This window comes from Haemaphysalis longicornis, unplaced genomic scaffold (genome assembly GCF_048455015.1).
Source record: "Haemaphysalis longicornis isolate Haplotype H1 unplaced genomic scaffold, Haemaphysalis longicornis Haplotype H1 scaffold_20, whole genome shotgun sequence".
NCBI lineage: Eukaryota > Metazoa > Arthropoda > Arachnida > Ixodida > Ixodidae > Haemaphysalis > Haemaphysalis longicornis.
In genome coordinates, this window is record NW_027526296.1 from 7,391,611 (window position 1) to 7,463,699 (window position 72,089).

A 72,089-nucleotide genomic window follows, 5' to 3' on the forward strand; every position below is an offset into this window, starting at 1 on the left:
CAGCGTACCACCCGCAGACAAACGGTTTGACTGAACGGCTCAACAAAACAATAGCGGATATGCTGAGTATGTACACCGACGCCGAGCACAAGACCTGGGACGCCGTATTGCCATACGTGACATTCGCTTACAATACGGCTCAACAAGACACGACCAGGACGACGCCGTTCTTCCTCCTTTACGGCCGTCCCGTGACCACTATGTTGGACGCAATGCTGCCTCACGACACCAGCAACGACAACATGCAGCTAAATGAGTTTACGGAACGAGCGGAACAGGCGCGTCAACTGGCGCGCTTACGAACAAGGCAGCAACAGCGCTACGACACGCAACGTTACAACCTCCGTCACAGGACTGCCGTTTTCAAACCTGGCGAACGAGTCTGGATATGGGCTCCTGTTCGACATCGAGGATTCTCTGAAAACCTCCTAAAACGCTACTGTGGTCGTTATAGAGTTTTGCGCCAACTTAGCGACGTAACCTACGAGGTTGTGGACGACGGAATTGTTTCTCAACGCCGGCGTAACCGCCGCCCTGACGTCGTTCATGTCGTGCGTATGAAGCCCTATCTCACACGTTCAGGAACAATGCCGCAAGCGCATCCATTTCTTTTTTTCCAAGAGCTTTGCACGCATCGGGACGATGCTGTCTCGACGAGGGGGCAAATGTCACGTGGATATTTGTCAAGCTGCGTTGCCCTGCTTGCGATGTGTGCGATCGCCGTGCAAAGTTCAATCCCCAGTTAGTGCTACGTTCCGTGCTTCTTGACCAAAGGGGCTTTTGAAGACGACGACATAAATGTGTGGGTCCACCGCTCGTGGGCCAGACTGATTCAGCCATCTTCGCTGAGCCCCGCCGTGCTGCCTCTACTCTTCGGTGTAGCGCTACGCCTTATAAATAGGTACATCGCCGTCCTGCTATCTACACCTCCATCTACTAAGACGCAACAATATTATGTAAGCGCACGAAATCAATTTATACTATGGTGTATAGCTTTAGCATGACCATCGGAGGAACCGTTGCTTACGGAGACACTGTTGCTAAATGTGAGGGCAGTGGAACTGATGTCAGCTCCATGCATATGCCGGCTTCACATTGTTGGTCTGTAACACACCCCTCGTGCTCATACAGACCGACTCTACCACACTAAGGTTCCTTCAGAAACGTTTACACCCGTAAATACAATACGTTCGCGGACGGAGTGACTGCTTACATAAATGTTTATTTGCAACGCATACAAACAGAAAAATCTCAGTCTTGAACGGGCTCCAAAAACAGCGGTGTCAGCGGGGAGCTCGTCTGAGACCATAAGACCAGATTTTTGCCTAGTGGGCCAATTTGCGGCAACCGGTGCGCCATCTGGCGGGCATTTCTTGGGGACTGCGTCCGAGCACACGACGCTGCAGTCCCACGCTGTTGTTCCGTGCCGTGCGTGGATATCAGACGTCCCAGCAGCATCAAGAACCTGTAAGTGCCATTTATTCGGTGTTTCTGCCGCGTAAAGTTTAACAGTGCTTTAAGGAGAACGTTCAAAGCGAGCGAGAGCTGTCAGGTTTGCACATAAATTCCGCTCTCAACCGGCTTAGGCGGCGTGCCACCCCACGCACTTTTTGTCCTCACGGGGGTTGCTTGTGAGGCTACGTTTCGCCGCACCAGCAGGACGCCCGACTTTTTTCACCAAGTGATGTTTGCTTTCTTAAATTTGGGCAGGTTGCATTCATTGCCTTTACTTTCGATGTAAAGAATCTACTCGCCCGGGCGTCACTACGCCGTTGTTGGCTGCAACAACAGTCAGCCTAAGCGCAAAGTGCTCATACAAGAAACGTGCAAAGTGTACCACGACAAAAGAAGTGCCCGCATGTGCGGAGTCTATTCGTTGCACAAATTTCCTGCGTCCCTTGAGTGCCGCCGCGAATGAGTAGTAACGCTGAATTGGAAAGACTTTTAACCTAGCAAATTGGCGATGGCAAGTTCAGTCGTACGCTAATTTTGGAAACGCTGTTTATTCACCCTCATGCTCAATCATTATAGCATATTTCTGGGCTCTGGAGGCATTCTCTGTTCATTTTATTGATGGGAAGCCAACAAAAATCAACCCAACACATATATGCTGCAGCACGGGCACGCGAAAAGGGTAAGGCGAAAGCGAAATAGTCGCGTCGCGTTGGCGGAGCGCGCCCGGTGGTGTCGGTAATTAAATCGCTGTTGGCGGTTCCCACCCATCGCTGAAACGCGAAAGTTTTTTTCAGCAAGCAAACGGCCGTGACATCTTGGTGTAACCAATACGGTGCTCCTGTGTTATAGCAGGAAATAGTGTTATGCAGCGGCAAATAAGTCTCCAGCGAATGCCTGCTACGCACGCTCACAACTCAGTGGTTTGGTATACATTCAGCGAATACCTCTGATCGCGCGGTCATACATGTGTCGAGTTGATTTTTGTTGGCTTTTCGTCAATAAAATGAACACAGAATGCTTCCAGAGCACAGAAATGTGCGATAAGAATTGAGCATGAGGGTGAATAAACAGCGCTTTTAAAATCAGCGTACGACTGTACTTGCCCTCGCAAATTTGCTAGGTTCGAAATCTTTCCGATTCAGCGTTCCTACTCATTCGCGGCGGCACTCAAGATACGAGGAAAATTTGTGCAGCGAACAGACTCCGCACATTCAGACACTTCCTTTGTCGTGGAGCAATTCGCACGTTTCTTGCATGAGCACTTTGAGCTTGCGCTGATTGTTGTTGCAGCCAACAACGGCGTAGTGACGCCAGGGCGAGTAGATTATTTACAACGAAAGTAAAGGCAATGACGGTAACCTGCACAGAATTAAGAAAACAAACATCAATTGCTGATAAAATGTTGGGCGTCCTGCTGGTGCGCCGAAACGTAGCCTTGCAGGCAACCCCCGTTAGGACAAAGCGTGCGTTGGGTGCCACGCCGCCTTAGCGGGTTGAAAACGGAATTTATGGGAAAACCTGGCATCTCTCGGATGCTTTGAACATTCTCATTAAAGCACTGTTAAACCTTGTGCTGCTGACGTAGCAAATAAATGGCATTTACCGATTTTTGATACCGCTGGGGCGTGTGATATCCACTGACGGCACGGAACAACAGCATGTGACTGCGGCGTCGTCTGCTCCGGACGCAATCCCCAAGAAATGCCCGCCAGATGGCACACCGGTCGTTAAAAACTGGCGGCTCCCTGTGCACACTGTAAATTCTTGTCTATATACGAACAAGCTGCTAGGGGGGTATCAGTGGCGCCCGTACAGGCAGCGCTTGGGGCGTGAAAACCACGGTTGTGCGTCAGTGGTTAAGGTTTTGTTTTGCGGATTTCAGGGTCCGGGATCCATTCCGGCCGGGGCTGCCGATTTTCAAATGAAGGCGCAAAACAAACCGCCCGTGTCTGGAGATTGCTGCGCATGCTATAGCTCCAAATGGGGTCGACACTATTCCATAGCCGTTCAGTACAGCGCACCACGTAGCCGATATGTATTTTCCTACGTTGCCGAGAACCCCCTAAAGTTGAAGTTTTTATGTACTGAAAACCGAAAGCTAGCGATTTCAGTGAAATGTTATTTCAACATGTGTTTATTGGAAGTGGGGCATATTCTCCTGCGAGGCTTCTAGATGTCAAGATAACAAACACAGGTCGATAAAGTGTTGAACAGTGAATTACACAGAAGCGGCAAGGCCTGTTTAGGCTACATTTCTTTGAAGAATGCCCTCTTACTTAATCCAAAATGTTTTGCGAAATAGCCGCCGACAACTGGCACAATTTCGCTATTTGATAGAGAGAGAGAGAGAGAGAAACAACATATGTATTGCCTGCGAGAGGTTACCTACTGTCGCCGGCCTCCTGGGGGGGAGGCAGCGTGTTCGGCCGATGGCGTTCAAGGGCCGCCAGCGCAAGCTGAACGGCCTCCCGCTGTAGGTTACAGTCTGGGCTGGCAACCGCACGGGCGGGGCGTCGTGGCAGCGTGTCCGTGAGTGGGTCTGTATCTTGGCACTCCCAGAACATGTGCACCATGGTGGCTCGATCCCTGCCGCACACCGCACACACATCACTTTGGTATACCTCCGGGCATACATGCTTTGAGAGTACTGGCGTCCATATTGCGCGTGCCTGCAGCTGTCGTAGCAGTACTGCCTCCCGTCGGGTGAGATTTCGGTGTGATGACGGATAAGTCCTGTTTTCTCGATACCAGGTCAGCACGCCTATATATGTGCCAACCAGTATCATCCCGTCATTGTCGCCTTCCGTAGGTCCAGGGCTTAGGGCAGTGCCGAGGCCGGTGAGCACATGCGCTGCTCGGTCTGCTTCCTCGTTAAGGTTCGCACCCATGCTCACCGGGCGATATGCGCTAGGAACCACCTGATAGTCACTGGCAGTAGTCGTTGTGGTAGGGCCCCGCACACCCTAGACGCGCACGAGGACAGTTTGTTTGTAGCGAAGTTCATAACCGCAATACGCGAGTCGCTTAACACTGTTGTGCACTTTGGGTTAGTTAGGGCTAGTGTGGTGGCCAGCCCTTCTGCTTGGTTGGAGTCCCAAGACCGTACGCTGCCCGCCGTGTACTGCTCACTTGAGGTCGCCGCGACCACGGCCACAGCGTACGTACCCGGGCGGTCTGGGTATGCCGCCGCGTCGACATAGTATGCACCAGTGTCCGCGGCATATGTAGCGCTGAGGGCCTTTGCTCTGGCCAGGCGACGTTCTTGGTTCATCTCTGGGTCCATATGTTTGGGAGTTGGTGGAACCTGCAGAAAGCGAAGCTGCACGCGCGGCATCGGCGATCGGTCCCCGTCCCCCTGAAGCCTCATTTGAGAACCTATTCTTTGCAATATCGATCTGCCTGTCTTTGTCTGTGCTAGTCTTGTGAGTTGTGCTGTACGTCGTGCCTCTGCTATTTCGCTTAATCTGTTGTGCATTCCTAGCTCTAAGAGGCGCTCTGTATTAGTGTGTGTATAAAGGCCTAGTGCCGTCTTCTATGCTTTGCGTATCAGCGCATCAACCTTTCGGCTCTCCGCTGTTGTCCAGTCGTGGAAAGCCGCGACGTAGGCCACGTGGCTGATCGCAAACGACTGCACCAGCTTCAGGAGGTTGCCGTCCGTTATCCCTGCATGCATCGTTGCCACTTCCTTGATAAGCCTTACGGCTGTTAATATTTTCGTTTCCAGCTTTGTGATGATAAGGCCATTGTGCCCAAGCGCATCGACGTGCAGACCAAGGATACGCACCGTCTTCGTTCGCGGGATGGTCATCCCGTCGCGCGTCCGGAGGTGTATATTGGGTTGAGTCTTGTTTTCTGGGCGTTTTCATTTTGGTGGTATGATCAGGAGCTCTAACTTTTTCGGGGAACACGTGAGGCCCATGCCTCGCAGTTGGTCTTCGACGTCATTGATGGCGCGCTGCAGCGACGCCTTGATCTCGCCGTCAGTGCCGCCGGACACCCACAGCGTGATGTCGTCTGCGTAGATGGTGTGTCCGACATTTGGGATGTTCTGTTGTCGTTTGGCCACCCCGATCATCACTATTTTAAACAGTGTCGGCGAGATCACGGCGCCCTGTGGTGTACGAGTGCTCCCCAGTCTTTTTTTGGGCAGTTCAATGTCTCCGGCTACGATTGTTGCGGTGCGGTCTGTCAGGAAGTCGCGGATGTATGAGAAAGAGCGTTCTCCCATGTTGAGGCGCGAAACGTGTTGGAGGATGGCTGAGTGACGGATATTATCGAACGCGCTTTGCAGGTCCAGACCCAACACTGCTCGGTTCTCCATGAAGCTGATTGGTTGGTCCAGGACTTCGTGTTTGATGAGCAGCATGGCCTCCAGTGTGCTGAGCCTGGCCCGGAAACTCAGCATTGTGTCTGGGTAGAGGCCTTCATCTAGGTATGCTTGCCATCGGTTGAGGAGGACGTGTTCGAGAACTTTTCCTACGCAGGATGTCAAAGAGATAGGCCGTAGGTTCTCAATGCTTGATGTCTTGCCCGGTTTAGGGATGAGCACCGTCCTTGCCTCCTTCCAGCTGGTGGGGAGTTTGCCTACGCACCAGCACCTGTTGAAGTATTCTGTTAGCGTCGTTACCGCTGCGTCACTGAGGTTGCTCAGCGCCTTATTTGACAGCCCATCTGGCCCCGGTGCCGACTTGCAGTTGATGATTTAAAGGACTGGTCGGACCTCCCACTCCTCGATGTCAGCGTCGAGTCGGGCATTGGCTGCACCCGCGGAACTCGGGAGGAGGGTTGGTGGGGTGTTTGAGAGATATTTACCGTCGATCCGCCGGCGAACTTCGGCTTCGCCGAGCTCTTGCTTTTCCTTGTGTAGGGTGCGTGCTAGAATGTGATGTTGCGTCCTCTTTCTCTTGTTTTCATCCAGCAGGTGACGTAGCAGATGCCAAGTCTGGCTTTTGCGGATTTGGCCATCCGCTTCCTGACAGACCGCCTGCCATTGTTGACGGCAAAGCACCGCGCTATGTTTCTCAATTTTGTGGTTCAGCATGGCGATGCGCTTTCGAAGCTTACGGTTGTTGCGATGTCGCCTCCATCAGCTCTTTAGCGAGTTTTGTGCCTCCCAGGTGCGCCAGCCCGCTATCGATTTGTGGGGTCCCTTCTTCCGCTTCCACTTCTGTCGTGGCCGCTTGTGCCGTTGCATTGAGGGTGCGGATCTATTCGTCAATGTCGTCAATGCGCTTGGGCAGAGCATCGAGCTTCTGCCTGTACTTGGTCCAGTCTGTCATCGTTTGCTTGCGGGGAGTCGGCGCTGTGCTGCGCAGTGGCACCGTAATCTCGACGACGCAGTGGTCACTGCCAGTGTCTCGCCCGTGTTTGGCCAGCGAGCCCCGGCTGCGTTGCAGAATGCCAAATGTGGATTGGTGTCGCGTTGCGTGGATGTGCCGTGTCTTGTTTGTGTCGATGGGTCGTTCAGCAGTTGATATTCTGTGTCTGCGGCCTCTTCGTAAAGGCTGTGATCCTTGCCTGTGGATTTCGTGTATCCCCACGCCGTGTGCGGTGCGTTGAAGTCTCCGCACACGAGCGCAGTGTTGTCCTTTGCCAATTGCTTCACCTTGTGCATTAGGGTTCGCAAACGTTTCTGAAATTGTTTCGGGTTGCTATATGTGTTGACAATAAAAACGCTCTCCTTTTGCTTGCGGCCCGTGATGGCTTCGATAGCCACATGTTCGATGGCGCTGTTGTGGAGCAAGTCATGTTCGATGTATGTAAGTCCTTTCTTCACCAGAGTGCTAACCCCTGCCCTGCGCCTTTCCCAATTGTTCTTGCGCTGGGCGGGCTGACGTAGGAGCTGTACCCCGGCATGCCTAGGGGAGCCTCGCTGTGCGTTTCTTGCAGGAGAATTACGTCTGGCCGCCGGCTTGCTTGCCTGATGTACTGTTGCAACAGTGCCTTCTTTCCGAGCAGGCCATTCGCATTCCATTGCCACAAAACGAGCTCCCGCGTTAGCGTTGTGCGGACCATGAAGGGCAGCATTCACTGTGGTGATATTGGGGTCCCTCACTGGGTCGTTGCATGACGTGTTGTATCTGTGTTAATATCTGTTTTATGTTGGTCATGCGGACGGTGATGTCCGCTGTCGCCGCCTCCAGTGCTGCCAGTCTTCTATTGCTTGATTCGCGGTCCCTTTAGGCTTGTTCTTCAAATCCGTCCATGCGCTCTTCCAATTTTTGGTGGTCTTTCGATCGCACTTATTACTGTAGCTTGCCTCTTTGCCTTGGGTTCGGGTTCTTCGGCTGTGTTTGCATCCTGTGTTGCCTCCTCGGGTAGTTCTACAGCTTGTAGTCCTGTGGCCTGTGTACGTGTCGGTTCTGGTGTCTGCATTTGTTCTAGGTCTTGCTCTTGAGCTTGCGATTGTTTGTGCGCTTGCCCTCGCGCTGACAGTGGCGTCCGCGCTGGGTCCTGGTGTTTGTCAGCAAGGAGCATGTCTAGCTTTTTGCTGACCTTCTGCAGGCGCCGGTCTTGCTCAGCGAGTTGCGCTTTTAGGCGCGCGTTTTCATTGCGGAGTTGGATCATCTCTGGGGTTGGCTGCATTGGGTTGCTCTTGGGTTGGTGCGGGTTGGCTCCTCGCGTCGGATGCGATCCAGCCACGCTGGCCCACGCCGCGCCCCCTTCTGGGCCAGGTTCGTTTTGATCTCCACTGCGATGCGCCGCGCCGCTACCCGCCGAGGTGCCGCCAGCTGCCGCCCTGTTGGCGTCAGCGTTCTTGTGCCTCATCCGTTTCACGCCATTTTCGCAGGGCTGCAGCGTCGAAAGTCAGCTAGGCTCAATGGCGGCTGCTGCGCTTCCACCTGCCTGCGCTCCCACCGGCGCTGCGTGACCCCGTGCGGGATTTTGTAGCGATTTTTACATCCCGGTGCACCGGTGGAATGCGCCCCATTGCACAGCTTGCAGCGGGGTTTGCATTCTTGTTCATGTGTGGGGCTCGGGTTAGGCGCTCCACACGCAAAGCATATCTTGGTGTCTGGAGAGGGGCACACATCTGTGGGGTGACCTAACTTGCTACAGCAGTGGCAGACTTCATAATGTTGTCTATATAAGCTGCATCTCACTAACATAGCCCCATACTTCACAACGTTAGATACCTTTGTGCCCGCGAATGCTACTATTACTGTGGTGGTGTTGCCGATCCTGTGCGCTTCAAGCGCGAGTGGGTTTGCTTCATTCACTATGTTCGCTTGTAAGTCCTGCTTTGTGTCTGAAAGAGAGATACCTCGAATGACATCCTTCGTGGTGCCATCAGGCGCTGATGAGTAGGCGCTGATTTCATACTCCTTACTCTCAATTCTGAGCAGGCAGATACCTGCGTATGTTTGTGCTCTACACTCGTGCGGGGTACTTATCACAATGATGTTCTGAGCAACATTGGTGCATATAGTGTCCTCTCTGGACTCTTGTAATGTGGCTCCCGCAGCCGCGAAAATGGTGGCCATGAGTTTGGTTGCCTCGGTGTGGCCTACATTTAGCCCTCCACGGGGTCCAAGTATAACTTTGATTTCCTCTCTCGGCAGTGTATATGGCATGCGTGCTGCCCTGGTGATTCTAGATGCAACTTGCCTCGCGAAAGGCGCCTGACTTTTAGAGGCTGCAGGAGTAGCAAGGACCGACTGACCGCTAACCGCCCCGGTCGCTCGTTGTCGCAGCCGTCGCCTTGCCACCTGCCATCCCTCGGCGTCTGCCGATGTTGGGTCCATGCCGGTTACTGCCACCGCCATACGTCCGTAGTCGTGGTTCACGTGCATTGTTGGTGCTTGAGAGCTTTCTTCGGTTGATAAGGTGTTGCCCGTGTCCATTGCCGCCGTTGTCTCTTCCGGTGTGGTTGCCATGTCCATCATGGCGGCCGCCGTCGGCACGCCCGGCGCAATGTCAGGCTAGGCCTAGGCTAGGCCTAGCAAGCCGGCCGCGTTGGGAGATCTATGTTCCCCAGTAAGTCGGTGAAAAATTGATGCAGTTCACCGAGGTAGCTGTCGATCGAGTCCGTAGGTCGAGCTGCGTTGCCCTATAGCAGAATTTCGTCAATATTTCCACTGGGCTCGACACAAATAATCATAACCGGCGGAGCCGATGTGAGACACGTCTGCTCACCACGGCGATCTCAGCGCCCCAGGAAACCAAGGAAAACCTCGCTATTTGATAATAAATTTGGCTTTATTGAGCCCAATTTTTCAGCGTTCGCAAGGTTCGTTTCCACACACGCAACCGGCTTCAACCTATGCCGAAAATCAAGGGTGGGGATGAATGTGTTTTACAATAAAACATACGCTTAATCTAGGCAGACAACATCACTTTCTACTTCGCTGTGCTGACGTTCAAACAACCTGAGCAAAGCCGCATTTCACTACCGAAAAAGAGACGCGGACGAAGAAGTAAACAGGACAATCACTAGTACTTGCTTTTCGTCCGCGTCTCTTTTTTGCTAGTAAAATGCAGTCTGATAACACAATAGCACAACTTTCTGCCTTAACTGAGCAAGGCCGTTTTGATACATCACTTACCCTTCATTTACGAGGGTACACGCAGCTTTAATAAATAAATTTATCGAGGAGCTTGTGTGCAGGCTTGCGTTCAATGCGAACACATTATTGCTCATCGTCGCGGTCATCATTAAATATTTCCGTACTGCCGCAGCATGTAAGTTTCCCTCTCTTCTATTTCGATTCATGTCCTCTTGTCGTCATCGACGCCCCTTTCCCCTGGTGCGCTTTCGTCTTGACGTATTTGCGTGTTCACCCTTGCTTAGGAAGTAAAAAAACTGGCAGTACAGCCGCCTTACGAGCCCTTTCCATCACAACAAGTGGCACGAATTACTTTGAGAGGGAGTTTCGAAGTAATTTGTGCTTGCTCAGAATCAGATTTCTTCGTGGCCGGGGCACACTGGTTCTGCTCAGGCGCAGGGGTGCCCTCCTCTTACACGATATGACGTCAGGGTCGCATACACCCGTAGAACTCGTGCTTCGCTGCTCGCGACGTTCTGGTATAGACCAAAAGAAGTGCACTTTGCTTCTACTATAAAAGCCTCGATTTCAAATTATTTGAATTATTTATTAAGTTATCTACATACCATGTACAAATTGAGAATTTTTTTCTTGTTTTTGTTATAACTGAAAGCCGCGGAAGTCGTCCGTGCCGGACAACAATGTAGCTTATTTTTCCCAAATGGGGCGCGAAATTCTTCACAATACAAAAACTGCAGTGTGGTCTTCTCGGTTCGGGCATACTTACCCGCAGCAGCATGTGCACTTCTGTTCTGTCCGAAACCCAGCGCTTTCGCAACTTTCAGCTGTAGAAGCAATTTTAAGGCAGCTCTTAAGATATCTGTTGTAGATGTATCTAGGAGGATCACGGATGCTGCCATTTGTTGGCGGGAGGCAATCAAGATGTTCATGCTTGCACAAATCCCGTTCGTCACACCAACAGGCAATTGACATTGGAATGAGGCCTAATGAAGGCAAAGAAGAAAATAGAAGTATATGAGCATATCGAGTTTCTGAACACACTTTTTACGAAGAAAATAATTTTAAAACAGGGTCCTCCTCGCTAACCTCAAACGCCCAAAAACTGCCAGTACCGAAATTCAGTACGCAGGCATGCTCTCAAGTATTTTAATTGTAACCGTCCCTCGGGCGGTTATACATATTTGGTAAAACCTAAAGCGCGATTAACAAGAACGACAGAAAGACAAACACAAGCCCTCTCGTGTTTGTGTTGTGAGGGCTTGTGTTTGTCTTTTTTTGTCGTCCTTGTTAAATCGCGCTCTACGTTTCACCAAATATGCACCACCTCTGCCGGATACACGCAGTGATTTTGCTGTGATATTTTTTTGATACGTGCAACCCGTGCTTTGGTGATGCTCTCACGTCGTTTTGACTTCCGAAGAATTGTACATTAGCATCATTCTGCACCTTCGCAGTTGCTACTTCAGTCGGTTCCTATGCGATGAGGCGCTCATGTCGGCTGAAAGCGACGACGGTGACACTGTCACGGGCACATGCCAGCAGAGTGAAAGTTCCGCAAATGCGACAACGGCGGTATTACCCTCATCGTGGCTTCACAGACCAAAGAAGAGGCAGGCCACATGACTTGATGAAGTTGGAAAGCGCCAGCCTATCGCCCCGAGATGGAATATAGTCGGCGCCTGGCTGCGGACGAACGAATCCTTCCCAGTGTGAATGCCGATCTCTCGTCAGCTGCTCGTTCACGTTCGTGGAACAAATTATGCTCGCCTAGCCCAATACAAAAACTGATTCGTACGGATGCTTGTCTGTATGTGTTAACTTCTGTGAATTAACTATCGCTCTTGTTGTTTTCTTGCTTGAAGGCGCCAGGTCGAATAATAACTTCCTTACAGCTTATAGGAGAAATGAAAAACTAAAATCGTTTAATTATCATCTTGGGTTCGTACAGAAGTGATGAAGCGCCTGCGCGGCGCGGTAAGTTTCGCTCACATACGTTTTCTTACGATCCGCTAAGGTCCTAGTTATATTTCGCCTCTCCATCTTCTTGGCGAACTGATGGAGGCGAAATAGTGATGTTCTTTTGATGCGCGAGCCGAGAGGACGATCTCGACTCGCTCCGATGACCGACGACCGATGCTTGGAGCAGGTGAGGGATGAGGACTGCCTTCCTTGCTGGATATTAGGTTTATTCACACTATTTACATGACTCCAAGTATCTACAACAGGACAGAGTGACGGTTACATTGTCACTCTGCCCGCAGCAGCCTGTTCGGCCGAGATCTATACTAAACTAGATCCCCTCTCGACCGACCCCCGACAAAACCCAACACTCCGGTTTTGATAGCAAAAACCCCGCCTCCAAAAAGGGGGCGTACAAGAAAGAGAGAAAAAACCTTTCAAACAATTAATAGAAACCATTGATTGGCCACAGGAACCAGCCAATCACACACATGTCCCCACCTGCGGTCACGTGACCTAACACTCTCTCTTACACACTCATAGTGCGTTTCCTACGCACGCTGTTGCACCCGGCCAGAAAATACAGGCCATCTGCGGCCTAAAGTGAACCATCCATTACGTTCAGCGGGCGGCATCTGCACAAACAACAGCCAAGCCGAGGGCCCGGAGCGGTCCCCGCGCGGCTGACCTCCCTCCACGCGACGCCTCCCACGACGTCGGGCGTCTGCGCGCGCGGCGTGACAATGAGGGTTGCTAATTCCCTCCCAGACTAAAGGGGCGCCGCCGGCCACCTGAACAGACCACGGGGAGAGACGCTGCCAGCCGAGGCGACCATCGTCGAGGCGAACGACCCGTCGACGAAGAGCGCCCGCCGCCGGAGTCGAAGATTTTCCAAACTTACACCGCGCGCGCTTTCAACACCAAGAGATACGATCATCTGGCCGCCCGTCAGCTTGTTATGCCGAATGACCCCGCCACCCTCGACGCGACAGAGGCACTCAGGCTAATCGCCCCCATCCTTTGACACACAAAAGGACGGGCACAACAGCTCTCCGCGGCTCCGAACTTGGCGTCCGCGCGCCTACATGTAAGGGACACGGGAAGGTAGCCACCAGCGGAGGCGACGCCAATACATGGGCCACCGGCGGCCTTCATCAATTACATGCGGAGCCCGAACTTAACACCTCCGCACTAAGAATGTTGTCCGTACACTAGCTGTACGTACAACATTAACTCTCCTGCAGGTTATGTCTTACGGCAGAGTCAGAACTAAAAAAAACACACTCAAGCCGTTACGCAAGTACAATACAACGCGGGTACAATACAGTACAACAACAAAAATTAACCCGCTACACACCAACCCAAACAGCACAACGCGCCGGCCAACTGCACCAAAAACGGATACAACACGGCATACTCAGTGCCTTTGCTTAGCCATGGCTTGCGCAACATCAAACAATAAACGAAGACGCTCAACTACAGGGCCCGTGAGAACAAACTCGCGGCACCCTCTACCATTAAAGGCAACCAACCCCACGAAGGGTATAAATGTTACAACTTGACAACTGGATGAATGACACCATCCATCCTTAACCGTTCAGCGCATGTAGGAACATTCTTTCACTCTAATGAAAGAAAAAAAACAACACCCGAACAAAACCCAAACGTACCAAAAGAGGCTACTCCTGTACAAATAAAAAAAAACGTTTAAGGAAGTTCAGCGCCTCTTCACGCACTCGCGGACGCCGGTTCTTTCAGAATGCACCACAGATTGTTCATCCTGGTTGCGGTTCATTTGCTGTCCACATGCGATGTACTGAAAGTTCACTTTTCAGTACTTCAGACACTAGTTCGCACACAAGCGCCACAAGGGGGCCCTACCTGCACATTCCATGGCCCACCATGACCACATGCCAACGAGCGCAATTAAAGAAAGGAACTCGCCATTGTACTCAGAGGTAAACTCCCCACAGTGCTGTAACCGCGGCTCTACTTCCCAAGGGGACAGTTAAACCCGCAAAGCTGCGCTACTCGTAAATCACACGCCTTACGACAGCTGAACGCAACCAACACATGCACAAACAAAAAGAACTAACAACAAGGGGAAGAACTACAATACAGGTAAAACTAACATTAACGCTCGTCTGGGCAAACCCTACACATAAAAAAAAACAAAAAAAAACGCAAAACGCTAACAACTAAGTGTGCGGCAAACAACACTGACCCGTTCTGCCTAGCACTGCACACTATTCAGCGCTAACACCCCTTTCCACGGCGGCACACACCGACCGTCGCACGGAAGCTGATTCCGTTTTGTGCGCCACCAGCTGATTCTACACGAACCCTGGTTTGGCTCGCGGTGTCCTCTGCTCCCGGGAGAGAAGGAACACCCTACCCGGCGGTAACGCGTACGACGATGTCGCACCTGCGCCGCCACACCTGCCCCCGCGTTCCGCGTTCTTGGGCCCGTCTGAATTGCCCTACGCGCAAGACGCCGCGGGCCGCCTACACTTTCATGCTTTGCGCACGGAAGCTCAACAATTGGGCGCGCCGTTCCGCTGCCCTTGCATGCCCCTTGTGCTGTCTCGGCGACAGACGGCTGCTAATTGTCCGCCTCCACAGAAAGAAGTTCGGCAGCTAAGACCTCTGCCGCGCGAGATTCCACGATCTCATCGGCAGCAGTGGGAATGCTACGGTGTCGCTCAACAACTGGGGTGGCTTCGGCCACCTCCACTACATTCCCACTCTCCTCATCCCGTGGCGCTCGAAGCGCCCACGAGGGAACAAACACTGTAAAAACATTGGTATCGTCTTCGAGTCTACCAATCCTGCGAAGCTTCGCTTTTTCGTAAGCGATCTCCGCTCTTCCTTGCGCTAATTGAGCACTGAGCTCCTCACCCGTCCACACGGACGGGCTACCCGCGCCCCTGCTACCCGCTAGCCTTGCTTTCTCCAAAGCGTGCTGGGCATTTTTGAGAGCTAATTCAGCTCTCAACTCCTCGATCTCGAGCACAATGGCACTAACCTTCCGGTCGGTGCCGCGACATCCCGTTAGCATAGTGGCCATGGTGAACCCGGAGAAAACAAATCAGGGCCCACCTGTGCTCGCTCCGGGTTCCGTCGGGTCGCAGTGTCGCTGGTGCAGCAACTCGTGGACCCGATGCGCCGCTCTCGCCGCTGGGATGGGGCCGCGCTCCCTGGGCCAGAGCCCACGAGGCCTCCCGCTGAGGTGTCGCCCCGTTCAACGGCGGCTTACGCCGCCCTGGGCCAGAGCCCACGAGGCCTCCCGCTGAGGTGTCGCCCCGTTCAACCGCTGCTTACGCCGCCCTGGGCCAGAGCCCACGAGGCCTCCCGCTGAGGTGTCGCCCCGTTGAACCGCGGCTTTCGCCGCCCTGGGCCAGAGCCCACGAGGCCTCCCGCTGAGGTGTCGCCCCGTTGAACCGCGGCTTACGCCGCCCTGGGCCGGAGCCCGCGAGGCCTCCCACTGAGTTGTCGCCCCGTTCAACCGCGGCTTACGCCGCCCTGGGCCGGAGCCCGCGAGGCCTCCCACTGAGGTGCCGCCCCGTTGCCGTTGAATCGCGGCTGCTGCCGCACTGAGCCGGAACTCACGAGGCCTCCCGCTGAGGTGTCGCCCCGTCGATGCTTGGAGTCTGGCTCGTCGTTGGTCGGAGCCGAACCTTGCGTTGAAGGAGTCTCTCCGCAATGCCCCACCAGCTCCAGCCCATGGTCGTGGTCATCCTGTCGGCTGCGCCAGTTATATTTCGCCTCTCCATCTTCTTGGCGAACTGATGGAGGCGAAATAGTGATGTTCTTTTGATGCGCGAGCCGAGAGGACGATCTCGACTCGCTCCGATGACCGACGACCGATGCTTGGAGCAGGTGAGGGATGAGGACTGCCTTCCTTGCTGGATATTAGGTTTATTCACACTATTTACATGACTCCAAGTATCTACAACAGGACAGAGTGACGGTTACATTGTCACTCTGCCTGCAGCAGCCTGTTCGGCCGAGATCTATACTAAACTAGATCCCCTCTCGACCGACCCCCGACAAAACCCAACACTCCGGTTTTGATAGCAAAAACCCCGCCTCCAAAAAGGGGGCGTACAAGAAAGAGAGAAAAAACCTTTCAAACAATTAATAGAAACCATTGATTGGCCATAGGAACCAGCCAATCACACACATGTCCCCACCTGCGGTCACGTGACCTAACACTCTCTCTTACACACTCATAGTGCGTTTCCTACGCACGCTGTTGCACCCGGCCAGAAAATACAGGCCATCTGCGGCCTAAAGTGAACCATCCATTACGTTCAGCGGGCGGCATCTGCACAAACAACAGCCAAGCCGAGGGCCCGGAGCGGTCCCCGCGCGGCTGACCTCCCTCCACGCGACGCCTCCCACGACGTCGGGCGTCTGCGCGCGCGGCGTGACAATGAGGGTTGCTAATTCCCTCCCAGACTAAAGGGGCGCCGCCGGCCACCTGAACAGACCACGGGGAGAGACGCTGCCAGCCGAGGCGACCATCGTCGAGGCGAACGACCCGTCGACGAAGAGCGCCCGCCGCCGGAGTCGAAGATTTTCCAAACTTACACCGCGCGCGCTTTCAACACCAAGAGATACGATCATCTGGCCGCCCGTCAGCTTGTTATGCCGAATGACCCCGCCACCCTCGACGCGACAGAGGCACTCAGGCTAATCGCCCCCATCCTTTGACACACAAAAGGACGGGCACAACAGCTCTCCGCGGCTCCGAACTTGGCGTCCGCGCGCCTACATGTAAGGGACACGGGAAGGTAGCCACCAGCGGAGGCGACGCCAATACATGGGCCACCGGCGGCCTTCATCAATTACATGCGGAGCCCGAACTTAACAGTCCTGCACGACACACGCAGGCTGCTAACGATCAAACACTCGACTGCCTAGGCAGAGTCCCTCTTGCGCCCCGGAGCCAGACCACTTGAGCTGCCAGTGTCAGATGTCTTGGCGCCGCTCGGTCGTTTATAAACACGGCACACGTGACGGCGATGAACGAGGCGTCCATGGACGCATGCAAGCTCAGCTCGACGTTAAAGGCACAAAGCTGTGATATATAAACGTAGCACTGACAGTAAAAGAAAGTACTCTATAAAGCACAAGATAAGGAAGGGGATGAATCGGTCACCTACATTCGGGCATCCTGACAGCACGTAACGTCCTCGTTAATAGGACCGTCATATTCAAGCAATAAACACATGAAAAAGCTCACAGAACTTCATGACATCGTGTAGAGAAAATAAATAAAACACAAAAAATGCACCCACAGGAATACAAGGTAATACAAGGTAATAAAACGCTCAACGTTATGCACTGTATAAAATAACCAAAGTAACAGAATACCTGTACAGCCCATTCGACATTAAATGTTTGGCCCTCAGACTGGAACAAAAGCTTCTAAGTACGTGAACACATAGAATACAGAAATTTCCTCACTCGTACAAGAAGTACAATGGCGGGAAATACAATAAAATAAAAAAGCTATCCTACAGATCAGTGAATGTATGAATGTTTCACTGCACGTTCTCCAATGGGAAAATACGAGGGTATGCAGGTGAACGCTCACAGCATTTTTTACCATACGGCACATTACGTGCGCAAAGCTTCAACCTTCAACTGAGTTCAGTACGAGTTATCTTCGCGATGTTCTTTTCCCTGGAGCTTCTCTTCCAAGCCTTGCAGCGCTGAGGATCTAACCCCGGGTATCTTCAACAGACAAACCAAGCCTCCGATACAAAACTGTAGATTTATTTACATTGCATTCAGGCGACTAAAATACAGTGCTTGGTGGAGCCCGAAGACGACGGGCCGAGAGCTCCGGTGCGCGGACAGCGTCTGTCGGTCTTCATGTTCCCTTCATCTTGCCGGTGAGGGTCGGGGAAGGGGGAAAAGCAAGTCCTCTTCGTCGGGATACATCCCCATGTGGTGGCCCTTGGGACATCCGGTGCGAGCAGGTGCGGCCTTTCTCAGAATGCGCGGCGTTTCAAGACGCCGCGTGACACGACCTTTCCATTTCCACGCTGCTCTTCCCAGGTACCGCACCAGTTAGTGTGTCGAAATGCCCGAAAGTACGATTGCGGGTTGAACACCGTGTTAGCTTCACGGTAGCTTGTTCCTCCTCAGAGGTGCTCTCAATTTATGATTACAATGCATCGTCTTTAAAGTGGGAAGTTTGATCTGTTGACGATTAACCGTTGAGCTGTGACGCGTGTGCGGTTGTTGCAAATGGCCTTCATCCAGGCTCTCGCAGTTGAGAGACACGGCATTTATCGTCACGCAAAATGTCAGTCACTACAAATGGAACACGATATTTCGCTCACGTCTCAGTTTATTCCCTGTTGCAATGTGGTCCCCATTCAGGAAGACGACCTCTCCAATCTCTAACCCCGTGAAGTTTCGCCGGGAATTGGCGGCTAAAGTAAGAATGTTTGCGATGCTCCTGCGCATTCGCGATGCGCTATCGGGCCTTTTCTCGCAGCTTGTTCGGGTTTTTTAGCTCGTCGGATGGGTCAGCCTGTCTTTGGAAAGCGGCAGCGTAAAAATTAGCCTTGTAGCCGTTGAGTAGCCCAAAAAGCGCCTGTATTGGTCGTCTTATTTGCGGAGTTGTTTAAGTAACTTTTATCACACGCAGTTTCGTGGCTGGTGTGATCAATACAACCTTTTTCTTCGTGCCCTGCACTCACGTGCGACCTTCTTGGTGTACTCTCTTCGTTTCATGTTGGTCTGGTAGGGTCCTACAGCGACCGGAGTGCTCCCGGGAATTTTTGGGATGTTCGTTCCGAGGAGAGGTGTACGACCCAGCTCCTCCATAGTCACTGAAAGCTGTCCCAGTACTCCTTTAGCAGAGGCAGAAGTTCTATGTTTTCGGTGCAAGTAGTATTGCCGCCAATATCAAATTCCTGCAGTGATATCGCCTCTTTTGCCGTCGTCAGGCATACAGGCATACCTCACTACGTTTAACATTCTCTGAACTTCCTGTGGGAGTGATGCCTTCCTTAAACTCTTCTTCCAACAGATGGACTGGCTGTACCCGCCCAAACTGTTGCCCTTTCTTGACAACATCCTCGCGCGCGCTAGGACAAACTGGCAAAGTGACCTTCACATCGCACATATCGAGCAGTACTTCCTTGCCCATTCTTCTCACAACTACCGGTCCCGTGAGGTCAGAGTCGGTGGGCCCGGCAACCCAGTTCACCAGCTCATGCTTCAGTTCAGTGTCTCCAAAGACAATTAGAGTCATGTGGTCACGCAAAGTGGGATCAGATGTCTAAATGGGCAATAACTTCTTTTCAAAAACGGTATTCAATGGCTCATGCTGACTTTTGTCAAGTTTGGCATTTCTGTGAACGTCACAGACTCCGCTTCATCAGCAAATACGATAACAGAGACCATTTTTACCGTGACAGCATCAATTTTCAAGTCGGCTCTAAAGAGTCGTAAAGTAATTCCTGCCAGCGTATTAACGATTCCGGAACCCGACTACGGCATGGTGCTTTCTTTCAACTTTGCGCTGCAACGTATGACCGCAGACGCGCGCATAATGCAACTGACGCTCCCTCTGTCAACGAGACCAACGACTATGGCCTAATCGTCAACCACCGCCAGTTTCAGCGGAAGACCGGGACCCTTGTCCTCGAAATTGGCCACTAAATTTGCTTCATCCTTGCAGTGGAGTTGATAGTGTCCTGATTTCCTACATCGCTGGCATTTGGGCTCACACCGCGGTTGGGTGCAGTCTCTAGCAATGTGAACATAATTGTTTCAATTGTAGCACCTCAGCTCACCGTTGTCAATTTGGAGTGGCGGTCGTCTGTCCTTGGTCTTAAAACCAGTTGATTTTTTTCGATGTGTCTGTCCCGGTCCAGTCCTGGTAAGTACTCCTCCTTTTTTGTTGCCTTTGAAACTTCAAGGCGGTCTTGTTCTTGCCTATCTACACACTCATACTTCTCAACGTCGTGGACCAGGTCGTCTTCATCTTTATGCATACGACCCATTAACATGGCGCACAAACGTCTTGGTGTCAAAGCTGCCAAGACTTGCATGTGGGTCTCCTGAAAATCGATACGCGCCTCGGTGCGCACTCGTACCCTGTCGTGAAAGTACGCCGTGGTTGTTTCATTTTTTAGCAGAACGCGGACATTTATCATCTCGTACCTTTCTGCTATATTAGTTTGGATGATGAAACTGCGCCGAAACTGTGTCTCAAAATCTTCCCATAATTTTATCCTCGAAAGACAGCTGAGGAACCAATCCAAAGCCGGTCCTGCGAAGTTGGAGTTCGCAGTCTCCAATTTTAACTCGGGTGACTAATGCGGCGGTGTTCCGGCTGTATTAAAATTTTCGACCCAGTCACTTGCTAATGCTGAATCGCCTTCAGCCGCGAAATCAGGAATCGTCTTACTGAGGTCTGGCCTAATCTGAAAGGTCGATAGAGCATCTGCTTTTGTTTCGTTCAACGAGCAATTTTGTGATAAGTTTAACTTCTTCGATGAATATTTTTATGACGACATCGAGAACATTTTCTCACTGTGTCTCATCCCAATTTTGTAGGCCTTTTGGGGACAATGCGCCGGTTTAGCTCCACCAACAATCGTCGCCGCGGTCATCGCTTCAGTGTAAAACGTCTTAAAACATAGTTCAGACAGTTTGCACTTCTCTTGCCGTTAATGCAGTTGGTCGCCGTCCTGACATCAAGGGCTGTATTGTTGAAGGTGGCGTGATGGTTACGAAATGGCTAAAATTTACGGGGAAGACACGGTGAGGTCCGTGTATGCGTGTAATTTGTCCCACCGCTGTAATACTGGGCTATGCCCGTTTAGTTAGAAAAAAATCGTGCCCTCTTTGTGTGACGACTACTATGGTTGAACGCGAAGCTTTCTAGTGATGAATGGTTCGGTTAGCTAATACTACACTTCGCGTATGTGCTTTTCTGGGGTTGCGTATCCTTTTCTAGAATACCCCAAAAAACTCTCAGGTGTTCACTACGTAAGTGTAACACTTCTGTTTGGTGTGTACGCTGCGAATCGGTACCTGCTGATTGGGGTTCACTCAGCAATTCATTGAGTGGGTGTCGGTGTTAGGTGTTCACCGCAAGATGTTATGTTCAGCTTAACGTGCTAATCCTCAATATGGGTAGACCGGCCTAGTTTCTGTGTGCATCACGGCTTCAGAAATGGGTGCAACTACGTCTTCGGAGGAGTTAACGACCCTCTGCCCTTGCAACAGCTGCGGCCAGATGTGCATTCATATTTAGGGTAAGGAAGATCCTTTTAAGATTTTATCGAGAGTTCCGGCTGGTCGCTTATGGGCGCGGAGTATCGGAGCACCGGCCGGCGCTGAGGACGCCTATGTCTTTACCCGCCAGGCGAGGCCTAAATGAAAAAACCACTTCACCAGATCGACAGCGAGGGCACCGAGGATGCCTGGCGTATTCTCCTGGTACGGTATTCTCCTCGCAGTCACCGATGTCTCTTTCACAAGCTGCCGAGCCGGCTGACAGCAGCGATAGCGCTGTTATCAGATAATTTAAGAAAATCAACAGCTGCGCGAATGTGTGTAAAAATGCCCAAAAGGGCCAAACGGCGGGGTAACCGCTGCCGAGAATGTAACGGCGGCTGCTGCCACCTAAAATTCCACCTCGCCTACTCCCTGGGCGTTCCTGGCGGTTGAAAGAAAGTTGCCCCGTCGAAAACTTGGGTGAATACATAATTATTCTTTAGCTTGAAAGACATTCCTAGCGTCATTGTTGCATCGGCCGCCCTCGTTGATAATGTGGTCGTTGTTCTTCTGGCGGAAGAGTAATAATAGATTTTATGACTTGTCGCAACGATGCCCAGCTGCAAGGTTATCACTTTTTCACAAACATTATCACCACCCTTTGCTTCATGACTATTTCTTTTTTCACCAGCTTCCATTCTTCCAAGACACGACCCCCGAGCATCGTTTCAAAGTGAAGCGTTTACCATGTCATACATTGCGCTATTCTCGGTCATTCGTTCCGCGTACAATCATTGACTGGAATGCATTGCCGTCACACATAGCCACCGTCATTGATGCTGTTAAATTAAATCAACTAATACTCACGGATGTTCTGAATTGAAAACAAAGTATCGCGTTTTCATCGTATAACGTCTGACAGATTGTTCTTTTTTTCTTTTTCTAAAACGTTTTGTTTGTTGTTGCTTCTACGAAGTTTATTTTTTACGTGTTATTTAGAGCTAACATTACATTTATTATATTTGTGTTCGCCCATGCGTTGTCCTTTTTATGTTCTATTTCTCCCAGTGTATATATTTTTGTTCGCATGTTTGTTTCTGCTGCATTGACTACCCCCTATGTAATACCCTCCTGCGTGAGGACCTTTAGGGGTATTTTGAATAAATAAATAAATAAATAAATAAATAAATAAATAAATAAATAAATAAATAAATAAATAAATAAATAAATAAATAAATAAATAAATAAATAAATAAATAAATAAACAAACACTCTGCTCTCTTATAAAGTTTTTCTCTCTCCGTTCGCCCGTGTATGTCATGCCTAATTATGCGCCCATCCCCGGGGGCCGGTTTAGGCATTGGCTTGTTTAGAGTGGAGGGAGGGGGCATGCACGCACAGCAGGGCACCATGCCGCTACGATGGCACACCCGTTGTGCTGGTGGGAGATTTACACGTGGAAGTATCATGGCTCACTGCGCCCTGTCACCTGTCCTCCACAAAGGAGCGGTTTCAGTCTGGGTTGGACTGTTGCGCAGAAAATATTATGTCTGCGACTGGGCATCACAAGTAACACCCACGTGTGTGCCCTCGAGAATAGAGGTATAGGCCTCCGATGTGTTAACTCGCTATTGAACTGGCGCATGTAATTCACTAGGAGGAACAGTGGGAACTAAAGAAGCGTCAGCCAGAACAGAAGCGTGAATGGCCGGGAAAAGAACGACAGCCGCTGCCTCCGTCGCTGCCGCCTCATACGCAAAGCGCAAAATGCAGCACTGGGAATTCTGGACTGCACAGGGACCGAAACGTTCCTGCAGATGGGAGTGCATAACACTTTGGAAGAAATTGCCGAGGCACAGAGAACCGTACAACTCTTGTGGCTATGGGAAACAAGAAGGGGCAGTAAAGTTCTGCGTCACCTACGCCTGGGGCCAATAGAAGGGGGACCCGGAAATACAAATGTGCCTGTACCGGACGCATTTAGCAGATCGTTACGGGTATATCCGGTGCCAAGAAACATGAGCCGAGAGTTCAAAACGAGCGGCGTGCGGCGAGGTCCAAGGCGTTTATTGATCTCCATGCCAAACACAGGGGTGCCGTGTTTGTGGGTACAGCAGGGTATCTAGACGGCAGAAAGGCATTCGCCGCAACAGCCGTCTGGGCATTGACCTGCAGAACAATGAAGGCGGCGAGTGTGCGGACTCGATTTGCGCATGGAGCAGAGCAGGTGGTCGTTGCCCTAGCCCTCACCGACCCCAAGGGCACGACTCTGCTCTGTGATTCTAAGACACAAGCGAGAAACTACCCCAGAGGAAGTGTTTCTGGCTTGTGTTGCTTGAAGTTGATGGCGCGAGTGAAAATCGGTGTGTTGTGAACAAGTGGTTTAAGCGCACAAGGGCAGTGATGTGTCAGCTTGCGGCAACGCAAACCCCAAAGAGACGGGAAACGCCGCGGCGGGAGGGCTAACCTACCTTTTCCCTGCTACTGCGGTTGAACTGACGTGGGGTTGGGAAACCAAGAACAGAATGAGCTCCTACAACCAAGTCGTAAAGTGCTACCGACCAGAGAGGTTTATTGCAACACTTCATTCAGGCTTCACCGGTGAGAAAGCGGAGTTATAGTGACAATTTAAGAATGGGTCATTACTCACTCTGGTGTTGACGCATTTATTTCAAATTCGGATGGGCAGACGCGGTCAAACAAAGGCAGCAGTGATGCCGCGGGCGGCGTAGTGGTGCTAAAGCCAGGAAGATCCCTCAGACTGGGGGCTAGTTGTTCTGCAGGCATTCTTAAAGAAGTACTGACACCAAATTTTGACGCCTAACGAATGATATAATCGGCGTCAGTAGTTTGTACAGATGCCTCACAGAATTTTTTGCAGCGATCCGAGGCCAGAATCACATCTAAAATCTATTTTTGTTGCCCCGGCCGCGAGCTTCCACAAATCGGCAGCATTAGCGAAATCGCTTTCGGCGTGACGAAACATCAGCCGGCGTGTCTGACCGGTTCAGGGTGACGTCATATAGTCGTTTTCGGAACCGGTAACGATATCCTACGCTGCTGTTGTCGGTGGTGTTTGTTTGGGCCGGAGACTTGGGCGTAGCTGTGTGAGCAATGCTTGTAAAGGTTGCGTTTTCGACGTCTTTGCTCTTTATTTCGTGGCCGGCGCATGGTGTACCTTGCACTGGGGCCAAAAACTGCGCGGTGCCGGCACCGCGCGGTGCACGATATCGACGCGCACCACAACGACGCGGCGGTACGCGTCGCCGACCTCACCCAAGTTGTGCTATGGCAAGGTCGCGGAATGCGAAGTACTGCTTGTGGAAGCCTGTCCGAGAAATCGACGACGATGTCAAGATGCATTATTTTCAACGTGACGACATGCAGCGCTAAACGTGTACTGAGTTCGTGCGCGGCGGCGGCCGCAAGAACTGTCGCCCAATCCAGCGGGCTCGGCGTTGCTCGGGTCAGCTTCGGTGTTGGGAAGTTTAGGCTTAGTATGAGGGCGACTTTCTGATCGGTGGTATCTGTACAACGTGAATGACCATCCCTTACACAACTTTTCACCACAATATCATCTTCTTTTTCGCATATGGAGAAGTATTTTGACGATAATTTCTGTTTAAGTGATCGGTGACCAAGACATCTGCCGTGGCCTGTTTTCATTCTAGCGCGCAGGTGGCGCCATTTTTCGGCCGCTCGCCGCACCGCGGTGCCGGCAGTGCTGGGTGGGAGCGCCGAACCACCGCTGCCGGTCAGCGTAGGTTTACCATCGCGGAAAATATATCAAAGCAGCTTTTAAATTCAGCGCTGATAGCAACCCCTAGCACAATTTTTGAACAAACTAACATCTACTTTCTCCCATGTGGAACTTCTTTTTCGCGATCAGATTGCTTATAAGACTGGCGACAAGCTGTTGCTATCACGGTCTCCGCCGATTCGAGCCGCAGTGATATTAAAAAACGGACGATGGTGAAGACATCACCGGCCTAATCGCTTGGCCAAATAAAGTTGGTCCGTCTGTCGGGTGGCAGCGACTCATCCGAGTTTGACGATTCAGATGGCATGTCGACTGCGCGGGCGAGTGCGGACCATGTGCAATCGTAGCAGCCGATGCGGCGGACGTCTCTGACGTCATGGGTGAGAGCGTGACGTAAGGCTGGCGCACTTGCAGGCTGGCATGGAGGAAAGAATACTCCGGAGAGGCCCCTAGTATCCCAATGCATTGCGAAAAGTGTGGAGGAAGTTACTTCATTTTTCTTGAGCCCATGGACAATGTTGCTTACTTGTTTACAACTGCGGCGGTCAAATTGGGGCAAAAATAACGGACAAATTCCTAAGGCACTTGGTATGTCGCTGCCTCGCTACGCTTGCAAACCAGCGCAGTCGCTACGACAAACGTTTTTAGATTAGGCCAGTTTGAAAACTCTGCCGTCGGAGGCGGCCTTAACTCGTACCCCGGCCGCAGAAGCGCTTACGTCGCGTCGAGATCGGCGGAGGGAACCGCTGCCGCCGCCGGCGACCTGCCGGGAAAATCCCCTTCGCTCAGCGTTGGCGAGAGCCACAGTTCGTTCTTTGCTCACTGTGTTTCTTCATTATGAAGTGAAGTGAAATTTATCGCTACTGGGACGTAGCGCGCAAAGACCCCAGTGCTGTACGACCTCAAACAATGCTCTCGTCATCTGCATTCGCCATCCCGCGAGCCTGTTGCTATGACGACTACAAACGCTACTTTGCCAGGCTTAAGAGCTGAAAAATCGTCCTTCTATATCAAAAACGAAGGCCGTTTTTCTATTGAAACTTTGTGTGAGGGTTAGAATTGGCAAATTGAAGGCGAAATCAACAGCTTAGAACATGATATACCACCGAGAAATTAGCGACGAAGCTGTTTTCGCTTCGAAGCGAGAGGGCAGGGCGATGCCATGTTAGGCAAATCAAACCGGAGACAGCAAAGGATGATGCGATCGAGTGCTGGGCTCCATGGGCTCAAGTCATGGCAGGACTCGGCTTCACAAATGTGACGTCAGGGCCTCTCCTAACCTTTTCTGTCCTGCATGCAGGCTGGCCTTCGAACGGCCATTTTTCCGCGCGGCGACCGAATTTGAAGCTGGTTGCAATAAACATGCTATAATTATTTCTATGTTGGCGGCTGACGGCTTTCGGTTCGGTTTTCGTAATTACTGGGCCAATAGGTATTCTTTACAGCATAAAAACTTAAAGCGAAAAATTTGTTGTCAGTACTGCTTTAATACAGTTGCTTCGCTCACTGGACTAACGTCTGGTGGCTAACAGCGTTATGGCATGCAGAGCAACGCCATTCTTCTCGTGATGGACTCATTGGTTGAATCTTTGAAACCACTTCAATTAGGTCAAAATATACCATTCGGTCAGACATCGTCTTGATAGCACGAGAAACCCAGTTTCAATTCCTGCCAGGGAAAGCGTTTTTGTTCTTTCACTTTGCTGACATTCATTGAGCATCGTCGTGGAACAACGCGAACTTTCCTGCTGGGCGTATTAGCATACAACGGAAGCAGTGAGGACTCTAAAGTTTCGGTTTAATAAGAAATGATCAAAAACAAGTTTTGTGCATTGGACCCGGGCAGTCTCGGCTATATATTAACCGCGAAGTATTTAACAAACTCTAAAGAACATATGCCAAGCAAAATTTCCCGTTCTTTTTTCAAAAATATATATGCTGTTTTCGGACAGTCATTGTTGGTACGTCTGAAATATGCTTTGTAGTATTTATGTAAAATTAGGTGTATATTTTTTCTTGGTTGGCCAGAGTATTTCAGCCACATTTTAGGTGGAATTAGGCAGTCGTTCGTCTGTGTATGTCCTGTTACCTTTTCTGTGTCATTTACATGCATCCCAATAAAATCATGACCAAAATCACTTCGCCCAAAAACGTTTTTTGCTAAGCATTACCCTACGCTTAAAATAGTCGCGTCTGGGCTTCTCAAAGTGGACCTAACTTTATAGAAGAAAAGATTGAGTAATTAAACATTACCCAACCAGCCGGGCAAATCACAAATATTTTCCTTAGTATGTAGTATGTTGTTGCACGCACGTGATAAAAGCGTGCTTCACGACTATCTAGATTTTTTTATATCCCCCAATGATGAATTTTCGCACAAATTTGAAAAGGCGAGTCATGATTTTATGAAAGTCTCATGCCAAAAGGGGACTGATTGATTTTCGAAATACTGATGTCTATTGCTTGCTTAAAGGCGGATTTTTCCACCATTACGGAACCATACGTCGGCAAAACAGAAAGACCTCACTCAAACTCAATCAGAACTTTTTTCACTCACGGTGTACTCATCATAATCAGAAAGCTGGTGTATTCTTAAAATCACTCGTACTCTTTCATCGCATTCTCATTTGTTAACGTACTCACTTGTACTCAAACTCAGTTGCCATCACAAGTATTCGTACTCATGAGTACTCAACTCGTCTGTACTCACGAGTAATCCTAGTCAATCCGTAGTCATGACTGCTCAGTTGGTACTCATGAGCACTCAATCTTCTGTACTAATGAGTACTCAGTCCGTACTCAAGAGTACTCAATCTGTACTCACGAGAATGCCATATTCTGTACTCATGAGTACTTACTCTGTACTCTTGAGTACCAATTTTGTATTACTCACGAATACCCAACTTATCTGTACTGTCATCTAGGTCGTGACTCGAATGAAAGACTACATAAAAATAAAATGTTTACTTGAAATGAAAAACTCAGTGTATATTTAAATCCGGACAGAGGACACGGAAAGAGAACGTAAGACCCAGTGTACTGTCATAGCACGACTCACTACGCGAAGGCACGTACACGTGAGATAGTTAAACGGAACGTAAGCTCTCGCGTTGCGTCTGACGTCTCCTCTTGTTCTCAGCAAGAAAAAAGGAAGCCTGGGCCGCGTCGGGCTCACGAGGAGTTCCGGGCTTCTCGCTACGACCATGGCCCTAAATTGCGGGGTACGGCGTGTCTTCGGGTGGAAGATTTTGTCGCCTGCTTTCGTTTCTGGGCCCGCTGGTATTCTTGGAATCGTGCTCCAAATCCGACTTTTGCCTGCCCCCATGCACAATTAAGCGATAGCGTACATTGACGTGCATTTATATCCAGATCACTGTCCACCATCCAATGCTGCCCACTCTTTCACAGATGCACAATGCTGGCGTTTGTGTTTTGTTGTTCCGGACACTAGAAACTTCGCTCATGTCAATATGGGCGAGTGAATTTCAAATCGAGTTGATTTTATTGTGTCTGTGCCGTGGGATTTCCTTCGTCGAACCTGAACTCTGCAACGTTTATGGCGTTGGGTTAGTCACGCCGCTTCCGTCGGTGATTGTGTTCGTGTAGCTTGTTGCCTTCTTTATGCATGTGAGATCGTAGACATCCGTTTTTTCCGGTGGCGAGCTTCGAAGTGCAAGGATGGCATAGTTCGGCGTGTTGAGGACGTTCCTTCAATTTATGTGTCCGTTGCGTATGGTACGGGAGGCATTTGGCTTTTCGTTTAGCGTGCTGTACTGTGGCCTTGTAGGGTGGAGTGGCTGATAGGTCAAAGTCGTTGTGGCTCCATGCTCGCTTTCGCCGTGGTTTGTTCGGAAGCGAAACCTTCGTGGTGGGGAAGTGGGCGTAGTTCGTATCGTCTGTTTATTCCTACATTCCTTGGCGTCGCAAGCATAACTTCATCGTTACGGCATTCGATGCCTTTGTCTCTATCGGCTTCATTCTTGGCCATTATTACCGTGGTCTTGTCGTTGCTCGTTCCCTGACGTACCTGCACGAGTGTGATGTCGTTTGTTCGCTGGTTTCTGGCTGGAGCAGCGGGTGCCGGAGAGCTCGTATGTTCCGGCAGGATGGAACGGAGTGCGCTGGGTCTTTTTTTGCTTCTAACAAGGGTAACGACTGCGGTTGTGACATTCGCGGCCTAAGTCCGGATAGCTCAGCGGGAGCGGAGGATGTTGCGAATTGCGGTTTCCTACGTGTGCGTTGGCTTGGTCGCGTTCTGTGCGCTGTTACTTTCGTTCGCTGTGGTCAGCTCCACCTACCTAATTTGGATGTCATTCGTCAAATCTGGTGAGTTTCGTGCGGTGTCCGTCTCCTTTGTCCTGGGAAACTTCCCTAACCTTGGTGTAATGTGCTTCGCCACGTATGGTGCGTTTCGTGCGCCGTGCCTCTCACTCTTCGTCGCCATGTCCACCAATTCGGATGCGATGTCGTTGGTAACGTCGACCGGGGCGCGTATTCCCAAACCATATCCCGTAGGTGCCCAGGCCGACAACACCCCCTAAGCAGCGGCCTCCTTGGACGCAGCACCGTGACGTCTCTACCTATATGTGAGCGACTTCATGCGAGGTGAATTTTTTCTTTTTTCCCCCTCCCCTCGTTTCGGCTGCTTTGCTGGCGGCCGATGGTTTCGCTCTGTGGGCGGGGCTGGCCTGCGGTGCTCGGGAGGGTGACGCACATGTGGTAGAACTTAACATTTTGTACCTGAGCCCCTGATCTCTCCGCGCTGCTCTTGCGCGCCTTCAAGTTAACGCTGACCTCCGCTCGTGTTCCTAGATAAGCACTCGGCTCGGTGCTCGATGTGCGCGCGCTCGCGGATGGACACTTTCACGTACATGTGGCAATTATACAAGTTCCGGAAAGCAAACACTCACATCAAAATGAAGACAAAAATTTGTGTTCATCTTTTGTGATCGCTCTGCTTCGCCGCGGCCGATGGTTTCTCTCCTAGCACAAGCCTGGCGTACGCGCTGGGAAGATGAAGCGCGCTCTCCGCGCTCTGTTGTGCGCCGTCAGTCGCTCATCTCCCATGGTGTTCCTAGTTAAGCTAGCACTCGACGCGTTGCTCAAAGTGCGCGCGCGGATGAATGCTTTTGCACGTACATATGTAGTTATTGTTTATGTTCGGGAAAACAAGCACTCTTAATAAAGTGAAGGCAAAAATGTTTTTTTTTTGTCTTGGGTGGTCTTTTGGACTCCCTACCGAAGCGCAGAACGTTTGCTCTCATTCGGTCGAAAGCACACGCGTACGTCGGTCGCTCGTCTGCTCCGAACATCAGCGAGCGTGTTATTTGCCATACTCGTCTGTGCCTCGCACTCGCGCAGAATTGCCCATCACAAGGTCCGTTCTCATAATTGTGTGCGCCACGCGCGTTCCCGCGCATTCACGCGATGGTCGCAAAGCTTAAAACTTCTGCTTCATGGATAAGCACGAGCAGCCGCTCGAGGTCGTCTGAGATAACTTCGCGTCAACAAATCACGAGTCTGTGTTCCGCGCGAACCTGTCTGACGAAGTAGCAGTCAATGCCTTCATGGGCACGTAGAGCGGGTGCACAAACACCACCTGGATTGTCCAAAAGGTCCAGAAACGGGGTGAAAGGTATGTTTTTCGATACGAAGCGTTGTAGTACGCGAGCCGGCGTTTTGCAACTCATGTTGTACTATTTATATTTTTATTCCTGCTATTTCTTGTTTATACATTTGTATACTTTTTGCGTGTGTGTGACTTACAGTTGAGGCCTGCGCTGTGACACAATGCAGGCGAACTAAACGGCCAGACAATACAGAAATCTATATATGTGGTAAATAAAAATGAGTCGCAGGAAACAGACACAAACTGCTAATCTACACCCATCACTGGATCTCGAAAAGTGACAATTTTTTGCCGCTATTTGGACTCACTATTTGGATCACTATCGCAAAAATTGTGCGCCAAGGAGATAACTTTTTTTAACTTATGTTTATCTCTGCTGCCACTACCGTGACTTCAAGCTCACGCGCAACTACTCGTTAGTCCCAGCGAAAAGAATATACGTATCTGAGTGAGTGTAACACTTTATTAAATCAGAGGCCATGGGGCCCTGGGGGAGCAAGGATGAGGAGAAAAGGGGAAGGTCACAACTAGAACAATAAACACAGTTGCAGTCTTGGGGTCCTAATGGCAAAATGAACACATTAGAGTCAGTCAGTGGCAGCAAAATGCACAGTTCACACTTAAATGTACAGTTCACAATGTAGACAATGCGGTTCACACTTAAAACAGTGCACGCTGTAGACAGTTCACATTGTAGACCGAACGATGAAGTCGGCCAGGCTGCTACACCAATTTGTAGAGTCCGTTTTCAAGGGTGTACTAGGTAATTGCTTCTAGTGCGGTGGGATTGTCCCGGATTCGACTAACATGTTCCAGTTCAGTCGCAGGGGCGGGACTTAGAGTTAAAAGCTGGTGGCGATTACGGTCGAATAATGGACAGAGCCAAATTAAGTGGCAACGATTTGGTGTGCCTTACCGATTACAGGGGGTAGGGGCATCAGTGCCATTCGGATCCTGCTAGAGCTGTCTATTTCTAAATAACGTATCTTATGCAGCAAAATCTGTGTGTGCATGAAGCACAAATTGTTAAAAATAACTAATCGACATTGGAAACAGTGTGAGTGGTAGCACGCATGATTACTAATATCAAACTGCGCCCTGATGGCTTCAGTGAAGAGACTGTGGTGAATAGCCCTGTACAGCAGGCATACATCAAACTCCTCGAGTACTTCAGTAGCTGTACAATCCAACCAGGCCAATGCTACTTTTTCTAGTTTCGGTTCTATTATTGCGCGCCTAGAGGCAGTGGCGCTGGGGAAACACTCCTCCTCTCATTTTTTTTTCTTTCCGCTTCTCCCCGGTGCGACTGGGGGTGCGCATGTGCGATAACGGCATAACGGTCACCGCAGTTGCTGCTTCCGCACGGCGAGCAGCGAGGCCGACGGGCGTCTCATGTTGTGGGCGATTTCTCGAATGTGCTCCCTCGGACATTACGGTGCTGCGAAAGGGACGCCAAGAACACCAGGATGAATCGTAACGCGAAGACTCTTTGAGTGCTGTTAGCAAAAGGTGAGAACGTCGTTCGTATGCCGTACGTGAAGCTGAACTGAAGGATAGGACTTGTGTCGTGCGTGTGCTGTGCTTGAAGAGAGACAACCTTGTCTGTGTTGTATTGGTCATCGGTGTTTCTCTCCGCACGGCGCGTTCGCGCACGTAACGCGAATAAAGTGTTCAAGTGACATTCGAGCTGGCGTCGTTTGCTCAAGCGGCGTGGCTTCGTGCCGTCGGAGCGAGGCTTGCCCGTTGGAGGCAGCGGGGTGGCGGCGGCGGTTGCCGGGTGGGAATGGGGGGGACACGGGGAGGGGGGAAGGAATCAAACCGGCATGAGAGGGGAGAGCGTTACCTCTCCACACGCAAGCTCCGCACTCTCGCATTGTTGCCATGGCAATTACAACGCCTTCAAGGCCAACATGGCGGTGGCGTTGCTAGGGCAACAACAACGCAGTAATATTTCCCGAGGCTCACCAGGGGAGAATATGCCGCATGAGTCGCAATTAGCCCGGACGCTGGGTTGAAGGCTAAGAGTCCGCCTCCTGATCCAACTATTACTTAGCCCTTGGTTGGTATATATTTTCGATATTGTTCCCCTAAATTGTTATGACCATCAGTGCAAATTATGCAGAATTCATGACCGAGTGTAAAACGTGTACGTTTGAGCTGGTGTCTTTCTTATCAACGTATCACCCTTGCAAGAACGATTTACACCTTCCATTGCTGTTAACAAAATGTCAATGTCTTCCTTAGTGGCACTGTACCTGATAGAGAATTAATGCAATTAAGGTAATGTTAACGAAATTAAATATAATAGTGCTTATGAAAGTGCCAAATTGTAGCAGCTCATGCAGCTGTAATATTTCGCAAGGGTGGGACAGTTCGTAAATGTGGTAATGGGAAATTAGCTGCCTTTCTTGTAATCCTTACCTGCAGCACCGAATTGTGTTTTGAGGTGTGTATATAGTGAAAGAGCACCCAAATCAATTGTATACGCTTCTGTGTGCTGTAGAATGAGCTTTCAATGAGGGTGTTTGCTTTCCGGAACGTGTATAATTGCCACAAGCGCGTGAAAGCGTCCATCCGCGCGCGCGCAATTCGTGCACCGAGCCGAGCGCTTATCTAGGAACACGATCGCAGGTCAGCGTCAACTTGCAGGCGCGCAAGAAGAGCGTGGAGAGATCAGGGGCTCAGGTACAAAAGGTTAACTTCTACCTCATGTGCGTCAGCTTCCGCAGGGCCGCAGGCCAGCCCCGCCCACGGAGCGAAAACATCGGCCGCCCGGGAACCAGCCGAAACGAGGGCAGGGGTAAAAAAGAACAAATCCACCTCGCATGAAGTCGCGCACATAGAGCAAGTGACGTCACGGTGGTCTGTACAAGGAGGTTAAAAAATTGCAATTTTTTTAAGAAGTCGCGCACATACACGTAGATACGCCACAGTGCTGCGTACGAGGAGGTTAAAAAATTGCTATTTTTTTAACCTTATTGCACGCGCCGCTGCTTAGGGGTGTGGTCGGCCTGGGCTCCTACGGGATTTGGTTTAGGAATACGCGACCGGGGCCGCGACAGCACGTGCAGAAAATGTCTTGCGTACTGGCTCCGTTGCGTTCCGTGCTCTGAGTATTTTGTTCGCGTATGCCTGGATAGCAAGATAAGGTGCCATGCACGTGGTGCCTTCTGATTCGTGCGGGCTGTGTACGGTGCGGGTCTCGTTTCTTGTTGCTTCAATGACCAGCGCGTCGTCGGCGATGTCGCTCGTTAAGTGGCTCGGTGGGTGTCAGAACAGCGTGTGTTCATGATCTCGACAGAAGTGCACTGAGTTTTGCTTGCGTTTCCGTAATCATAGCTATTACCTGGGAAATGTGCGGTGAGCAAGAAATCACAGTTTTCAATGCGTCGTCCGGTTCTGTGCGTGCTGTCGTTCATGCTGCCTGCGTCAGGATCTCGTGCAGTTGAGGCACCGTGCTCTTTATGACACTGAAGTGTAAACAAAGCGTTACCTTGCATGCAGCCACCTAGCACCAGGAATAAAAACGTGACAATAAAATTTGTGTCAAAACAATAAACCCGCCTGCGTTACAAAAGTTTTTTTTAAATCTACGCTGTTAAGATGGTGGGAAAAAGCTTTAAACAACACCCACAACAATTTCCCATGTGACGTCACTTGAATTCACACCCTTAACTGCACAATGAGTGAAACCAGAGATTCTGCTAACCGTGACCCGAAATTCGCGGGGGCGACGTCCCGAACGCAGCAGCGTCGGTCACGGCCGGGATAGAGCAGCGGACGCCCCCGTTCTAGCCCAAGAGAAGAAAAGAAGAAAAAACAGAGAGAAGCATCCTTCGAAGGGTGAGACATCAGAACCTAGCCATCGTGATTTGCAAGCTCTGGGCTACCCCACCTCGCGACAATAGCGCGGACACGGAAACAATTTCGCATTTAGGCTTCGTGATTCCCATTTATACCGATTTAAACTAGTCATCGTATTGCGTTTGGGAAATGTGAAAGCTATGAGAACTCTTATAATAGCTATTTATAAGAACCAGTTGCTCCACTCGCATTTTGTAACATCGGTTAAAACACAACAAAATGGTATTCACCAACATAGAAAACGGAGTCCTGTTCGTGGGAAGCTGTGCGCAAAAGGTATCGTTTCTCTAGCGACCAGATGCATGTATGTGGTTTGTATATTTTGCTTTGGCACCATGCAAGTAATCCTTAACGTATGTTTGCCGTATGACCATTTATTTCCGTCGCGTGTGCGCTTACCCTGGAGGTGCTGTCAAACAGGTTAATCACGCCGTGCGAAGGCAGCCCGGAATGTACGGGAAGCTGCGCCAACACGGCGCCAAAAAAACCGTCGCTAGAGCGGACGACAAAGCCGTCCCGCCGGCGCCGCAGCCGGCGAACGGGCACTTCCGCGCGGGGAACGTTGGGCAAATACGCCGCGCCATCTACAGTGTGCGCCGTGAATGAACTACCCCACCCTCTCTGGCGCCCCCCCCCCCCCCCCCCCCCGCCGTCACCTCCGGCGCGTTTGGAGTCGCACGCCGCGAAAGAACCTTTTGCCGGTAGATGTAGAAAGCTTTGGTTTAAAAACTGGTGAGGAAATGTACATTGCTTTCTATGTGCTCTGCTTATTGGAATAATGACTGGGAACGAAACTATACAGGAGCGAAGTTTGGTTTTTATACACTAGAGAATCAAGTACAAGTTTCGACCCAGATGAAAACCCTGAGGCCGCACGCTGGTCTTGAGGCGCCTAACATCATATTGAGCGTTGTATTACACTTGCTTTGGAATGCAGTGAAATCAACCATTTTGTGCTCTAGCACGTCCAGCCGCCGCAATATTTTGGTGTGCCCCCAAAATGGGAAGAGCAGAGCCGTGTTTGTAACAGTAGTTTATATGATTTATAGTCCTAGTAGTTCTGGAGTTCAGTAACAAGTATCTGAAACCTTGCACAGAAATTGAAGAAGTCTTAACGGCATGAACCCAATGCAAATGTTGTGTGTATGTTACATCGCCTTTAGAGGTTCAATAGAGATGCCATACTGAGAACTATATTATCCGCGATGGTGCAAGACAAGGGCTTCGGCGCTCTAAATTGACTTTACCGCAAAAACGCCAAAACACTGAAGGAGGAATGTGGTTTTGACACTCCTGAGAGAGGGCATCGCCGAAGTTCGGGTTACCCATGTGTCCTCGCGGTTCCAACTTCCAAAATACCACTCTCAACCGCAACAGCCTACAGCGAAATACTTTGCGCAGGCTTCAGTATAGCGACGTCACCAAACACCCTCTAATTACTCGGCAGGAGACCAGAATTTCGGCCAGCATCCTATATGCATGTTTTCATTTCTGGCATAACGTGGCCAATACTCGGTAAGAACTGGTCGAGTGTGCCATTACTTAAAATTTTGAACAAACAAAAAAACAAACAAAAATTTATTTAGATAACGACTGCGTATGAAAGAACGGCCACGGAAAGAGAAAGTTTTTTTAACGTCCGTACGTTTCATCCGTCTCACGCTCGAAGCAAACAAAGAGGATGTAAGGTTCAGGCGCACACGTGCCTTGTATCTACGTTGATTCTTTTGTTCGCGGATTATACAATGAAATGCGCGGAACGTTTCTTCCAGCATTTGGCATACCTTTCTGTCCGCTGCTTCTCTGCGGTTGCAACAAGCTGACCAGCCTTTAGGAGGCACGTGCGAGCGCCATATCGTCATGTTCGCATGTTCACGTCGCTCTGCTCTTTTTTAACCCATTGTGGTGGTTAATTGAGTCACACGGTTATGAGAGTGTATTGGTACGTTATACATGAAGTTGCGAGGACCATCGGGAACCCAAACTTTCAGGTAGGGGTCCATTTTTGGCGATTTTGTGAAACTTTTTCGCACCCACGAAGAGAGCACAGCGCTACGCCTAACCACTACTACGGCCTGCGGGACATCGAGTGCTTTTCGGTGTTCACGTGTGCGGACATTGACTTAAAATGGGTAACGCCATACGAGTGGAAGTGAACGGCATCTTTACTCTGCGATCGCAAGGCTGGAAGACTGCCGGTGAATGAGTCCGGTGGGCGGGCGCAGGCAAGTTGAGCAGTACGCCCGATCTTCGTAACAGTAGAGAATGCGCCAAGGACACGGATGACGTCACCAGCCGGAGCTATAGCGGCAGCCGTGGCTCGGCAGCGGGCACCCGCGATGGAGGGACACGTCACCTTAAGAAGAAAAGTATAAATAAGGGCAAGCTGCTGAAAGGCGCCCGCATGCCAGAGCTGCCGCGCGAACATATGAAGATCATCGTGCGCTCGCGCGGAGGCCTCCGCAACAGCGACGTCACCCAAGTGGAGCTCAACCGAGCTCTAACGGTGGCGGCGCAGATCCCCGGAATGGAATCGAGAAAAGACGTTGTTTGTCTGAACGCGCAGCAGAACATTGTTGTGGTGAGCACTTCCAAGAGGGAGAACGCCGACCGGTATGCTGCGTGGAGGGGATCGACGTACGTGGCACGCCCCACGGGGCCAGTACCTAAGAAGCAGCCCCTCACGGCACTGTGAAGGTTGTGATACGAAATATCCAGCTGGAGGAAACACCTCAATAAATCCAAGGGAAGGCTGCCAACGAATTCAACACAATGGCGCTGCAGGCCAGCCGCATTTGCAAGACCCAGTCGGTGGTGATTGCCTTCGCAAGAAAGAAGGTGGCTGGCTACATCAGGTACGGCAACCTTACTGATGGAGTGTACGTAGCACAAAAGCAGATAGATGTGTGCTACGCATGCGGACGACTCGGCCACGACATGGACGTGTGCCCACACCCTTCGAACACGATTTGACGTGGTTCTGCAATCCCCGGGCCGACGGCCGACCACACGTGCGGCATCAGGTGTAGCCTTTGCGGAGGCTACACCTCCGCAAAGCAGCCAAGGCCTGCAAGGCAAGATTTAAGACCCCCTACGTCGTCCGTCGACGCCGGTGGGATAACAATTTTTCCCATCAAGGAGACTATGAAAGAGGAAGAAGCCGAGACAAGAGAGGTCCTGCAGGCGGACCCCACCGTAGCAGCTCGTCGCGGTGACGAGGAAGGTCGCTGACACCGGCCCGGAGTGGCGACGGCCGCCATTAGAGCCGCTCCCGGCCGCAATCTAGGCTGCAGGAGAAGCGCAGGTGACCGTCAAGGGCGCTACCAGTCGAAGCCCGCAAGTAACAGCGGCGGTGCTGGCGGCACCCGGCGCTGGGAGACGGCAGGGCGAGCGGCGTCGAAGGCGAGGAGCGGTTCGAGACGGCGAGCCGGTGGGAATGTACCGGAGTCCTGGACCCCTTCGAGTACGGGTGGGCGTTCAAGTTCGAGTGACAGACCCAGGGAGTAGCGAGGGAACACCGGCAACAAGGTCAGCTGGTCTCCCGGGGCTCGCGTCCACTACTCCGAATTCCCCCTGCTTCCCCCTTCCCAATCGATCCCGAGCCCGCAAAAGGACGGTGGCGAGGTAACCGAAGTAAAGAAAATTATTGAGCTCAAGAACGAGCACATTCAGGAGCAGAATTCCCAAATCAGGCCACTTATGTCCAAGATAGAGAAGTTAGCGGGCAGCGCAGGCTAGATGGAAGCGAGACCACAGGACGGCCCGATGGTAATAGGTAGCGTCGCTGAAGGTCTGCGCAAGGTTCCCGGAGGGGATCTTCCCCCGCCATTAGCCCGAAGACAGCCCATGCCGGTAGTGAGCAGCGCGAAACAGAAAAGCACCCACGACGGGATGGACGCGGAAGAGGCCCCCGTTAGCAAGGTGGGCGTTAAAACACCGAAAGCAGAGGAGCAAACGCAATTAACTCAAGGGAATGCACTGACGGTCATTGTGGCAGCGTTAGGATGGATAGAAGATCGTCTCAACACGCTGGAAGTGAAGCACGAACGTCTAGCAACGAGGGGTGCTGCCAATAAGGCTCGCACCCATTTTGCGTCCCAGAAGAAGGAACGCGCCAAGAGCATCGAAGACGCGATCGCGAAGAGCCGCGGTCCACTTAGACTAGATATTAGCAACAAGGACGGTACACAACCCAAGTAAGGAGCGTCACAAGCGAGTCCACTGGCATCTATGAATGAAACTGCAGGGGCATCCCTCACAAGGTGATGGAGCTCAGTTCGCACACCAGGGGACAGGAAGATCGCCTGGCATCATTGCACTGCAAGAAACGAACGGGAATCCGTGACTCCCGGGGTACATCACTTACACGAACCTTTCGGAAACGTGGACAGCCGTTCTCGTCCGGAACAACGTCGCGGCAACCCAGCACGTCACGGCACAGATTCTAGTGCGAGCACTTGCTGGTTGAAGTCCACGCACGGCAAATTCGCAGCACAAGAAATATATTCGTGATGAGTGCGTACTGCAGGCGATCACAGAGTCAGTACGACTTCGACCGCACCGTGCAGGAGGCGAATAAGTTGGCAAGGAACAAGGCTGGTCGTGATGCTCGGTGATTTCAACGCCCCACACACGCTATGGGGTTACAAATTTTTGTCGAAGAGACGAAAAGCCCTGGTACGAGCCATGGAATACCAAACGGTGGTCCTACTTAACGAACCGGGAGTCACCACGAGAAGAGGGAACAGCGTGGCCAGGGACACTACGCAGTACTTGTCGTTGCTGGCCAGGTCACTCGACGCGTCATAGAGATGCGAAAAGGTCTAGCAGGGGTCGGACCACAGCATCATCTGCATCACCGTCCGCAGTCCCCATTTCCGAGCCGAGCTGGGCAAGGCGCGGATCACCGACTGGGACAAGATCAGAAAGTTCACTCAGGAAGACGAAGACGCCACTGGTGAAGACGTCGGGCAAGAGTACATGACACAGTCTTACTAGGAATGGGCATGTAACCAGAAACAGGCTCTTCAAAAGCTCACCCAGGAAATAGCGGCGACGATGCAGACGCCGTTCGTCGATGCCAGGCTGTGGAATATGTGGGCGGCCCATCACAAGCTAAATAGAAGGTGGAATCATCAACGACGCAACAGAAAGCTCGTCAGATGCATCACCTTGCTTAACAAGCAAATCGCCGAATACGCGGCTAAGTTATGCAAGGAAGATTTGCTCAAGATGCGCGACTGTATGCAAGGTCAGCTATCCGTGGGGAAGACGTGAACGCTCTTGCGCCACCTCATCGACCCGATGAGCAGCAAAACGGCTACCAACCGCACCCTCACTAAGGTGCTCAACTTTTCAATGGTGACGGCCGCGGGCTACTCAAGGCCCTCGCGGACAAATACCTGCAGACCGAGAAGGGCGTACACCCGATCCCTGAGGTGTACCAAGGACCCGAGAATGAAGAACTAGACGCGCTGTTTGCCATGGCGGAACCGTGTGCTGCTATAGACGAGAGCAAGAAGAGAAGCGGACCTGGCAAGGACGCCATAACTTACAAGTTGCTACCCAACATGAGCGGTACGGCGGCGCGTGAGCTCCTTAGGCACGTCAACGAAGCCTGGGAGAGCTCGCGGTTGCTCCGCGGGTGGAAAGAAGCAGTTGTGCAATTCATCCCGAAGCCCGGAAAGGCCCCCTCGATCGACAACATGCGTCCCATATCCCTGACGTCCTGCATCGGAAAGGTCATAGAGCGCATGATGCTACATTGGTTGCAGGGGTATCTCGAAGACACGGGGCAAATGCCTACGACAATTTTCAGTTTCCACAAACATCTAAGTACCCAAGACGTCATGGTGCAGCTTCCCGAGCTGGTGGTGAAAAAAGCCACGTGGCACCGTCCACGGGTGATCCTCGCTCTCGACCTGAAAGGTGTCTTCGACAACGTGACGCACGCGAGCGTGCTGTCGAATTTGAAAAAGACAAAGTACGGGCGAAGAACCTTCGGTTCCATGAAGCACTTTTTGACCAACAGAACACCCACCATCACAGTAAGAGGGGAGAAATCGGATCCCATCGAGCTCGGCGATCAGCGCAACCGTCAGGGATCGGTCCTGTCTCCCCTGCTCATCAACCTTGCTCTTCCCCTTTCCTCATTTAATCTAACAAATAGATGGCATTGACCACGCTATTTACGGCGACGACATTCAGGCGTGGATGGCGTATGCCGGCTCCGACGAGTGGATGGAGAATTCCTTGCAGCGTGCGGGCACGACCGTGCACGAGTACGCACAGCTGTTCGAGTTGAGCTGCGCACCGTAATCGGAACTCTTACTGACTCAACCGGGCAGACCCAAGGAGGCGCCCCCACCGGCCGTGACGTTCGGAATCGATGGCATAGTGAGCAAGTCGACGCAGCTGTGTAGGATACTGGGCCTGCTGCTGCAGGACAAGGGGAAAGAGCACGCCTCCGTCGTTAAAATGAAAACCCCCACAGAACAGGTACTCGGCAAATACTCGGCAGATTTCAGATAACCTTTCGTGGCAGCCGCACATTGAATATATTAGCAATAATGCGAACCGCATGCTCGGCTTCCTCCGACAAAATTTCTCTCGAGCTCCCACTTCATTAAAACTGCAGCTTTACAAAACTCTTGTATGGCCGAAGATTGAATACGCCTCTTCTGTATGGCATCCACATTCTGCCAATCGTGTCTCCACACTTGAAGCTATCCAAAATCGGGTCACTCGTTTTATTTTTTCTGATTATTCCCGGCCATCCAGTGTCACTAACATGAAATAAATAGCACAACTGCGTGATCTTGCAACCCGTCGTATGATATCCCGCATATGTGTTTTCCATAAAATATTTTACACCAATCAGACCATAAAGCAATCCCTTTTTTCAGTTCCCCCATACGTGTCATCACGCATTGATCATCTGGTAAAAGTTGGTGTGCCATACTACCGAACAAACATCTACCTGAACTCGTTTGTTCCAATGACCAGCTTGCAGTGGAATCACCTTCCAGTCTCCATCGTCTCCATTAGTGACGCTGCGTACTTCAAATCCGCAGTCAGCAATCACTTTCTGTAACCACCCTGCTGTTTTCTTCTCTCTTGTTATTCAGTGTTGTACCCCTCCTCTCTGTAACGACTCACGGCATTGAGAGTAAATAAATGAAATGAAATGAATTGAAATGTTACGCCGGATGTCTAACAGAAACAGAGGCCTCAAAGAGGACGACGCCATCTTCTGGTGTGGGCGTTTGTCTTGTAGAGAGCCACCTACTCTGTCTCGTATCTCCAGCTTACGAGGACGCAGCCGACACGCTCATTCGCAAGGCAACGAAGCAAGCTCTAGGCGCCCCATATACTCGTCGAACCGACGACTGCAGGACATGGGCGTCCACAACACGGTGGACGAGCAGGTGGAAGTTCACCTCTCTAATCAACGCGTCAGACTAAGTAGCACAGAACACGGACGCGCCCTCCTGCGCAAGCTGAGATGGCGGATGGAACCGATACCCACGACAGCGCGCCTACCCGAGAGATGGAAGGACGCAATCGGAACTAGGCCCGTACGTCGGAACATGACCCCAGGTAAGCACGACGGGAAACGCGATGTGCGGGCCAAGGCCCTGGCCCGACAGCTGGAAGAGAATCCCCGGGCCCTATACGAGGACGCCTCGCTTAGAAAAGGTAGCTTTCGGGTGGTCCAGTCGTTACTACACACGGCCGACTGATCGTCACAGCGTCGACGAGGACGAGAGATCCCGTGACGGCAGAAGAAGTGGTTGTGGCTCTGCCGCTCATCCGTGGTCACGGACTCCAAGACTGTGTACGGCAACTACCGAAGCGGAGGCATTTCCTCCGCGTCATTTGCAATTTTGAACACGAAGGTGACACCGGGACAAGCCGTTGAGCTCATGTGGGTCCCAGCTCGCACGGGGGTAGCAGCAACACCATCGCCGACTACCACGCTCGCGAAATGACACTGCGGGCAGCCACCGAGTCGCGCGATGATGCGGACACCCCGAGCCCAATGGCAAGCTACAGAGTGATTACTCGAGCGTACAAAGAAGAACGGCGCACCTCATCCGAACCGCACCGCACGCTAACTAGGAAACAGCAAACGATCCCGCGCAAAGTGCAGCTCGCGCAGCCCGCCCTGCTCCATCGCATGTATCCCTGAGTTATACGACGCCAGCTGCCCTTTTTTCAAGCAGACCGAAGGCACCCTGTCACACGCCATGGCGGAATGCACGTTCCTCAAGGGTCCACTTCCCACCATTCTCTTCTCTGCACCCCCTATCCTACCTCCACGTCCCCTCCCCCACTCATTGAGCGATGGGAAACCTTGCTGTCCAGCCCCGCCTTGCCACTCCAGCTAGCCTTGGTGGCTGGGGGACAGGAGTTGTTGGTAACTTATGTGTCACGTGAATAGACACCAACCCCTGTCTGGTGCCTGTGGGCACCACCAACTCTTTAGGCTCAATAAATGTTGCTTCATCATCATCACCAGCCTTTATCCCACCGCAGGTTCATTGCATAAATTTAACCTCCAGCCTTACAGCGTTCCCCTTGGATGGGCGTGATGAAAGTACAAGCAAACAAATGAGCCGCAGCGTGACGAAAGCCATGCGCCGGTGAGCGATATGTAATTGATTGACTGATTGATTTATTGTAGGGTTTAAAGCGCCGACGCAACGCAGGCGACAAGGGACGCCGTAGTAGAGGGTTCCGGATTAATTTTGACAAACTACGGTTTTTTAACGTACGCCGAAATCTCGTACACATTGGCGTTCTTGCTTTTCGCCTCCAGGGGCGCAACGGCTCGTTATGTTTATTTCCGTTAAGAGCCCGCGACAAACTCACACGTTTCTCCCTTTACACACTCATTCTTCTATGCATGTGTGTGGTGTACCTGAGCGCGCGACTGAAATACGCTGCACCTAGCGAAGTGCCGACGGCGGGGATAATTCGCCCCTCGGTCAAACCACCCGCGGTAGACGTGCCACAACTTGGCGGGAAAGGCGCTGCCGAGACTGCTCTCATTTCCCCATCGCGACGGCTGGACCCAATCATGCGTAGAATGTTGATTCTCGATCGCGGGAAAGGCCGCATGCTTGGGCATTTGGAGGAAGGTGAGAAAGTGCGCGGTGTTTGGCTCACGCTCCTGCTTGATCGTAAGAAAAAATAAAGGGTAAAAGTGTTCCGAACGGTAGCGCGGCATCGGGTCTTCTCGAGTTAATATTTCTGCTGCCGTGAAGCACGGGAGAAGAACGGCATCGTGTCCTGACCGATGGACAAGCTCCGCCGTCAGCGAGGCGCTATCCGTGGAGCCATCACGAGGCTGCTCAAGGCAGCCACCGAGCTCTACGAAAGACCCTCGCCGCCTCCGCATGACCTGCAAGAGGCCATAGACTAGCTGCCAAGTGAAGGACGCTCCCTGAAAGAACCGGATGACAGGATTGGGGAAGCACTCGAAGGTGATCAGTTCGACCAGGATATTGCCCACGTGATATAATATCAAGAAAACATATATCGTGCGATCAGTCGGCTGCGCTCGGTCTTGAATGAGCTGGGGGCGCCCATGAGAGCTTCCGGTGGAGGAACTGCGAGGAAACCACTACCAGTTCACCCGCAGAGCGTGGAGGTCGAATGGGTCCGCCCTGAAGCCCATCCGAACCAGCCGCCGCACGTCAGCTCTCGTCCATTGACATCGCGGGTTGTCCTGCCGATGCTGCAAGTCCCCAGATTTTCTTGCGAGCCTCGCGGATGGCAGGGCTTTTGGGACCATTTTGAGGCGACCATTCATAACCACCCGGACCTACCCGACATAGAGAAATTTAGGTATTTAAGGTCTTGCCTTAGCAGAGACGCAAAAGGCGCCGTTAAATGGATGCGCCTAAACGACGCCAATCACTGCCAGGCGGAGAAGATCCTCACCGACCGGTTTGGACGCACAGAACTTCTCGTAGACGACCACGTAGATAGCCTACTCGCCATCGCACCGATTCAATCGTCGGCGCAAGTGGCACACCTACGAGACCTGTACGAGCAGGTACAATTCAGAACTGGCTGTCTCGAGAGCCTTGGCGTACCACCTTCCGAGTAGGCAGTGATCCTGAACCGCGTCCTCATGCACTCGCTGTCCCAAGACCTGGCAGCTCAATACCGCCAGAGCATTAAGGAGACAGACAGCGATGCCAACGCCGAGCCAACGCCTCCAGAGCAGCAAGTCAAGGCAATCATGGCGTTTTTAAAGGAGCAGGTGGAGAGCAGGGATGACAGGGGGGCTTTGAGGTCCAATTCTGAGTTGAAAAGGTCGCCAGATCGACAGCCGCCGAGAAATGTATCTCCTCTTTTACCGTCAACCTTGGCATTAGCGGCTGGGTTTGCATCCAGTTCAACGGATCCGCCGCCGTGAGGAAAACTCGTGCTACCTGTGCCGTAGTCAGGGCCACAAGGCACGGGACTGCCTGGCCGTCCTAACTGTGGCGGAAAAGCGACGTCGCCTTTCAAGAAACCGCTGCTGTTTTAAATGCGGGAGGCAAGGACACGTAATGCGTGGCTGCCATACTAGCGCGAAACTTAAGTGTGAGAGTTGCTCGAGACGGCACGTAACCGTGCTTTGCGACTTTTGGGAGCGATTGGGCACCACCTGCCAGACTTCTTCTCGCCGTGATAGAGTCTCCGATCGTGAACAACTTGCAAAACGCAATTCTAACGTAACGACTGCTTCTGCCAGCTGCATTCGCTAGTCTTCGGTGCTCCAAACTGCCACAGTGTGGGCATATGGAGAGTTTGGGCGGCCGGTGTTGGTCCGGCTACACCTCGACACTGGAAGCCAACGAACCTTCGAGCGCAGTGATCTCTGTCGTCAGCTGGCCCTACCTGGTTCTGGAATGGAGGGGTTGGCCTTGTTTACATTTGGAAGCTCGCATCGCCCGAGATCGTAGCAGTGCCGAAAGATGGCGAGCACCTTACGGAGCCGCTTCCATTCATGTCCCGTTACCCTCGATGCTCTTGAAGTGCCAGAGGACTGCATAGTATATGGTCCGCCCTTAAAACCTGAACTCGTAAATCTGCTACGCGACCGCTATTTACTCGTTGCCGATGAACCCGAAGAAGGGCTCACACAAACGCCCGAGTTTAAACGTGTTAGTGGGTTCGGAAAAAAAACTGGAAACTCGTGAGCGGGCGCATCGAGCGCTTCAGTGACAGTCTTTGCGCCGTTGATACACTGTTCGGCTGGGTTCTTCAAGGAGAGTACTCAAGTACCGCTTGTACCTTGGTGAGGAACAGCAGCGCTAAGGCCTTGTTTTTGGCCTGCGTTGAAAGACAAGGCGAAAGTTCCCCTGTACCGGGACCGTGCGATCCCTCAGAAATGTGGGGGTTGGACGTCAAGGAATACCCGACCCGTCTGAGAAAACTGAAGCCGAAGACCACGCTGCATTAGGGAAGTTTCGGAATGAACTCCACAAAGAAGACGGTCAAGATGTATTGCCGCTTATGATCGAAACGCCAGTCCTTACGTCCAGCACTAACCGGGTTGTAGCGGAGAGCGGATTTGGACGGCAGCTACAAGGCTGGGAACATCACCCGAAACTTCTTGGGGAGTACGACGGAGCCATCCGTGAATACTTCAAGGAAGATCATGCGGAGTTGCTGCAACCCATGGTCCCCGGGGACACAGTTTATCCAGTCTCAGATCGTACAGTAGTCAAACGGGAGGCAGTAGCGCCAAATGTTAGCGTAGTCTCTGATGACTCTTCGCACGATAAGGACCAGCCATCCCTCAGCGACGTGCTCAACAAAGGAGTTAAGATTGAGCTCAAATTGCTGCAGTTGACGACCTTGTCATCGGCGCGCGTTGAGAAAAAACAACCGCTGGAGCTCCACGAGGCAGACAGCACCGTTCTGGAGCCAGCATGGAGCTTCGGAAGTGGTGCTCAAACTCCAGCATACTGAATGACCATTTCATCGCGGACTTAGTTTCTCTTGAGAACGTTGGAGAATGCGAACCAACTTCGAAGATACTTGGGTGGAACTTGAATTACATGACGGACGACGTAATACTTACAATTCAAACCGTGCCTTTTCGTATTTGAAGCATTACCAGGAAGAGATGGCGTGCAGCGCTACCACGAAAGTCTCCTGCCTGGCGGACGGTGAATCAGATGCGGCATTCAGCGGCTCTGTCTTTTGGAACCAACCATGGCCGCGGGAGGATGTTTATTATCGATCGCGGGAAAGGCCGCCTGCGTGGGCACTTGGGGGAACAAGAAAAAAATTACACCATCTTCCCGTTGGGTATCCTGATGCGGATGCGAAGCATCGTGGCGGTTCCGTGTGGTTCCAGTGTGTTGCCGTTAGGTTGAGTGATCTGGTTTTTACTAGCGCCAGAGGGAATTCCGCGTCCGGGTCCACACCGGTGGCAAAGGCACGCAAGTTCTGTTGTGTTACGGTGAGTAGGCGGTGGTTCTTGAGGCGCCGAAACTCGTCCATCATGTTCTTGTCGATGTTGTCTCTGTGGTAGAATCGGTAGTCTCCGTCAGCTTTGGTGAGGTGAAGGTTGTTGACATTGGTGCACCGGCTGATGACAACGTACACGCCCTTCTCTTCGCAGCTTTGTCTTCTCGTTCTTCTTCTTCTTCGGCGGTTCCCCTACGGGAAAATGACGACGGTGGTTGAACGCGAACATATCTCGTGATGGATTCTTTGGTTGGCCAATCCCTAGGGGCATCCTGCCACAATCAGCATCAGAGGCGCTGCGGACGGGGCTGGTTGAGCTGCAAGGCGCGTGGCGCTCGACAAAGTCCCAACGTCTTCGATTGTGTCAGAATGGCACATTCAAAAGGATTCATAATTCGAGGGACCCAGGATCACTTTCGACCACAAAAACCGCTTCTTTCTTTTTAGGCACTTGGTGTGCCTTTGTGGAAGCCCATCGCTGTATTGTGCCCCCCATTGTGTAAAGCTGACTTTTCTGCATTGCGTTTTCTGAGACAACGGAAGTTGCACTTAATAATTTCGGCAACATATGCGTGTTAGTGACAAACAGAACATTTTTTACCACAATGATCAATCTCGGCTTCGCAAAAATTCCGGTATAAATTCTACAATTTCCCACATTTACCCTCTCATCCACCCTCCTTCGGAGTCATCCCCGCTCAAAAAGCAAATGACTCAAGTGCGTGAGGCGGATGTGTTGTATACGAACAGAGACTGGTAGGTAAGAGTCCACGTAAGTAAATATCACGGCAAGCGTTCACGACACCTGCAAAGAATATACAATACAAGGAGTACCAGTAGGCAAGACACAAACTTTGAAGCTAGGAATCAAAGATTTAGATAGTTCGACTCGTCGAAGATGGGGCAGTCGCGCTTCGCCACATGTGTGTCTGACTGCCACACTGTGACAGCATGAAAGATGGGACCGGACAGACGTACCAAATTTAGAAAAGCGTGCCTTCTCCGGCTACCGTGAGATTTCGTCTAGTGACTGTCGTTTCATTGAGAGAACAGGTCTCAGTGAAGAGCACCTGCCTGAGCCCAGTGAATCCGTGACGGATGGGATGGGTGGGTCATTTTACCGCCCGGAGTGCAGAAGGTATAAATGCGTGAGAGGTTTCGTAAAGGGAAGTACACCACAAATATTAACCATCTGCCTGCTTTTTTGCAGCTAATGGCAAAAAAAAATGAGCACTTGTCACCTATGCGACGCAATCCTTTCTGTTCTGTCCCTCTCCCGCCTATCGTTCACACCATCACCTCTCACTGTTTCAATTGAAGATGCACTTCATCTGTTCACGTTAAGCTAGCGGCTTACTATGCAGGGTTTGCTTCATATAGAGCACGTGCTTGCAATTTTAAATGCAGAGCATTTTAGTAACTCACGATGTCACCCGCGTTGGCGTCCGTAGTCCGCATCACTACGTAGTCCGCAGCCTACACTATATAAAGAAATAATACCTTCCGGCGCCAGGTTTCGATCCCACGACTCTGCGGGCGGAACGCAAGGTACACGGCACTTTACCGACTGCTCCACGGAGCCGACACAGAATGGAAGGTTACGCACACGCCTTATATCCTTGACTCATTCAACCGTCGGCCACGGGTGCGCCCTCTCCCCCGCGTCCTCCTCACCTTCTCTCCGCTCGCAACACCCTCTCTCGCCGCGTTCGGTTCGCGTTCATGTGGTGGCGCGATTTCGGCGCTATAACACTCTCTCGCGAAGGGCATTGGATTGGATTCGATTGGATTGGATTGGATTGGATTGGCTTGGCTTGGCTTGGCTTGGCTTGGCTTGGCTTGGATTTGGATTGGGTTGGATTAAAGTGGATTGTGTTGGATTGTGTTGCGTCATAGCCGCGCCACGTTGCGTCGTAGCCTCTCCACGTTGCGTAATAGCCGCGGCAGGGGGTTCACGGCATGTTTCACGTTTCACCATCGACTTCATCGACAATGTCTACGCTGGAAGACAACAATTACAACAACAACAACCAATACGTAATCCATAAGACTGGCAGGCACGCCCCCCGCGGAAATGCTCTGCATTTGATCGTGCCCCTCGCGAGGGGGATGTTTTGATTTTTTTACAGTCCCTCTCTTTAAACAAAAACCGTGGATTTTTTGCAGCAAGTGGTCAAGTGAACGTGGTTGCAAATATCACAAAAATTGTATTTATTTTCATAGTTTAGTGGGTCAACATTTGCATTGCTGAGAGTATCTGGACCTAGCTCAGATATCTGAGCTGTACATGCAGAAGTGACAAACAAGGGGAAAGTTGGAGATTTTTTATGCATGGTACGATTTCGAACAATATGTGCAATTTTATTAGCATCGTGGTACTGCATCACTACTCTTTCCGAATGGCGGTGTTAGGGATCATGGATGAATTCCTAAAGATGAATTTAGAGATTTAGCGCTGAAAAAACGTAACAGGGTTATTTAGCGTCGTTGCAGCGCCCGACGAGTTATTTTCTAGCTATAACTCCAACAAAAAAAAACAAGAGCCAATTTTAAAATAAGGAGGCATGAGTGTGTTTACATGGCATATAATGCAATATTTCTGTTAGTGTCATGCTAATGCCACCAATTTGGATGCAGATATAGTGACATAAAAACACTACAAAACAGAATTTCAAGGCATATTGCAAATGCTCACGCAGAGTATTTTTTTGGAAGCAGCCAAGCGAACAGTGTTTCGAGTATTTAACTCACTTGGGCGAACATGTTGTGGTGGGGAAGGTTATTAAATTTATTGTACATGAAGATTGTACACTCAAATACTTATAACCCGAGTACAGGATAACGGGAGATTGAACTGTTCACGTAATTCAATTATTAAACCAGTCTTCTACAGAGTTCACATAGTTGTCATTGTCCGTGAGACGCTACAATATTGGAACTTGTCCTTGTTCTAAAAATTGTTTGCGGAATTTGTTTGCGAATATCAACTTCGCAAAAATTGTCCTCTTTAGTGGATAACAGGAATAAACATGGTTTGAATCATTCTTCGCAAACTTTATGGCTGTAAATTAACGCAAAAATGAAGGCTGCTCCATCAGAACATCTCCTTTAGAAATTAGGTATCGCACAGACGAAGCGGCGAAACTCTTGTATATAATTAATTCCTGTTGCATGCATGGTTGGTGTCCACCGGCTGAATAATTTCGCAATATTTCGAAACTCCGCGATCTCTTGCTGAAAAAGATGAACTTCTTCCCTATTTCTCCCAAAATTCTCAATGTGTGCAAACTGCACAAACTGTGTTTTGTGCATTTAGGCACCTTATAAAGATGCGTGATATATTAGTACATAATTTTAGTTCTGCGACCGTAGCGTGAAAGCCGCGGAATGTATCCGGTACTTCGATTATCTCTTTGGCTGGCAGTGAAGCTTATGGAGGAGGCTAGCGGAACTAGAATGATGGCGAGCGTGTTCTAAACACACTATAGTGACGCTCGTATGGCATTGTATGCCAAACGTTGAACAGATTATAGCTGAGGCAGCTGTAGCGTTTCCAGGGCCGTACCTCGACATTATCTCGTTACATGTCCGGTTCTTGTGTATCCTTGCTTCGCCAAGCTGCGCGTATGATTTCCACGAACCACCGCGCCGATGGTGCCTCAGTTACAGGAAACCCCACTTTTAGAGCTGAGCGCCGAGGTCTTATAAGTGCAGAGCTTGATCTTGATTGATTGTAGGTTTTAACGAGCCGACGCACTGCAGGCGATGAGGCTCACCGCAGTGGAGGGCTCCGGATTGTTTTGACCACCTGGGGATCTTTAACGTGCGGCGAAATCTCGTACACACGGGCGGTTTTGCTTTTCGCCTCCATCAGAAAAGCGGCCGACGAACCTGCGACCCTGTGCTCAGCAGCGCAACGTATTAGCCACTGAGCCACCGCGGCGGGTATGACTGCACAGCACCTCAGGGGCCCAGGTTGTCATTGTAGATCGTCCGCGGTGACAGTATCCTGTCACCGTAGTGTCGGTGGGCAGGCACCCAAACGGCGGTTTAGAAAAGGTCAGCGCCTCAACAGGTGGGGATCGAACCTGGACCCATCGAGCTACCAAGCCGATGTCAATCTCACTGCGCCACAGACTTTATTTTCTTTATTGCCTTGCTTCGACGCTGAACATGAACCAACAAACTAAATCAAAAACAAACGCTACAATAATAAAACTGCTACCCGACAGCTTGCGAGTAGAAAGACGGTTAAAACTGGTTCAGGTTTGTGAGCGTTTTCATTACGGGCAGCCATTCAGCAAGGCTGGGCTCAGCACTCCAAACTTGACTTGTTATCTTTGTAGACTTGGGGACGTATTCTTTAGCTCACTTCGCGTCAACATCAGGATGGCGTATGGGCTTACGTGACATTGCGCCACAGAGGCAAACAGTTCGCATATGAAAAGTGTTGGGGGTGATCTTTCCGCTGCCCCGTAGCCAGATGGGCGGGCATGGTCAATCCCCAAATCAATGCACAATAATATAAAATTATAAAAGAACGCATATATTACCCCAGAATTATGAAATCCGTATCCAGGGTCTCTTTATATGTCATTGAGGGGCTGCGGCACCCTCTCTTGACTATTTCGATATGAAATGCACGCTGATTCTGAAAGTAGTCAAGAAATGGCGCCAAACTCCCTCACTGAATAACTGCTTCACACTTGACAGCTTCCGCTTTTAGTCATAGTGTTTATTTTTCAGCTGCGTGGCAGCCGTGGCAGCTGCGAGGAGCTGCCACGGCTGCTCCTCGCAGCTGTTGGCGTAGCGGTCAGCACACACACGCGCCCACTTCGTCGCGCTGCTGCAACCACCGCAGCAGCCCCACCTGCTTGAAGGATGTCATTTTCATAATCATCAACGAAATGATCTTCGCCGCCTTCAAAGAACCGAAGTTGGAAAGCGGTCGGCGAGGGGCTTTCAACCCGGACATTGGTTTTATGCCGGAGCTAGACGGGCAAGTCCGGTCTGGCGGGGATCCTTCAAAACCCATACCAGCCTACGCCAAGATAACACCTCTACATTGGTCAAACCACCGGCCTATAATAGGAAATCGATGGTAACGGACGTTTAGAACGTAATCGGTCAGATGTTACACTGTGCTCCCGCATCCCTCACACGGGTTTAACAATAAAGCGGAATGACTCTCGGGCGACACGATACCTAGGAGACAACATACTGGCTGAAGGGTCGTCCCTTCAACTCAGGGCGGCACACTTCTCGCGCCTTAGCCTAATTGCCATGGCAAAAGCGTCGGTGGCGGACCTTCCAACTCACTCGCAGAACTAGCAAGCAGTGTCCTCCCGGGGTGGAATGAAAAGACCGACGAGCCACCCGTCTATCCCTGCAAGGAGGTGGAGGGGTGTCAAGAGCAGCGCTAGATAGCAGGATGGAGAGTTGTGGGAGTTGGTGTTGATTCATTGTGAAAGCAGGCGCCAAAACACGTTGACGAAGTAGAAACTACTAAACAAGACACGTCCTACTAGCAAAGGATAGCCGTTTTCCTGAGAGCACATCGGCCCTCATTTTGCAGCCTTGCTGCTGCCGCCCAAATGACGCACACCCACGGGGTGACTCTTTTTAGCATAGCCTCACCTCTTTTCGGAAGTTCTGTCATTCCCCACAGGGAGCCTTGTGAAAATTAGGGGCCACCCTGAAGGGCAGTTGTTCCGCCCTCCTTTACTCGACAGTCGCTCTCCCGAGAAGGAGGGTTTAAGGGGTACTCCAGCTCCCTATGCGAAGTCGGACCAACGAGCTTAAAGCCCCCTCCCGGCTTCGGTTACAAAGGCGGGCTGCTTGCCCCAGCCTGTGTCTCGATCGTATTCAATTAACCTGAAGAGACACCGCGTGTGTACCTACGAGTTCCGTAAATACTCTCGAACATTTGCTACATGCAGCAATGGCAAACTTCAACATCCACGGCACTTGGGTGGAGCCGTTCGTCTGACGCGCGTGGCCTTGCCTTGCATCTAGCCCGAAGATAACAGCTACGCTACTCTCGCTTTTGCCCACCGCTAACTCAACTGTTTCTCGAACACTTGACTTCCCGTCAACGGAAGCCTGTGCACGGAAGCACAAACGCTTTGCCGGTATGTATATTAGTTGTCTGAACCTCTTCATTTGGGGCAGTGTGCGACTTGGCAACAGCAACGATGCTCTACTGTAGTATAGCCATCCAGCTGAAGTACGTATTATGACGCAACATGATCAAATTTATTTCAAAGCATGGTTTGGCGCACCAACCGCTTTAAAACTTGAACGGTGGCGTGGAAGAAGGCTAGACCAGTGCGCTACTGCGCACAGGGGGTGGACTTCAATCACAGCCGCGGCGGGCTTTTTAACGCAAAAGTTTTATTTCGGTGTATAAGACCGCACCAACGCCATATTCGTCACGGAAATGACATCGCTAGAAAAATTTCCACTGACGCGGTGGCGCTATATTTCGAGCCCACGATCACTCTGGCAGCAACGGGAGGTGTGAGATGCTGTGCCAACTAGGCTATGACTCACCCCTGGTTAGGTCTACGAACGTGCCTTATAACCTTCCCTACAAGAATATCTAGTCCGGTGGTACTATCGTCTGAAGTGAAGTAGTGCGTTGAGACTAATGAGCGGCGATAGTTGGTGCTACGGCTGCGAAACGCAACCTCTCCCTCTCGTGCTCCACAAGCTGAGCTCTTCGCAACTCAACAGTCAGCCTTAGACGTCACGGAACCCGCCGAAGTGGCCGCACCTTTGCCGAAGCGACCCACCAGCAGGACTTCGGTCTCCACGCACGCCAACAAGACCCCTGACGACCTGCCATTCTTGTTCTATTCGCTGCAGCGGGCAGGGACTTAACCAAACGATGCGCTGAAAACAAGTTCAGTTTCGTTCGCAGGTTTGCGAGCGCCTGTGGTTCCAGTTGGATTTACGCAATGCTCCAGCACGTGTAATCCAGCGTCTAATGTTGATGCGTCTAATGGTGTCCTACTGATAAAATATGCATAACGATGTGCAAGTTCACATCGATTCACAATAAACATTTAGCTGCTTCTGTGAAGGCACATTTCACTTTCGTACTGTACCGACTCCTATGAATGTGGGTGTGTGTCGAGATGAGATAGAATATTAAAAGTTTTTAATCTGTCTGAAATAGTCTGTCACCCTCCGCTACGGCACGTCTCATTGTCCAGGTGTGTTTCGAGGAGCACAACAAATATTTAAATTTACACTCACCCAGACACATTACAGGAATTATGATAAAAAACTGCTCAAGAGATTTTCAATTTCAATGAATATTTTGTACTTACAAGCAAGAGCGCATAGGCCGACCTGAAATCGGACAGGCAACCACATTTTTCACGCCAGTTAGTTCAGCCAGTGATTAGAGATGGCACACTAGCCTTTATATACACCTCTAAGTGGAAGTTACTGCAACAATGTCGCAAGTGCGATGTCAAAATACGAAACAGCCAAAATAAGCAACACAAGTTCTAATACATCTCAACCTTGATTGGAGAGAAAGGCCACTGACATACAATACACTCCCCTGTATTGTTTTTTGTTTCCTCCGGAGCTGCTATTGTTATTTGAAACATTGGGATGGTACAGAGAATTCCATCTTTAGCAGCCATCGTAAGCAAAATGTTTGATATCTAGAGAAGTCCTTAAAACAATACACACAGAATAAGAAACTTCCAGCTAAGTTCAGGCGAACACACACTAAAACTTTTTACGCCCAAAAAGGTGCTTCAGCTTGTCGCCGCAGGAGCTCCCTAAAAACTGAATATTTTACACCCTTTAGAGTGCTCAGATTCTGTCGCCGCAGGAGCACCCTTTGTGAAGCACCCCAGAAGACGGGTGACATATAACACCCTTTGAGCCCTAAAAGTATCTTGGGGTGCTACTTAGCACCCCAATCTGTATTAGCATCTTCTGCAAAAGCACCCACCTAAAGGGGTACAAGAAGTGTGCGTCATCCTCGGTTCATAAATGCCGCAGTAGGTGTGAAACCACATATTGCACAATATGACACACGATTATGGTATGAAACATTCGTGCTTTCCAAGCTCGGTTCTGTGAGACATTCCATTGAAGCTCAACATCCGCTGATAATTTCCGTGAACTTGTGTCACCGGTTGTTAAAACATGAATCGAAAGAGTCAGCAGCCACATCTCACTACAGAGTTATAACTTTAGAGTTAGTTGATTATTGAAAACTTCGTAAAAAACCAATTATATGTTCACTTTGCCGAACTACAGTACACATCCGTCGAGCTTCACTGCACACCATCACCATGCTATGCAGTTAAAGCAATTAAGTGTGCAACACTTCAACCACACAAAACTTCCTTGAACATTAAAACCCTTGGCTTCTCAGAATTGCATCAAACTTCCAATCACGGTAGCTACCTGCAATGTTTAGTACCTTATTCTTTAGCTGAGCAGGAAAGTTCAATATGAAGGAAGACCAAATGCGAAATGTATAGTTTCCTCCATACTGCGGCTCATAATCTACTCATACAAGTTGGGTACCCAAGCCATTTATTTTCTTTTGCATTATTCTTTTTGCTTTACAAAAAAATATTCATATGGTACAGTACTTGCAAGGTTTGGTGGTAAGTGGAGTTTTATAAGCATACATTTAGACTAAATGACCCCACATAGCAATAACAAGAACTGCAAACATCACAGAACAATGCATACAAGTTCCCTGGTGAAGCCCATGGTTGAAATGTAATGTCATTGTTCCTAAAACATTATTTTATCATGAGGCCAGCTTGTACATGGTGCCTTGCATTATGTCCCTGCCGGTGGATGTGGGGTCATTTGTCACTGTTGCAAATGAAAAGCCAACAGCCAGGGCCCATTAGTTTTGGCTAGTATTACGAGGTGCCTCACGGCAAGCATTCTACGTCGTTAGACTTTTTTAGAGGTGACTAGAACTGAAATCAGCAAAAGATTCTCTAGAAAACATTCAGCCTATCCGCAGCTTTAGGGTTTGCTAATTTCCATATTTGGGTTTCTTCTGCCTTTCTTAACAACATTTTTCTTTTGATAAGAAGGTGCATAAACAAAAGAAAAAGCTTTTCTGTAAACCTTTGGTAGCTCCATAATTGTTACAAAATATTTTACTCTAAATATGGCAGCTTGAACTGGGAATATTTGCATTTAAAACATTAAAATAAGCCTAAATTGATTATACATTTTTAGCTGTTTTTACGCAAAACTGCACAGGGGATATGAAGTGCACCGCAGGGAGGGCTCCGGATTAGCTTTGGCAAATTTGGGACATTTAGGTGCACTGAAATCTCTACGCAGGCGCTTTTTCACTTTCTGTATCCACCAGGAAAATGGCTGCCAATTGAGACAGCGATTCTTAATAGTAGTTGACGTGCATTGTAAAATAATCTCAAACATTATAGCCACAAAATTAATTTTTACAAGTTGTAGACATTGCGCGTTACACCAGACATTGGACTATACTGTCAAGAGCTTTGATATCTACAATGACCTCTACAAAGCAAGCTTATACTGGTAGAATGTTTCATACCATAATTACTGTGTGTTCAGAGTTCACGTGTGAAGTATGGATACTGCTGCTTCGGCATGAACCGAGGATGAGCACCCTTCCTGGTTCTGAAAAAAAAAATAACAGAGGAAATGCCTTAAGCGGGATTCTGAGACAGGGTTGAAAGAAGCAAGAATGAACAAGAACTTCTTTCAAAACATGTAAAGCGATGCAAACAAATATTTATTTCAACTTCATTTCTACAAAAGACCACCTCATGAAGACTGGTGATGGGGTATTGGCTCAAAAAAAGAGCAGAGAGCACTTATATAAATGCTACAGGGAGCCTTCGCAGCCAAAAATTGTTTGAGGACATAAACTAATCGCTGTTCAACAAACTCATAAAAAATGTTTGAATGTATAAAAAACCAGTGGTAAACACAGGAAACAGTTAAAACAGAATGACGGCACAAGTTTTTCCGTCGTTCTCTTCTGTGTCCTGGGTTTTCCTTTGGTTTTTCATCCATTCAAACATGTACGAGCTAGCCCAGTCCAATACCTTGGTATCATAAAAATATGGATAGTCAATCCTTACAGAAAGTTGAAAAAAAGAAAGTATAAAGTAGGTGACAACATAAAACGACAGCAAATTGGTTGGCTTTTAATTTTAAATGATAATATAAAGAATAATGGCATGAATGAAAGTGAGCAGCACGCGAAGTACCATTTTGCTATCCCGACATTCCACTTTGAAGCAAAATGTCCGCTTTCAACACTACATAGGCCAAACATGCAATGAAGCATTCCTTTAGGCACACAAAATATACCATAATTGTTAAGAAAGCTATGAATTAGTTGAAAAAACCTGACCACAACAAATTGAAATTGGTGAGTAGATACAGTTTCAGACATACACAGCGACATCATATAAAAATATATGGTTCCCATACAAAGATTGGTCATAACAAAAATTCAGGACTACATTTATCAGACTGGCATCAATGTGCAAAGCAGCTTAATGAAGGAAGACGGTCTTCACTAAAAACATGTTAATATTGAGAGCTCATGTGCTTCCCTGCAAGTTGGGTGTGTAAACCCACTGACACCTTAACTAACCTGCGTGAATCATCACTTTATAGACATTGAGGAATTTTACGAATTGGTTTATTGTAGCAAGCTGTCCAGTTTATTTCCGCATTTTTCTTGGCATTTCGTGTCTAATTCAAAATTTGGTGACTAGATAGCTTTTACTATGGTCATGCACTGGTGACAACGAATATTTGATTTTACTTTAAAAAATTTTCAGTTTTGTTTTATTGCCCACCAGCCAACGATGTGAAATACCAGAGGCGCTTAAAACGTATGTGGGCATTTCCTTCCTGCATTGTAGTACAACTAATCATGACTTTTACCATAATTTGTTCACAAATCGTAATATTTGGAAAGTATTCAGAAGAATGAAAATGTCATTTCAGAAGCATGCACAATTAACAAGGCCTCAATGACTCTCACGACGTGGTCCACTTGTTTCTGTCAAAATAACCTGATTGCAGACACATTCCACCAAAAACGAAGGTAACATGCCCTCTTGGGTGATGAATATTTAAAAAGCCTTACGAGTAAATTAGCTGCTGAGCACGTGAAATTGTGGCATTAAAACAAAAGATCCCTCTGCGGCATCTTTCACTTGGAGGAGCGCTTGACCACGAACTTTGAGAAGCTGGAAAATGCTCCATGAGTCGCTTCAGCCAGCAGAAACGATGCAGGACACAAGTTTGTAGGCGGACCGTTGGCATCCTGCGATTGTGAAGATATTTCTGTTTAGTAGATGCTCTTCTTTTTGTACCACTGTTTATTTCAACTTTAAGAAGCAGCTGAACTCCTTAACGTTCGCATAATAAAATGCCGCAATGCGGAACAGTTAGCAGGGTTACCTCAATTTTGCTTTTATACGAATTAACACAATGTAGGTAATCTGCACACAACTACAATCAAACTACAATTTTCACCTACTTCACTGCTCAAGCACAAATATAGGTTAGACATGTGAGCAATCTGCTAAACGTATCCCCACAAACTGAAGAATCAGGCATCAGAAATTGGCAAGGAAGGAGGTGTCACCTTTAAATTTCACTTTTTTCGTTCAAAACAAAAACAACATCTGGAAGCTTGAAGCGTGAGAGGGGGTCTTCCACGCTGACAATGTCAGAACATAGCTTGCTAGTGGGCACGTGCACGATGTGCACAATGTGTTCCTTGAAAATGCGTGCAACCCGCCGCAGTGGCTCAGTGGCTAAGGCGTTGCGCTGCTGAGCACGAGGTCGTGGGTTCGATTCCCGGCCTCGGCGGCCGCTTTTCTGATAGAGGCGAAAAGCAAAAACGCCCGTGTGTACGAGATTTCGGCTCACGTTAAAGATCCCCAGGTGGTAAAAATTAATTCGGAGCCCTCCACTATGGCGCGCCTCATCGCCTGCGTTGCGTCGGCGCGTTGAACCCTACAATAAAAAAAAGAAAATGCGTGCAAAAGCTTGATTGATGTGTAGGACGAGAATTGCAGGACGTTTTGACAGAGGCCTTGTGGACGCTTCTGCCTGCTAATGTCAAGGCGGATTCCTGCTAGTCGCCCTCTTCGCTTCTTTCTGAATATAATGCTTTAGGCAGCCACAAGGACTGCATCAAAACGTGCAGCAATTACCTACGTCCCACACATCAGTGAAACTCTCGCACACATTTTCAAGAAACGCAGTGCATACATCGTGCATGCGCCCACTAGCAAGCGTTCTGACATTGTCAGCGTGAAAGACCCCCTCTCACGCTCCAAGCTTCCGGGTGTTGTTTATTAGATTCCGTGCGCTGAATGCAAATCAGTGTACATTGGTGAAACGGGCAATCTGCAGAGAAGATTAACGCAGCACTGGAACGAAGTGAACAAGGGCCATGCAAAAACAAGTCCACTGGCAGAGCACCGTGAGAGGACGGGACACGTGGTCGACTGGAACAAGACAAAATTACTGACAACTGAGTGCAATCAATCTTCTCGATTACTGCTCGAGTCCCTCATCGTTCAGACGACGCCCAACATTATCAACATAAGGGATGGAAATCTGCACTATATCTATGCAAACTCATTGCGCCGCGTAATGCCCAATATATAGCTTCGTTTTCCACGACACATGCTCACCGTGAACAAGCACCAAACCGTTAAAAGGCCTTCTTGACTTGGTCAGTGACCTACGTTTCATCATTGCAATAATGCTTGTACCTGCCTACACGGCATTCTGTCAAACACTGGACTACACTACATGAGCCATTGCCGTTATTAACCTGCACCAGAGTATACAACCTTTCACTACTGCTATGAGATAGACCCACAAACGCACATCAATATGGCCTTTATATTTAGTTCTTGGAAACATTATGTATAATTTCACCTTTATGTTGCACCTGCTACAGCAGCTGGTTATACATTAAAAACATGAAACACGCCAAAGCTACACGCCAAAGCTACAGTTGGATATTGGGAGCACTGTAGGGGAACGCTTCGCATTAATTTTGACCCCCTGGTTATTTTTGTGCGCACCAAAAACTCAAAACAGGGGCGTCTTTACGTGTTGCCTCCATCTGGAAAGCGGCCACACCAAGCGGTATCTAACCGACATTCGTCTCCACAGCACACCACCCTAGGCACTGCAGTGGGTTAAACATACGAAATAAAGCGAGTTTTGGAGTGCAAATGAAAATATTATTCACACGTCTTATTTTCCCGATCGATCTACCTTTGAAAATCAACCATGGAATCCCCCCTCCCCTACAGGCCTACCAAAACACCTTTGTCTCAAGAGGTAATCAGGCTGTTGTTAATGAAGTAAGTATTTACAATTCGAGACTTGCCACCGTTAAAGTCATGCAATTTGTTTTAGAGATAAGCAACATTACCCATTTGCAGCACCAGGAGTTAATTGTGTTAAGATCAGATTGAAAGCATTGACGGTAGTAGTCGAAAGAAATTGTGTGATAAATTACAACATCATCTGCAAGTAGACCTACATGGGAGCATATGCAACATGGAAGATAGACAGGACTAAGCAGCCTGCCTGGGGGGACAACAAAGTGGCACGATCAAAAGAAGTATATAGTTATTAGAAGTAAACTGCATTTAAAAAGAATGAAAATCTTTCGCTCAAGTGAGGACATTAGGGTGAAGTTTGAGAAGTAGTCTGTGGGGTGCAATGTGATTGAATGCTTTAGAAAAATCGAGAAAAACTACCGCAGTTTGTAAGCCTGCGTCAATGGATCAATGTAGATCGTGAACAAATCCTGAAAGTTGTGTTTCTCAAGTAACCCATGTGAAAACCACGGTGATATTCGAATGTGATATTGTGATTTTATAAATATTTAGCGACCTGAGAGTGGATGAAATGCTCGCCGACCTTGCATATGGTGCTTGTGAGGGAAATTTAATGGTGAAGTACCGTCTCCTGATTTAAAGATTGGTGCTACGTCGACTATCTTCCAATCATTGAGAATAGTGCCTCTCATGAGAGACTGCGAAAAAAGCGCTGTTGGAATTCTACAGACTGCGGGATGTACTTTTCGGTATAGTATGATTAATACCAGTATGATCTGAAGTAGACCAGTTTGTATTGCAAGTTCAAAACCATATCGAAAGATCCTAAATCTTTGCTTGGCTTGATTACATACGAATACTTGCTTCAAAGTGAGTTCAATGTCTCTTCTTGCTCTTTAGTCATCGGCCCCAGATTCTCTTCAATATCTCTGGTAAGCAATGGCACACTCCAAACGCACAGCACTGCTTCATGAAAATGTTTCAAATAATCAGAGGCCACAGCACTGCTAACAGGTATACATCACGGCAGGTTCCACAACATGCAATAACTAACCTGAAAGTACATAATCGGTGGGTTCACCGATATGGCAGCAGTGCCTGGACCGACGTGTCGAGCAAATGCGCTGACTTCTGAACGGGTGGTCCAATCGGCCAGATGATGGATGAAGGAATGACCATTCCTGACGGCAAATCGTACCGAGCACCAAAGAAAGACCAGGCAGTACTTGGGTACAGCAGGTGCAGTGTCGGTTGGCCAAGGGAGGCCCTGGCAAAGCCTTTGAAACTGTACTGGAAGGCAGCCTACTCAGGACAGCCAGCAGCAGCACTTGCAGGTGCATAATCTGTGAGTGTGCTGACACTTGTTGAAATACAAGAAGCGCACACACAAACACGAAGGCTTACATCAAGCTGGTTTTTAATCGTTTAAAGACAGTAACCTCCAAGGCACTAACAAGACCATTCCCGGAACACCCCTTGCGAAATTTAGGTCACAGTAAGAATGTATTTATTAGACCCGCAGGTACTGTGAGCGGGGTATGCACGATATATGCAAAGCTCACTACTGAGCTAATTTGCATGGAACGTATGCTAGCAGCTCATCTGTATCCCTTGTTGAGGCTCCTCCATTTCAATGCCTGACTTGTATCTGGACGTTCAATTCTCTAATATAAATCGAGTTGAGTGAGTGCCTACAGCTTTCTTGTTAGTCTCTGTATGGCCTGCGGTTTTGCAAAAATGAGAACTTGCGAATTCGCTCAATTTTCTGCACTAATTTAAACAATACATGTGCCTCTGATATCAGGCCCCAGACTTCGCGAGAGCTACTCTGAGGGAATCGGCAGGCGCCTCGTAGGCGTTGTGAAATCTCCCCCAGTACCCCCAGACTATGCTAACTCCCTGCGAGGCCACATGCGCGCATTTCACCTTCAATTTGCACGTATGTGAATTCTATACCTCTATGAACTATCAGACGGGCGTCGTCACATTCGTGCCGGACTCGTGGAGCTCGGCAACGTAAATTGCCGTACTCGCTCGGGCCCGAACTCTCTCTCCGTTTCCTGCCCTTGCATACTATTTTCTCCACCTTGTACTTTGTAAATTCTTATATGTTTAACTACACCTCCTGCGTCCTCATCTCTTGCCTGCTTTTCTTCCAGCACAACTCCGTCAGCACCCGGTCGGCGCGTACGCTGTCGGGGCGTGTTGGCGAGCGAATACGGCAATTTCACAACGCTGTTGCCGAGCTTCACAAGAACGGGACGCATATCGCGGCCCGAAGACTGGGAGGCGTACGGTCGCCGGTCTCGCGAGAGCAGTAGCTGCGAAGCGCACTGCACGGAATTCGGGTAGGGGGGGGGGAAGGCTTCAGAACACCTACGAGACGCCAGCCACGGAATCAAGTGTACGCTTTTTCGCATGCACTTCCAGGGAACCTCCTGTTCATGTTATTTCTTGGTATACCGCGGGTATTCAAGAAGGACGACTAATCACAGCGTCGTGCCACTCACGCAAAATTGAGACTGCGATCTGCAGCCGCAAAGACACTGTTTGAGAGATACATAAACAAACGCCCCGGTGTTAAAGAGGCTTGCGTGATGTGAAATTATTAGCAGCCGTGTACTACAGCGCGAACACCATAGCCAAGCTCAAGCTTCAGCATAAATTGATGCTGACTTCTGCGGAAACGGTTGACTGGGCGCCAAACAAGTATGCTAGTCACGTAGGCTCTCAGAGCAAACGAGATGGGACTCTAGCGAACCACTGACCCATAAACACCACAACTCGTTCAAACCAAATACAGAATAATAAAAAATGCGTACTTACCCGAGCAAAAACGATGTTTCCAACGTACAATTCTCCTTCACTGTCGTCTTCATCTCGCGGACACAAACCCGCTTTGTTCGCACCAAAGCCGGTCGTGTTCGGACGCCATGTCATCCATTTTTGACACGCAGTATTTTATGCGGCGATGATCGTTCTTCCGGGGTCCCCATGTTCCACACACGCGTAGGTTGGAAGGGTAGACATCACCCATAAAGCTTTTATAACTATGATTTAAGCTTGAAATAGATAAAACTGATCAAATCACGCCAGCAACCACTCGGCACAAAACACCATAAAAAAACACAAAAAGTGAAAGATATTTGCCAGACTTCCAATTCAGCACCTCTATGTTGGACGAAAATTGTGTTAGTACTGTAATATTGGTATTTATCTTTCCGCTTTCAAAGTCTGAAATGTGTTTATAACTTAAATTTAAGGTTTTTAAACGCAAAAGTGAATACACATAAAGTAACTGACATATATACTGATATTGTAAACAGGTTTTGACGTTTGTTTTGGTTTTGTTTTCACGGCGGGCTTCTCAAGAGAGAAGGTGCGAAAAAACGAGCTACTTTGGCTTTAGGAAGAGGATGGTAAATGTCGGCGTGATAGAAAACAAGGAACAGGCGCTTACCCTGGTCCTAAAAAATAGAAAAATTACCCCGCATTTCCCCGAGGGGGAGAATGTGAAAGTGCGAATGCACGGTTGTCGGCCCGCTTGCGGCGCTTGCGCTCGGCCCCCGCAGCCCACCGCCTCGCCGCCTCCTCTTCCATCTCTTCCATCGGGTTTGTAGTATCACGTGTACACCACGCAATTATCAAGCCGCTATAACGCCGCTGAGTCGCCAACGCACGCCGCTGACGACGTAGTTTGAATGCGTTAAAGATATAAGGCGCGTCTAACACTGATATCACCGTCGCGTCCGTAGCTTGGTCGGTAGAGCGTCGCGCTGCGGCTGCAAAGTCCTCGGATCGAAACCTGGCGCCGGATGCTGTTTCTTTTTCAAATATAGAGGAGCACTGCGGACGCCAACGCCGCCGCCGGCGGTGGATGGTTTGGGGTCGCTTATAAAGTGTATTCACACTTAAAAGAGCTAATAACCCTTACCTAAAAAAAGCGAGGTTTGACGAGGAATCGAACAATTGACCCACAAAACAGTAAACGGACGCGTTAATAATCAGCTATCTCGGCGGGCGGTGTAGGGTAACCTAGAACAACTCTATACGTACGTAAGTTGTCAACGAATATTGTCGCTTGTGTCTAGTTTATGCTGCATTTTTGAAATTCTGGCTGTCCTAACGCTTGTTTCTCACGCACCGGTCTTGCAGACGAGGCCGCATTGCTAGCGCTGCAAGCGATTGAGCGAAAGCTTCCTTATTTGACTCAAGAAAAGCTATCGCAGTCAACCCGACCTCTTCTGCGCAAGCCACGGTAGTCCCGAAATAAATGGAATGTGCAGTTAGAATAATGGCGTTTATAACGCTTGTTTGTCCGGCACCGTCTTGCAGGCAAGCAACGTCGCGCTAATACTACAAGCGATGTCACTCCTGGCATGTCAGGCGCATCAAACCCGTCGTGTAAAACGACTGCCAACAGTGCGAAAACCTCTGAGTTTGTAACAAGTGTGGATTATTAGAAAGCGACCGAAGCATGCGGTGGCGGCGACGTAATAGGTACAGCAAACAGGTAGGCAGAACGGCAGCGACGAGCGAAAATGATTTTACACGACCACCCCCGTCGGCCTGCGCAAAAAAGGAAGATAGAACCCCTGCATACACGCCCTCGAAGAAAGCTGTACAGCCGATTCAGTTTGTTGTGGACGAAGAGCAACCGAGGCTGCAGCAACAAACGATTGTGCTTGCCGTGGTATGAACCAAAGCGTATCTTCACATCGTTATGTTACACACAGAACGCAAATAAGCCGGAATGTGAGTAAATGGCTTGTGTCATAACTCAGTACCAATTCGGAGTTTTCAAAACTCCTTCCAATGGGAGTTTCGCCTTACTCCCATTATTTCGGCAGTTTTTTCAGTAGCATATGGGAGTTTCATTTTACTGCCACTACAATGGGAGTTTCCAGGGGTACCATTGGGAGTGTATTGTTTCCTCCAACTGGGAGTTTTCAGGGGGCGCATTGGGAGCAGTGTTGACCAGCATTCGAGGTTTTTTTTTGTGTGTGTTTTTGTGCGCTTCATATATATGCGCTGCAGTGGAATTTATTACTGCATTTGGGAGTGCTTAATAAGGGCACAGGCCGCATTTTTTTTTCGTTAGGAATCACGTAATTTCTAGACTTTTTCTGCTTCAAACGTTGAATGGCGAAACGTGAAAAGTTTGTTTTCTGCACAGTCAAGTTATTGCATAAAAATTACATGAATACGATATACGTGTGAACACGTTAATAAGACAATAAAAACACTGAATCAACAAAACACCTACATCAAGAACACAAGGTATCTTGGTAAGAACTTTATCTACTACAACTCTCCTCAACGAAAAAAAATTAAGCCACTTGCAAACAATGAGGTCAGCATGTCGTCGGTGCGCTGTTTGCTTGCACCTGCCTCCCAAACGCTGACGTTGCCGCAACCCCTGGCACGTTCTTCTGGAAGCCACAGCAGCACATTCATTAGAAGGATAGCAAAACGCTTTAAATCTGCGGTAACAAATACAGAAGCATATTTGACATCTGACCTGAAAAAAAAAGAAACGGCACTGTAAAGACACTGAACTTGTCACTCTTGTGTCCAACTTTCCGTAATGTCTGAATGTTTGTTTAAAGCTACGCAAAATTGCACTTCTGTCCGAGACACCTGCGCTCACTAGTTCGTCAAAACGAAGTGTTCTGCTGTTCAAAAAGGTGCGCGACCCTTGTGGCGACCAACTTCCGAAAATGCTTCCTTTCCCTTTTTTCTTTGCGTGTAGTGTTCTAGGAACGAGCTTCAGGTTTTACCCCCCGCACTGCCCCTCTCGCCCCTCACCGAAAGTTAAGGAAAAATTTCGGTCGGTGTGACGCCTGCGCGTTCCCCCCTTAAAAAAAAAAATAAGCAGTCGTCTGTCGACTCTACAGAATGCTCCCTCGAATGGCGTTTGCTGATTATAGTTCCACGCCCCTAGCGTACGGAGAGCTCCCACGGGGCCCCGAGCTTCTCCCGTTGCAGTAAAAGCAATTAATCGCCGCACGCGGCATGCCGCACGCGGCATCGCCGCACTCGGCACGCAGGCGGCACGCGGCAGTCACCCTCCTCGTAGCAGGCGCGGCTGGCACCACACCTACTTCTCAAGAAAAGCGGCCGCCCTGCGACGTTTGACCGGCCACCTTCACCCTCGCCTGCCAGTAAGCCACAGACACAGCCTAACAAAATCACCGTCCAGAGTTCGGACAATTTTCATTCTGCTCGCCAGTGTGATAAGTGATTGTTCTGCTCGAGACCCGCGCAAATACGCATTGCTTTCACACCGTTCGGCCTCTCCAATGACGTTCCGGGCATGGCGCCGTCTTTCACGCACAACGCTCACCTCCAGTTGCGGAGAATCGCCCGTGCAGTGGCGCGGGAAACACGTTAAGTTTATTTGACACTAGAAGGGGCACAAGTCTCTCAAAATGTTGCGTACAATAAAAAACGTGAAAACCTTACCTTCAACCACCCCGCAGAGGCACGACCGCGTCGTTTTTAACGAGCCACTCTCGGCGATCACTGCATTTAGGCCTCGCGTCGGCTCGCTGGCGTATTACGTCGGCTCGAAGGTAGGTGACACGGAGGCGACGTTGCAGTCCGTCGCACGTCAGTCCAGGCTGGTTCCACAATGTTCGCAACGAGCTTCGGTTGTTGGGAAGCACTTCACATTCGTTCGTGCGGCCGCAAGTTCAAACCGGCAATAAAGTTTTGGGGACGCTGGAGCTCACACGACAAACGACACCAACTGGCAGCCATTTTGTAAGGAGGCGTAGAGGAGGAAGGGGTGATGGAGGAGGAGAAGGAAATGGAGGATACGTGGGAGTTTTTAATACTCCTATTAGGACAAACGCAGTAATCACAGCCAGATACTGCGTTTTGTGAAGAGGTACAACCGTGGTAAATGCGCTTATTTACGACGTCTTGTGGCCCCCGGTGTAAACTGCCAGTTTTTCCACCATCAAACTACCACACGTGGGAGCAGGCTGCCTGTCGTGAGGAGTTTAAAAGACGTATTCCAGCCAAGAAACTCCCATTCAGGCTAACTTGTGTTTTGTGTGTATCGTCCGTCTGACTGCTACTTATTGAAGGGAAAATTCATAACACAAACATTGACGTCTAGCGTCTATGCCAGACATAGACGCTGCTGTTTAGGCCCTAAAAAGCACCTTAAGGGCGTCTGTCGGTTCTGTCTGATGGCGCGCTCGCGCCGCTGATGAAGAACAAGGCGTCTGTTGGCGTTCACTGATCGTGTTGGCGAGCCGGTAAACGCCATCACGGTTGAACTCCCTGTTAGAAGACTACGTTGTTGGGACGGTAGTGTGCCGACAAAACTTCTTATTGGCCCCACAGGCGTGCTGTCAGCCCACCAAGAAAGTCTTGTTGGACTTTTTTTCCGGGGCATAATAATACGGGAACAAATTCTTAGGTAAATTCGATTTCGTTGAGGACACCAATGCCTCCGGTAAAAGTTTTATTTATAGGACTACAAGAGGCATTTTGTAGCCTTCCCTTCCCACGCACCCAGACATCGAAACGAACCTTGTGATACACTCGAAGAAGTAGATTAGTGCAGAGTGGAATTTAAGCATTCAGCACGTTTTTTGCAGTTTACGAACAGCAATTTTAGAGCATTTTCCCTGGTCTATGTGGAGAGTTCATATTTAAACCTCTCAACGGGAGGTGAAATAGTGCCATGTGCGGTTTAAACATTCAGCCTGTTTTCGTACAATTCTGCATGCTTGCATTTACACACCGTTCTTTTAGGCACCCTAACAATAGGGTGCCGTGGTAACACCCCAATCGAGAAGAAATACTTTTTAGCACCCCTTTAACGGTCGTAGCACCCTTACAAACTGTTTATTACACCCCTGAATTTTGGCACCCTCGAGATGGGGTGCCCTAGCAATATTTGGGTGCTTGAAAGGTCCAAAAAGGGTGCAAAATGTTCAGTACACCCTTTTAGCACCTTAAAGGGCGTAAAAATGTTAAGAGGTACACCCCTTAAATAGTGGCACCCTCATGATTGGGTGCCGGAGCAATGTTTTGGTCCCTAAAAGGTGCAAAAAGGGTGCACAATTTTCAGTGCACCCTTTTAGCACCTAAAGGGTGTTAAAAAGTTCAGTGTGCGGATAAGACACGCGGAATACCGATTTGAACTTTAAACGCGAAACTGGATAAATGCATGCAGGACAGCGACTGTTTATATTGCTTTATTTTTATAACATCTTCAGATATAAAAACCAAGTCTGGCGAAGTTAGAAGCTCCAGTCAATATAAAAAAAAAATTGTCCTTTACGATTCCCGGCCGCGGCGGCCGCTTTTCTGATGGAGGCGGAAAGCAAAAACGCCGGTGTGTTCGAGATTTCGGCGCACGTTAAAGATCCCCAGGTGGTCAAAATTAATCCGGAGCCCTCCACTACGGCGCGCCTCATCGCCGGCGTTGCGTCGGCGCGTTAAACCCTACAATCAATCAATCAATCAAAATATTGTCCTTGCCTTTTTGAAGTAGATCTATTATATTACACAGATAGCATGTGGCAGTTCGTGAATTGATGCGTGAATGCTTACCATGTCTATTGCGCACATGTAGGCAGATACATACTATCTCTGGTTGTTTTCCCAATTTATTTGATTACATGTCGTCACTAGCTGAGAATGACATCAACCTACTAAACAAGAGCAAGAAGTGCCTGTTAACCTTCGACAGCACGGGACAAGCTGAAACAGGAACAAATTTTTTTACAGTCAACCATAATGGCGGCTCGTTATTGGCTACTAAATAACAATCGCACATAAACACAATCTACGAACAAACAAAAATGCTGTAAGATCAATTACGGATACATAGGAAGGTCTGAACGCCTATTTCTTTCCCTGGCGAATATGACTGGGCAGGATGCATACGTGTTTTAATGGCTTCAGAAGCACGCAACACGCTTTTTTGCATTTGCTACTCGCTGACTATGGTATGCGTAATTCGCGTTTTTATAGTCTCAGCGGCCACGCGTTGTGTGATCGGCCTGGTACTTCTAATCTCTATGTGCTTTTGCTGCACACTTGTCCAGCATTTCGCACTGGTAGTTTGGTTCAATCCTGTTGCGCCACTCGCTCGAACCTGTTCCCAAGCAGCACTTCCTTTGAAACGAGGGCACGTTATAAGGCGATCTGTTGAGAAGGCCCTCAAGAGGCGCGGCGAGCCTGGAGAGTAGTCAATCTTGCTCGATTTGACTTAAAAACCCCTCAGAAATGTCCCTTTGACGTTCCGTTAGAAACCGCAAGTGCACACTACCACTAGAAATGAGGCTGCCGGTTCCTGCTCGGCCAAGTGACCGTCACGTACCCCTTCCAACATGGCCTCTCGGGGTTGCCTGGACTACTCCCCTTCTCAACCTTTCTCTCGTTACCTGTTCTCCGGTCGCTTACAGGGACGGATGGACGGCTCAAATTCCTGGTCACATGACCCCATACATTGATCGAGCTATGATAGTGCTTCATTGCTAGGCCTCTCATAGTATGTAGCTCTAAATGGCTGTCGATGTTGAACACGAGTATTGTTCGTTGAGTTTAAAGCTGCTATACCGCTGCAAACGACGGCCTCCAAGTTTAAGCAGAAGTTGTTTAAGTATCGCAGCTATTTACGTGTAAGTTGTGGGATTCTACAATTCATCACTAGTGATTTCCCACCCCGCAGCCATCCGCGCTCAGCAAACATGCCTTGCGAGCGCCGGCTGCGGACGGGTCCGTTGTTTGCGGAGACAGACAAAGGCAGGAGGCGGCGAGGGCAAAACATCAATGGCAGCATTTATTGCAAAGTGCAAATCAAATACACTGCATACAGACTAATCGTAGGACATAACGGTAACACTGGGAACGAGGCATTAAACAACGCTAGAGATCGAGATGGTTCGACTCACCAATGGCATACCGGAGCAGCGGAGCGCTGCGGAGTGCGAGCGCGGTTGCAGTCTCCCAGCTCGTCCGAACGCGTCCTTTGTGGCGCGTTCCCCAGGTCAGGACCAGCGCGCCGAAACGTCCGCGCGCTACCGGATCCCCGAGACAAGAGGCCGTCCCCTCGTCATGCTACGTCCCACCAGACTTCGCCTTACGGTGGCGCTAGTATCGAGGAAGAACTGGTTCTCGGGTATGGCAGAGAGGAAAAGGGTCAACGCCTACACCAGGGGCGACAACAAACCATCCGGTCGCTGGCGCCCTCCCGTATGGTCCCCGTCGCGTAAGCGAGGCGCGTTGTGCGCCGGCCGCGATGGGAATCTAGCCAGAAAGGGGTTCGCGTCAAAGTCGCGATCCCCACAAAGTTACCAGTAAACTCTCGCTTAGTTAAAATTTAGCCAATAATACTTACAAACATGCAAACTATTTTATTCAACTATACCGCGTTTTATCTAACGCGTATCTCCGTTTAATGATTTCCATTACTAAGGGTGCAGGAATAGCCTAGTCCCCTGCTATGAAGGGCTGCGGAGTTCATATTTTATTCTTTAGGTCCTCGACGTATACCTCTTTATTGTCATTTTGCGCCCGAGAAAAGCGACAATCTCAGACACGCCGCGAAATTTCCAATATATGCAAATTATGCCACAAAAAATTAGAGTTGGTGCGTGAGCCGCTTGGTGAGAACTTTTGTTGCTCAATCCCCTACCTTAGCAAACTGAAACGTCTCACAACAAGCAGCGATTACTGAACCGCCTTTTTTTTCAACATGGACGAGCATTCCTAAGGTTACATTATGACATTACATTGACAACCACTGACTGGCTCTAGGTGCCGCTAGAGGAAGCTATGATAACGTTGGTGTCGCATTTTTCATTTCCCTAAACAGCTGCCAGCGGGCTATTCAGCACTTTGCTGCTCATGTGTTCCCTCCGGCGTTAATATGGCATAATTGGGTTATGCAACTTTGGGCGAACTATCTTCCTACGCCTTTCGCACATAATAAACATTAGTGCCGTCACGGAAGAACGACAGTATGGAAGGCTTCATGTTCACCTTTCAGGATCGCACATGCCATCTCAAATACTTCCTTTCGACCTTATTCAAGCAAGATGACCACCGAAACGCCCATATCTCTGTGTAGCAGTCACAGAATACAACAGACCAGACGGCATGTTGAGCCAGATTTCTTATAAACTTCAAAGACTTCGATTTGGTTTGATTTGATTTTTATTTCTGGGAAAAAACCAAGGGGAGGCTGAGACTAGAAGTGACCGTGGCCTGACAGAGTCTTCAGCCACCCGATCATGGTCGCAATCGAAGGTGACCCTGATGGATAATGTTTGTTGCGAAAACAATTAAAGCGTTAAAAAACACTACATATTTATTTTCTTTTCATTACACCTCAAAAACACTCTTTCCTTGATAATTTATATTGCCTACAGCTTACATAAATCACCAGGCTTTTCAGACCCCAATTTACACTTACTTGGAGCATCAAAATAAGAACATTCACGGTAGACCTGAAAATCGCACGCTACCTGGCTGCTTGCAGACAGCTAGGACAAATTGGGCGTAATTAGTAAAAATAGGAAAGGGAGGTATTGACGCAGTCACCGTAAGCGCTGAAGTAAATAGAAGGTTACTAAATATCGCAGCTAGGTTTCACATTTTACGTTCCGTGCGCAAGGAGCCCGTTTGCGTTGAGCGAAAAGGAATGAAGCTCGCGTATTACTCATGGGACCTGTTTTTTCTCTTGAGGCAGACTTTATCTCTTTTATCTCCACAGGCACGCAGTAACAACGGGACCCCAGAAGGTGGGTAAGCGAGAACAGGAAGTGGCTGAAGGA